General features: G+C 43.2%; 2 protein-coding genes across 2 annotated transcripts; both read right to left on the reverse strand.

Annotated features, from left to right (window-relative positions):
• Positions 1 to 31,220: 31,220 nt before the first annotated feature.
• Positions 31,221 to 36,340, reverse strand: FABP5 (fatty acid binding protein 5). Its single transcript, XM_054167151.1, has 4 exons — positions 36,088 to 36,340; positions 33,039 to 33,211; positions 31,963 to 32,067; positions 31,221 to 31,841 (listed from the first exon to the last, which is right to left on the reverse strand). Exons 1-4 carry the CDS (start codon positions 36,161 to 36,163, stop codon positions 31,791 to 31,793), a joined length of 405 nt encoding a protein of 134 aa, XP_054023126.1. The 5' UTR covers positions 36,164 to 36,340; the 3' UTR covers positions 31,221 to 31,790.
• A 9,642-nt stretch (positions 36,341 to 45,982) lies between these two features.
• Positions 45,983 to 50,185, reverse strand: MRPL53 (mitochondrial ribosomal protein L53). The gene is made up of 3 exons (XM_009905758.2): positions 50,054 to 50,185; positions 48,526 to 48,638; positions 45,983 to 46,565 (listed from the first exon to the last, which is right to left on the reverse strand). The coding sequence occupies exons 1-3, from the start codon at positions 50,140 to 50,142 to the stop codon at positions 46,438 to 46,440; spliced, it is 330 nt and encodes a 109-aa protein (XP_009904060.1). The 5' UTR covers positions 50,143 to 50,185; the 3' UTR covers positions 45,983 to 46,437.
• Positions 50,186 to 71,906: the final 21,721 nt, after the last annotated feature.

Consider the following 71,906-nt stretch of genomic DNA (forward strand, 5'->3'; position numbering starts at 1 on the left):
TGCGGTGACTTCCCTGACCTCGCACTGATGCAATTCCTCCGCCTGCAGTTAGCTGAAACAGATTTCCGCCTTCAGCATCACGTTGATCCACCCTACTGCATTACAGCCGGGGCATGAAACTGCTTATTAAAGGCTTATTAAAAGATCCAGTCTTTGCTGATGAGACAAAATAGAAAAGGCCATCTGATACTGGCTTTAAGTAGGCCAAGGGTCACAAGAGATAGTGTAAAACATAATTATCAACTCACAGCAGCATTTTCATGCCCAGTCTGCTGTCACCAAAGTGCATTGCAGGAGTCTTGCATTTTTATAGTCAAGTCACAGATCAATAAAACCAGTTGCAAAGTCTGATGCCTATGACAGCTCTCACTGGCAGTGGGTCTCAATTCATGGAGTATTTTCTATGCTCTTTCACTAATAAAACGTTCCTGTAAAGTAAACTTTATTACTGTGGGAAGCTACTATTTTCAGATTTCTTACCAACTATACCAATGCTCAACTTGGGAATGAATAGTCTTTTTGATTAACAAAGTACAGCAACAACTCTGACTCTTTGTCTCTTCTCCTGTGATAAAACCCTGCTGTATTTTAACAGCATTTTGTAAAGTAGCTCTGATATATAACTGTCATAATTATAGCTGTCTTTTAGTGGGGACCTCCTCCTTAGTATCTGCCTTACAGAGACACATCCATCCTTCCTTTGACTCATGCAGAGGTTGTTGGTGAAGAACTTTGGTGCAGCTGAATGAGGATTTTCACAGCTAACAGAGCAAGGTAACAGCTGGAGTATTTTACAGAAGCACCATTAACTTCTGAGCTGTACCTTGTTTGTTGCCAACCAGAAGAGAAAGTATTTTCTGGCCAACATTTCGACACTGATCTCTCTCATCTACAGGGATGCCAAAGGAGATAGTAGCTGCTCTGATTACATCCTTCCTATGATAGGCAAAATGGAGGCAAATGAACGTCTTTAATGTTTCTACCACAAACTGAAGCTATTTACTCCTTGATAAGGAGATCTTTAGATTCGTAATCTTATCCCCACAAATCTTAATTTTTTTTTTTTTTGTTTTACAGTTTATGGCCTAATGACTCCAATTTATCACACAGAGCTGCCACAGACAGTATGCACCTGTAGCAGCTCCATGTACTCAGTGAAGCAGAGCTGGATCATACATTGAGGCATTGCTCTTTTTGCCATAAAGATTGTTTTATCTTTCTATACTGTGCTGCGTTCTGTTACTTGAGAGTCCTTTCTTCACACATATTAAAAACAAACTGAACTGCAGAAGAGGACTGAGGAGGCAGGTCCATCCTGTTCAAAGGCAGAGGATGCAGGCTGTTCACCAGATGAGGTTATATAAGAGTAGTCCACACTACAGGATGTCCAAAAGGACATCTCCATCTGGATGTGCTGTAGCACTCTGAAAGCAATCTAGGCAGCTAGTAACATTATACTAAGTGTTCTCACATTCATTTCCTTTCCTGAGACAAACATAACTATTTGTCTTTCTTTGCAAAACAGAGGCATGGCAAATGTTCTCCACAAACAATTCCACATTTATTTGTAAGACATTTAAAATTTCTAGTAATGTTGTCTCCTGCCAGCATGGAGACAGTCCACATTAATCCCTGCACAAATGCTCCCTCAGGAACGCTTTGTACTTTCCCTTGGCTGGTCACTATGTTCACTGGAGTCCAGCTGCAAAAAAGGTCTCAGCTCTGCATCTGGATTTCAAATCAGTCACAAACTGATGGCTGTTTTCCCAGACAGAGGAATTAACTGGCACCTGTAAAACCCATTACCAAAATTTCTGGAAACATCACTTCAGCCTAAAGTTCCAGGATTAAACTGGGATTTTATAAACATTTTAGGGAGAAATCACTCCCAGGTTCACTTGTTGCCTCTTTCCCTCTCCCCTCTAACTCACTAACGTTATGGGGTTTAAATTTTGCTTTGTTTATGTCTTGGTTCCGCTTGATCCACAAACTGAACTGACTTTGGAAGAGACTTTAGGTATCAAGGCAACCCAGCCATTAGCCTACATCTATCACAGACCAGTAAAACTCAAAAGCTGCTGCTTTGCATCAGATGCTGCACTAGAAATGTTTGCTGTTTGTTGGTTTTTTGCCTCATTAACAGGATTAGCAGAGAAAAGCTTAGTTTGGCTAACACAGCCCTGTAATTTGGACAAAAGAGTTCTCTTGAATTACAACTTCATATTATGCTGAACTATATCAGAAACATCCTGGCCTGTATCACAAATAGTGTATCCACAGAAGTCATTCTGCCCCTGTACTCAGCACTGGTTAGGCCACACCTTGAGTACTGTGTCTCATTCTGGGCTCCTCAATTTGAGAAGGACATTGAGATACTTGAACACGTCCAGAGGCTGGTGAGAGGTCTCAAGCACAGCCCTATGAGGAGAGGTTGAGGGAGTTGCGGTTGTTTAGCCTGGAGAAGAGGAGACTCAGGGGTGACCTCATTGCTGTCTACAACTACCTGAAAGGAGGTTGTAGACAGGAGGGAGTTGGTCTCTTCTCCCAGGCAACCAGCACCAGAACAAGAAGACACAGTCTCAAGCTGTGCCAGGGGAAGTTTAGGCTTGCAGTGAGGAGAAAGTTCTTCACAGAGAGAGTTGTTAGCCATTGGAATGCGCTGCCCAGGGAGGTGGTGGAGTCACTGTCCCTGGAGATGTTCAAAGAAGATTGGATGTGGCACTTGGACCCATGGTTTAATTGTCAGGAGATGTTTGGTGACAGGTTGGACTTGATGATCTCTGAGGTCTTTTCCAACCTGGTTGATTCTGTGATTCTGGTCTTTAAAAATATGCTTGAAGTACCACTTCACATTCTCTTTGTGTATTCTTCTCTAAGTACGTATGCACTTGATATTTTGAGGGTTTTATACTCCAGACAGCCAAGCAGACTAGTGGATTTGATACCCCTGTAGGGTGCAGAACTAAGATAACAGTTCAGTTCTGGAGAAACGAGTTGCCTTCATTGTTTTACAGTGCAGCTTTCCCTTTTAATTCACAGGTCGAGTACTGTTAATGTGCAGGGAAAGCCACATTCAAGTGATACTTTTCTGAGCAAGAAGAGAGACAAGAAGAGAAGACAAGAAACTTACTCCTCTCTAAAAATATTCAAGACAGAAGAAAGTGTCATCTGTATGATGCTGTGTTCCAGTTCTGTCCACTAAACCATCTCTGGGGAGCTACAGCTAAGGTTTCAAAATCTTAAGCAATCTCAAAAGTCCTGTCACTCAATCAGCTGCAAATTAAAATGCTTCAGCAAGTATTACCAAGACAAGACTTTCTTCTTTGCCTAAACTATAGTGTCCAGATTGAATTAAACCTAGAATGCCTTTCTAGCACTAGCTATGAATTTAGTGTTCCCAAGATCATTTAGCAACTATATATTCTATATATTGCCCCAAAGTGGTGTAATGCTAATGTATTTAGCACAGGACTGTCAAACCTCAAACCAATCAGCTAGATCTGACTTGACAAGCTAGTTAATCTGGACCAGCTCTTCATGCTCTCTTTCCCAGGGCTCCCACAGTGATAGGAGGGAACTGCTCCACAGTGCCAGACTGTTCCGGCAGAACCAGCCAGCCTTGGCTACCAGCTTTCCACCGCCAGGACCCACAGTCCCTCCCATCACAGGGTGACACCTGGGAAGGGGCTGAATTCATTGCTCAGAAAATGGAGGCATTCTCCTGGCTCTTCTCCTGGGGGCTTCTCAGAGATCTTAACAGCTCTATTTAGAATAGAATAGAATAGAATAGAATAGAATAGAATAGAATAGAATAGAATAGAATAGAATAGAATAGAATAGAATAGAATAGAATTAACCAGGTTAGAAAAGACCTTTGAGATCATTGAGGCCAATCTATCTATCATCCAACACTATCTAATCAACTAAACCATGGCACCAAGCACCCCATCCAGTCTCTTCCTAAACCCCTCCAGTGATGGTGACTCCGCCACCTCCCTGGGCAGCACATTCCAATGGCCAATCACTCTTTCTATGAAGAACTTCCTCCTAACATCCAGCCTAAACCTCCCCTGGCACAGCTTGAGACTGTGTCCTCTTGTTCCGGTGCTGGTTGCCTGGGAGAAGAGACCAACCCCCACCTGGCTACAACCTCCCTTCAGGTAGTTGTAGACAGCAATAAGGTCTCCCCTGAGTCTCCTCTTCTCCAGGCTAAGCAACCCCAGCTCCCTCAGCCTCTCCTCACAGGGCTGTGCTCCAAACCCCTCCTCAGCTTTGTTGCCCTTCTCTGGACATGTTCCAGCACATCAACATCTTTCTTAAACTGAGGGGCCGAGAACTGGACACAGGATTCAAGGTGTAGCTTAACCAGTGCTGTGTACAGGGGCAGAATGACCTTCCTGCTCCTGCTGGCCACACAGTTAAAGTCACAAATAGTCAAAAAGGCAACAGAAACAATAAATATTCACATCTTTTAAGAGTTGCATTGGCACAAATTGAAGTCTTGAGGACACTGTAATGCAAGGAGGAGATGAAGTGAACAACCATGTGCTTGTGTGACCTGCTATATGAAGACTGGGTTCTAGGCACTTAGTCTAGCATCTATTTTATTATTGTGGTTTGCATTGGCTTTGCCTTTAATTAAAAGGCAGTGCATCCACTAGAAGTAATAGGACACAGTTTCAGCACTTAGCCTACAAATGGATAAAATTATGCCATATGAATATATGCAAACCAGCACCAGAAGATTTGCAGGCCTCTGAATGTGGGAAGCAGACAAAGCAGTCTAAGCCCATACAAACAGGGTGGATGTAACCACTTCAAGCATGCCCTAACCATTCAAACAGTTAGAAAATAATAATATTTGTATTGACATTTCTTGCCTAATTGGTACTTCTTTGTCTCTCTCTATATTTTCCACTGATGTGGGAGAAATATGAAGAAAATTAACAGTTGCATGCTTTGTGGTTTTAAGGTATCATTTGAGGTTTTAATGCTCAGTGTGTTGCTACCTCCCCATGTAGGCAGTGCTGGAATATATAGCCAGAGTCAGCTTTTGTGACCATCCAGTCCCTTCTCAGCTTCTCTGTTGGTTCACAAAGCATCTTTCATGCCACTATTGGAGACACTGTGGCTGAACTCCTCCATTCACAATCCAGCACCCATTTTGTCATCTCAGATTCACAGATTGCATCAGGTTGAAAGGAATCCTCAAAGGCCACCTTGTCTAACCTCCCTGCAGTGAGCAGGGACACCTTCAACTAAATCAGGCTGTCCAGGGCCACATTAAGTCTGATCTTGAATGTCTCCAGGGATAGGGCCCACATCCCACATCCTCACAATCTGTTCTAGTATTCCACCACTTTCATTGTGAAGAATTCTGCTTTATGTCCAACCTCTGCTCCCCTGCCCCAGTTTCAAACCATTGCCCCTCATCCTATCCCTACAAGCCCTTCTAGACTGTCCTTCCCCAGACTTCCTGTAGGTCCCCTCCAGATATTGAAATGTAGCTCTAATGTAGCCTTCTCTTCTCCAGACTGAACAGACCCAATTCTTTCAGCCTGTCTTTATAGGAGAAGTGCTTCAGCCCTCTGATCATCTTTGTGGCCTTCCTGCTGAAGCAGGTCCATATCCTTCCTGTGTTGGGGTCCCCAGAGCTGGACACAGAACTCCGTGTGAGGTCTCACCAGACCAGAGAACAGCAGAGGAGAAGAATCGCCTCTCTCCATCTGCTGGCCGCTCTTGATGCAGCTCAGGATGCCATTGGCTATCTGGGCTGCAAGAGCCTGTTACTGGCTCATGTTCAGCTTCTCATCTACCAGTACCCCCAAGTTCTTTTCTATAGGGCTGCTCTCAGTCTCATCACTGCTCAGCCTGGACTGATACTGAGGTTTGCCCATCCTGGGTGCAGGACCTTGCACTTTGCTATTGTTGAATCTCACTAGCCCTAACTGAAAAACCCCCAAACCTCTAGGAAAGGTGACAGAACTTACTAAATGTCTGAAGTTAAAATGTAAAGAGAAGAGCCAAGGGCTGATTCTCAGCCTCGTCTGTAAGAGGTTCAGGTACTTCACGCAGCATCTGCTAGATCAGACTCTCACATGGTGAGAGGCTTGGGCTATTGCAGCACATCTAGTGAAAGGCTGAACAAAAGAAGGAACTGTTCAATAACTCATTATCAGTCTTAACAGCTGATTAGGTTTCTGAAGAAATTAAATTTCTGAAGAGGTTGATTTATTTTACACACATTAATTCTATGTAAGTCATACTGAAAGTCTCCATCCTGTGGGGTAGGAGGACATAATGACAATTTTTTAAATTATTTTGTTTTTTAAAGTGCAGTGAGGAGGAATTCTGTCTTTTCTAAGAGGGTGGCATTCAGAAGTCCTCACTTTGGTGTCTTTTGAAATGCTGAGATCCCATGAGGCACATTCTTCCTTCATAGAGTACACTCCCCTTGGAGCAATGAGCGTACAGCAGCTGTCTTCTTACCATTAGCAAATCCTGTACTAGGCTTGTTGGCTGGAGACTTCTGCTCTCTAACACAGTGCTGTGGAAGGCTGAACCATGTCGATGTGGACACTCACATTCAAAGCAGCAAAGGGCAGGGAGCTGAGGATTTCAGCTTTGTCCACGCTACTGTATGACTAGTTGGGTCTGATGAGGAAAAATTATGGCTGCTTCTCCCTTTCCTACTTACTCTATAATCCACCAAGAAGATGTGCTAAGCAACTCAGAGAAAACTGCTTTGCAAAATACAAAATCTGGGTCATGCCACAGTCCACAGGGATGGATGCAAAATTTGTACAGTCTGCAACATCTAATTCCTAAGGCTTTTAGTCTTCCCAGAACATAATTTTAGTATATGAGGTGCCTCGATACACATGTTTGGCTCAAGGACATACATCCATTTGTCTTGCCTTCCCATGCCTATTTTGCATGATCCCTGTAAACACTGGACAAAAGCACATGCCTATCACTGAGAGCACCCTAAAAAGGGGGAGACAGATGCCTTTTTTTTGGGTAGAAATGTGGAAACAACCATAGAGGGAGCAGGTGTCAGGAAAGCGCTCTCAGACAAAACACTTCCCAAAGCTCCTGCTGAGGCAGGGAGGATCTGCAGCACTTCCACACCATGCTCTGCTGACTCAGGGCTGAGACTCATCTCCAGCAGCCTCTCACCTGGCTGATGCAATCATGCTGTACTTTCAAATCATTTCAACCACTTGCCTTTCACCTGGGAGGTGTGTGCAACAGAGAGTGTGCACGGCGGGAGCCTTGGGTAATTTTAATTCGTGTTGTGAAATGCTGACTATTGGGCAATGATAAATCCACTTTACACCTCATTATCTCGTTGCTTTAAGAAGTGAAAACGTGTCTGCAAGCATATCTGAATCACAGGTCCCCAAATGAGGCCTTTCCACAGCTGGTTTTGAAGAGAGTGAATTTATATCCCAGATAAAAAGAGAGTGAATTTATATCCCAGATAGAAAGAGTGAATTTATATCCCAGGAAAAAACCACCTTTGCAGTAACTTCTCTGCTGATCTGTTTTGAAGTGTGGTTGTAATACCATCTCATAGGCCCAACAATCCACTCCTATACCAAGCAAATATTAAAGAGGCTTTGAAAGCAGCTTCTTTATCATAACATTGACACCCTAAATACAGCCACAATGCAAGGTCTTTAGTCACCATGCTCTCAAAACCATGTGATTCTTCCAGAAAAAAAGACAACAATAAACAAAGTAAAAAAAAAAAGTGACATCCAAATGTGTCAGTGTGATCAAAATGTCTTGGGAAGTGACATTCTCGTTTCATTTGGGGCCTGTGTTCTCTTTGTTTACCCTTTCCATCTTTCCCTGCTTGTTTTTTTCTGCTTATACAGAAGGCAAGTCAGAGAACACAGGTAGTCCTCGAGGATTTTTTTAAAGACCACTTTAAATCAATGTTTCAGTAGGAAAGAGAAAGTAAATCTGACATAACATCTTCCTGGCAAAGAGCTGAAATGCCAGATGGATAGTGTAAGAAAAGCATCATGCTGCTTTTTCCCTCAAGGTTCTATCCAGTTCTCTTCCACCATCCTATGTTCTCCACTCACAGTACCTGGTGGTCTCCTGGCATCTCTATCCAACTATCTTCTGGGACAGACCTTTTGGTCTTTTTCTACTGAGTGCTTCAATCTGTGCTTGACTCTATCAAACTCAGTCTAGTATCACTCTTGCTACAATATCGTTCTTTCAGTTGTCTCTTCAGTGTGTTATTTACATTCCCCTTTAAATTATTGATTTTTCAGAGTTAAAAATGCTTCCCTTTCACCAAAGTAGCACAAGGTATAAGTGGTAGGATTTGCCCTAAGCTTTCATTTTGAGGATACAAAGACAGAGAACATAGAGAAGGTCAGAAGAAGCAAAGGTCACTCCAAGACAGAGACTGTAATCTCATTTCTTCTACAGAGAGATGATTGAAATGGACACTTTTATGGAGAAAGCTGCCAGAATTATAGCCACCATATTGCCACAGTACAGGCAAACACATGGGTCAGGGGTTGGACTGGATAATCTCTGAGGTCTCTTCCAACCAGATATGTTCTGTGATTCTGTGTAGAGTCAGTGCAGAACAGGCTACAGAAAACCTTATTGCTGCTGCAAACTTAGCACTGTTCCAGTTGCACATAGCTTTAATTCCACAATTCCAATAGCTGCAATGCCTCAAAAGGATGTTTTCTACATATGCAGGTCAGCTAGTTGTTCAGAAGTGGTACTTTGAGAACATCCTAAAGCCATACATTTAACCCCACCCCCCAAAAAAAACGAGTGAAGAGGTGGGACAAGGGATGTGCCACAGGAGGAAGCTTACTAAAGGGGGAGGGAAAAAAAAAAGAAAAGAGGAAATCTTAGAGTGAGAGTGCCAGCCTGACACAGCAGGCATCAGTTCCTGCTGTGGGGATTTGGCCTTTGATCCATGTTACTGGGGCCTTTGGAAGTGCCAGAGTTCAAGCAGTCTGTCTAAAACTATTTTTAACAAAGTTTTGGACATTACATTCTGATACTAAATGCCCCTGCAGCAGGAGCAGCATCACCAAAGATGTGTGACCCATGGACTGTGGGACAGTCACCACCTCTGCCACCTTGCCAGTTCATTATGCACTCAGGCTGGACACCTCCCTGTCCAGCAATGCCATGCAGCACTGCCAATGTCTCTTGGGTCTGCCAAGCAGCAGATTTTCAGAGCCTTAAAACTAAGCCAGGGGAGGTTTAGGCTGGATGTTGGGAAGAAGTTCTTCATAGACAGAGTGTGATTGGCCATTGGAATGGGCTGCCCAAGGAGGCGTTTAGGAAGAGACTGGATGGGGTGCTTGGTGCCATGGTTTAGTTGATTAGATAGTGTTGGATGATAGGTTGGACTCAATGATCTCGATGGTCTTTTCCAACCTGGTTAACTCCATTCTATTCTGTTCTATTCTATTCTATTCTATTCTAAACAAACCAAGCCCAGTGCTTATTTGGCATAGCATAAGATACTCCCCTCCAGTGAGGCTCATGCCTGGCTCACTCCATGCTTTTTAATTTTTCCATGCCAGATTTGCTCACAAACACCGAGGCAATTTGTCACAGAGAAGTTATTTTTTTGTTCATCTCCATCAAGTCAGCCAACAAACCAGAAACACTTCCAGTAGTCTTTCTTTTTTTTAAGCCCAAATGTGAGGCACTTGCAAATAGAATGACTAATGTTTTTGAGAAGCATGAATTGTTCTTCTCATGAAAAATGGAGCCTGAAAGGAAAATGTGTAAGCAACCAGGGGAGTTACTGGTGCTCCAGTTATGTTACAATAAAACTAGACAGCTACGCCTGTGTGCATGCATGGGAAAAGAAACGGAGCGTGCATTCTTCTTGTCAGCTACCTCAGTAACCTGTCAGTACCCCAAGAAAGTGATGATAAAAGAAATAAATTATACTTTGATCACAGATTTTTTTCCTTCTCATCCACACTGAGCACTCCACAAACACATGCACAAAGCAGCACACCCTATTTTTTCCCCTCTTTGTGAAAACTCAGCCCATTTGAGATTAATTTAAACAAACAAACAAGTTACTCTGTCCATAAGAACACCTCCCTCCTGAAAGACACCCAACTCTCCAAGCTGTCAGTTTGTATGTCACTTGTTACACTCTTTCCAGGTACACATGTAATTCCCCCATACATGTGCAAGCTACTCATCAGAAAGGCTGTTTTGGAAATAAGCTCTCATCCTCAGAGAGTATGCCAACGCCTCAGAGCTATGTCTCCAGTTCATTTGGAGGTGGATGAAAGGGCTGAGACACAAAATGTTGGGTTTAAAACTCAAGTGCTGAAATAAAGGATTGAAAAAAGGGAAAACATTTCTGTCAGTGAGCATAAAAAAACCCTACCTTTTTGCCACCTAAAGTTAACACCTGAGTTGCCTTCAAAATTGTATTTACTTAAATTAAGATGAGATGTATCTGATTTGATTCAGAAACAAAAAGCAGGATTGGTTTTTAAATTGCATCATTGCAATTTTTCACTTAAAAAACCCCAACATTTTGACATAAGATTGAGACACCTAAATATGGAGTGGGTATCCCTGTGACCTCTGGGTGTATAAATCCCTTTGTGTTCGGCAGATATCTCGCTAATACAGGTGGTAGAGCTTTCAGTGCTGCTTCTCTGGCCAGTGAAGTGTCTGCTTTAGGAAGACCTGGACCACCAGGCTCTACAGACTGGGTTGATTCAAGGCTCATTTCAGCTTCCTAAACATACCTAGGTGCCTTGGATAACTACCTGGCCCTCACCTGCTTCCAGCAAGCCATAGGACTTCAGTAGGTTCCCACATGGTAACCACCAGGCACTTGTGTAGGAACGTGGGATTGAGAGGTCCCTAAAGCACATGTGGGTACCTGAGAGAAACACCTAAATTCAATGTCCCAGGTGGGAGCTGAATCCCCAAGCCCCTGATACCTTGGGAAGAAAAAAAAAAATTCTCAGAAGAATGTTTCAGTCTTTCATTTTGGCCAAAAGGGGAAAGGAAATCAGTTCTTCCCTTCCACCTCTGGCACTATATCCCATTTAGCTGGGTCCTCTTTTGGCCATAGAGCTAACTCGTGGCATTTCTAACTCATGTGACTTTCTTCACTTACACAGCCTATTTTCACAACATTTCATCTTTCCCCATTCATGTCTGTTGCCTTTGCTTCCATCATGCACCAGTTCTTATGCCATTCTTCCTTTTTCCTCACTGTTAGCACTCCCCTTTTAAAGAAAAAGACCAGTTCATTGGTGAAATTCAGGTTTATATGTTTGCTTTGGTGAAACTCAGGTTTATTTGTGTGCTTTTCTCTTTAACATACTTCAGCTCAGGGTACTTGTGTCTGAATATCATGTTCACCATCAGTTTCCTGAGGGAAAGGGAAGAAAAAGGGCCTAGAAAGCTCCTGCTTTCCTGCACCTTTCAGGTGCCAGACACAATCTACTTGTGGGACACTTGCTCACGTCTTACTCCAAACATTCTGCTCCTTTGCGGGCAGAGCATTGTTGAAGGACGTTGGTTGATATTGTTCTGTGTGAAAAAGAGCAAAAGCATTTTCCCACCTGTGAAGTTTCCCAATATATATATTTCAGCCTTGTAAAAAATAAGTTAACAAAAAGGAAAATAAGCTAATCAATCTTCTGGGCAAAATTTCCTTCAGGAGCATCTCAAGACTCCAACAGTGCAAAGCAGTAACAAGTTCCAAGCCAGCAATCCTCTTTAAAATTTACCATACATTTTGAATGCATTTGAACAATTCATTGTTGCTTGCTGCAGGTTCCTGACCCTATCCTCAAAATGATCACAAAGTAAGTGTTTACTTTTAAGGCTACTGCCTATGCCTATGCCCATGGCATACCCTTGCCATAAGGGGACATTGTTTTCATTTTCTATCTTGATACCCAGCATTATAGCAAGAGATGCTTTTAAAACACACACACACCCCACAAGCATGCAGCTCAGTATACAAGGAAATCTGCCTAAAACTGTAGCAGATTTCAGTAGGCACCAAACAGCTTTCAATCTGTTTTGGAGTCCCCAGAAGTGTCCAACCAGTCACCACTTTCATGATCAGAGACTTAAAACATGGTTGCAGAGGACTACCTACATAGAAGCACGCTCCTGAGCAAGGTAGATTTTCTTCTTGCATAAGAGTTAAACAAAACATTCAATTGAAAGACAGGACTGAATAGTCTGGGTGTTAGACTGGAAGACAGCAGCAGCTTTGAAAGCTACTTCCTTCTCTTTTTTTAATGGAGAAAAAAAAATAATAAAAAAGAAAGACTTAATCCTTAGGTGTGGATTTCATTCTTGTTTTGATTGAGTCTCTTCAGGAAATAGCAGCTTTGTCAAATGAACATGTAGATTCTGAGACTACCTGAAAGAAGTTTGGAGCCAGGTGAGTGCTGGTCTTGTCTCCCTAGTAACAAACAATAAAATGAGAGGAAATGTCTTCAGATTGCATGAGGGGAGGTTGAGGTTAAACATAAGAAGAAACTTCACTGAAATGGTTCTCAACCACTGGAACAGACTTCCAAGGGAGCCTGGAAGTGTTTCAAAGAGATGGAGATGTGGGTGGTGCTGAGGGACATGGTTTAGCAGCAGACTTGATAGAGTCAGGGAATGATCAGACTCAATGATCTTAAGGGTCTTTTCCAACCAAAACAATTCTATGATTCTATAATTTAGAGCACAGCTCCAAGAAGAAAGAATTGCCCCACAAGAGGGAGAGGAGAATATCAGCCTTCCCAGCACTCAGGCCACAGGGGACAGAGAGGATATCTAAGAGCCCTGGAGATCCAGACAGCCACTCACTAGCACAACATAGCCAACACTATCAGCAAAGTCAGGTCACCACGATGTGAGTTCATTCAAGGGCAGACACTGGGGGCTGCAATCTTTTTGGAAGATGGCTAAAATAAAAATAGTATTTGCTAGAGCAAGAGGGAGGTTTCTAATGCCCCAGTGGCTACTGCTTGAACTTGTGCAATGGCAGCTCTTGCTCCAGACCCTGGAGGATGTCCAGCAGCAGGCAGGCTGCTCCCCATTTCCAGGCCAACTTTCTCTCAAGAGAAAATGGGAGCCTGAAAATGCCTGAGCAGGATTTGGGGATATTTTGTCTCAGTGTGATCCTTCTGCACTGGCACCAGCCCAGGCACAGCTGCTTTCCCACGGACTCCTCAAGGGCAAGAGTCACAGCCCAGCAGCCATGTCCAGCATCCAGGGGCTACACCCAGCCTTGCTTACCTCTGTTTCAGGTGCAGCCATCATCACCTGCAGAGCTGGGGATTCTTCCTTTGTGCACACACAGTCATGCCCCCACTCACTGGATTTCTAGCAGGACTAGTAAATTCTCAGCTCAGCACTTATGTAGGCTTTGTGCCTTTCCCTTCCCAGCCAAGTGAATCCTGGGTGGCAGTTCATAGAGGAGAGTCATGGTGGAAATAGTGTCTCCTGCTTAGCAAGTTTCCATAGCATGTTTCCACAGGCAACCCCGTGCTTTCTCTCACACATCGGACTTCAGCACCAACACATCCCAAAGGACAAGCTGCTTCAACAGCATACTCTCATACAGGGTCTCCACAGCATCACTTGAATGTGGAACATGAACAAGAAGGAACCTGCTCTCCTCTTGCTTCCTTGGATGCTGTGGCTGCACACACATAACTAGGCACTGATCACTTCAGTTACTGATACTGAAACTGAACATAGTTTGCAGAGCAGGAGAAAAGGTTGGAAAACTCAAAGTGAAAGACAAAAATGTTTGGCCACTTGGAGAGAAAAGAGCTAAACTCAAATAGCCTTTTTAAAGGACAACTCCCAGTTTGAAGGGGTTCAGCACAAGTGCATCTCCATAGAGACAAAAATGTTCTCTTTTTTTTTTTGACAGTAGTGGCTTTTTTAAACATAAAGACTGAGACTCTGCTATTACCATAAATTTTCACTTTTAAGGGACTGGCTAAATCTGGGTAGCTTTACTTTGTTTGTGGTCGCAGGGAATGTTTTGTGAAGTTGCTTGTAGAAAGCAAGTGGAAATTTAATGCTATTTATATTGCTTGGAGGCAGAGATCTGGTTGAAATTGCATGCTCATTGAAGTTCTAGCTGCCCGTGCTGCAAAATGCAGTAATAATGAAACCATCTGAGGGATTAATTCCTGGGGCCTAGAAGTAATTTTGTGAAGAAGGTAAACCTCATTTCCATGCCACCAAATTCCTCATTTTCTAACTGTCACAGGACAACTAAAACTGAATATTAGTTTGAAATCAAGGCATCGGGTGAATAACACCCAGAGAAAGGATTGTCATGGAAAAGAGAGTGAGCATTACAACTCTTTCTAATAAGAAATGAGACAAGAAACTCCTGTTCCTGGGTGGAGACATTTGAAAAGTCAAAAAGAAATGTAACAAAGAACAGCTATTTGCTAATCTCAGCCAAAGGGCTAGAAACTGCTTCTAGTCTTACAGACTCAGTTTAGTGGTACAAAACAAGCACAGGCCAGTTGTGGGGAAAGGTAACTGATAACTGAGATATATAGATATACTGAAAGATACAGATAGATAAATTCAGCCTTGATGGGGCTCTGAGGAACCAGGTGTGGTTGGAGGCGTCCCTGTTTACTGCAGCAGGGTTGGATTAGATGACTTTTAAAGGTCCTTTCCGACTTTTAAAGTAGCGCCCCTTCTTTTGTCCCTAAGCTAACACTGTTGGTTCTGTTTCCACTTCAAATCAGGAATGAGATGACAAAACAATCCTGACTACATGTGGTACTGGTTCAGAAAATCAGCAGTAAGCTGACAGCTTCAGGTATGTGAGAAGTTGCCTTTGCAGCGCACAGTCAAACGGCCATGGGTGGGTAGGCGACACAGATGGGTTTACCCATCTGCAGATAAAGGATCTGCTGTTCTGAGGGTAGCATTTTTCCATGGCACCTTTAAGACAAAATGTCCTTTTGATATGGAAGGCAATGTGTTAAGAAATACACTGCTCTCAGACTGCAAGAAACCTCTCCTGCCCAACTTTTGTGGAATTTGTGAAGGAAGATTAAAGTTATTAGGAACAAGAGAGACATTCAGCAAGGCAAAAAATGGACTTTGAAGAAGCCTACTGAAATATCTACACGTGACACACCTACATTGTAAATGACATTTTTCCTTCACAGAGGAACACACAGTTGGGTAATTCAGCCCCCTCCACCATAATGCATTAGAAGCCAGCACCATTCATCCAAAAGTGCATATTCTCATCAGCTGGGAAATGAGCAGTTCCTAGTGGGCTGCCTGAATGGTAAGCTGTTCCCATCTGAGCCCACTTAATAGTGAATAATACAGCCTTGGGGAGGTGATAGTCATAACTTTATAGTGTTCTCCAATGGGGGGGAAAAAATGCCTTTATCAGTATTTACCACAGTGCAAGAGCTGGGACGTGCAGGTTACCTGGGGACAGCTGTGCCTCTTGTACAGACCTTGACTACAAAATGCTATCAAGTTTTACTATGCCTAGAGGCGCATTTAGCAGGCTCTACTTGATAAGCTCTCGTGACATATCACTTCCACCATAATTATTCCTAACTACAAAACCTCAACCTCTCTCTAGGTAAGCTGTTCTCTGGAGAGAGGAGTGAGAAAAAGGCTTTGAAAAGCTATGCATAAGTAATTGCATTCATTTCTGGGTTTGACCCTTGCCTAGACAATGCAAATGAAGACATTCTTATACAGCATTTTACCTGCTGCTCAGAACAAATCAAAACTGGGTGCATGCTAATAGAGTCACCACCTCATACTTTTATTAAGACTCAGTGAGAACAAAGTCATAACTGACTTAAGGCTTAGTAATGGTAGTCCTGCATCAAGCAACATGTTGGACTAAATGACTTTCAGAAGTGCATCCAACACATATATGAAGCTATAAACAGCATATAAAAGACTTTACAGGCATTTAGAACACGCTGGTTTTGCATTTAAGTTGCTTTGCAATTGAATCAAGAATAGAATACATAGAATACATAGAATAAACCAGGTTGGAAGAGACCTTCAAGATCATCGTGTCCAACCCATCAACCAATCCAACCCACCTAAACAACTAACCCATGGCACCAAGCACCCCATCAAGTCTCCTCCTGAACACCTCCAATGATGGTGACTCCACCACCTCCCCAGGCAGCCCATTCCAATGGGCAATCACTCTCTCTGTGTAGAACTTCTTCCTAACATCCAACCTAAACCTCCCCTGGTGCAGTCTGAGACTGTGTCCTCTTGTTCTGGTACTGGCTGCCTGGGAGAAGAGACCACAGTGTATTTAATGACGCTGGTGCTATTCCATCAGTGTGTCCAGGACTTCTGGTGACACATCCTGTTGCACATCATACTTCTGTAGATGGCCTATACACTCCATGTATTGCAGAGGTCTTTTGATTTCAAAATAGGAAAATGGAACATCAACAAGTCAATACAGTCCCTCCCATGCAAGAGGTGTGCAATTAGCTTCAGTGGCTGACCTGACCTGAAAACCAAGGGTCATGGTATCACAGGAGCTGCTGACGATAGTTAAAGCCCAGAGGAGGAACTTCCAATATGTTGCAAAGAGCACAAAGCCTTCAAAAGAGAGCCAAAGGATTACTAAACATGGGTTAACTCGCCTCTATTATTCCATTGGATGAAAATATTTTAAAGTCTGTAAGAAGTATACTGCCTCTGCTATGTTTTGATTGTTTTCACAAGTGAGGAGATCATTTCCTCTGAAGTGTTAACAATGACCCAGACTGAAAGGGAAAGGTGGTAAAGTCAAGATCTGGGCACTTCCACGGCACTTTCAGGGTTTCAAGGGCCTCATCCCCTGAGGGTGTTGTGTCACTAGCACCTGCAAGGTGGTGCTAAGCAATGGAAACTTTCAGGAGAGGTAAAGGTAAAAGCTGTAATGATAAAACTGTGTTGTTTTCTCAGGATCTGAATCTGAGGGGGAAAAAGGAGACCATATCTGTCTCGGCATGTGCCACATTAGTGAGTGTGGTGGCAAACAGTATCATTTAAGGTGGGGCTGATGAAGGTGTGGGGGTTTTTTGCATAATTTTAATCCGAATTAGTGAGAGGAAGTGATTATCATAGCTTTTAAAGTGCACTAGGGTGTTGTTCCCCTTCTCAGGCTCTTAACCTCAGCTACTGCTATGACTGCTATGCGTGTCGAGTGTTTGTGAGGTGGAGAAGTAATATCTTTCCAAAGAGAAGGAAAAGCACAGGGGCCACAAGCAGATGTTTGAAAACACATAAGCACATGGCTTTGAAGATCTGTGTGTAAGTAATTGCTTTCTCTCAAAGCAATACAAAAGATTAATGTCAGTGTCTCACTGTCTTGTTCACTAGCCGCTCCAACAGCCTTCTTCCTCCTGTTATTTATTTGCTCAACAAATTGATGTAATTTGATGGCCCTCAAGAAAGTACTTCCTAATTTGTCTGTTCAAATTTACTGGTAATAGTTTTGTCCTGTAAAAATCATGTGCCATAGTCCTCTCACTTCTTCTGAGACACATATTACAGTAAATAACAAACAATGCAACAGGAATACATTTTTTTTATGTGTTATTTCCCATATTTGTAGACTAACAGGGGTCAAACCTTCTTATCAATAGCTTTAGGAAAATATTTCAATTTTCAACCAGCTATGAAGCTGGCAGAGACTTGACTGAGTTTCAAATAAGAGAGGTAAAAGAATAAACCTGTGCTGAAAACCAGAACATGCTCATACCCTCTTCTATTATCTCAAATGTGTTCAGGGGAATGTGTGGCTTAACAAGGAAAAGAACATCTTCTGTACAAGGCTGAATCATAGAATAGAATCATAGAATCATAGCATCAATAAGGTTGGAAGAGACCTCAAAGATCATCAAGTCCAACCTGTTGCCCAAGACCTCATGACTACTAGACCATGGCACCAAGTGCCACATCCAATCCCCTCTTGAACACCTAAATCAGTCAAAAGCATCAGCATCGTGGGGCATGGAATGTCATACTGCTTTTGCATACTGAGTTGCTCTATTTATAGGCATTTTTCACTTTTGTGCAACTTAACTGCAGTAAGAAATATGCTAGCAATGTGTTGAGAAATCACTATCTAACACTGACTTGGCTCTTCTCAGTGCGTGATTCTTTGCCTCTAAAAGCCAGTGGGAATCCTGTGCACAAACTTTGCACTGTATCGTTTCCCAAGGGAAAAGCCAAGGGTGCTCCGAATTGGAACTTGGCAGAACATAGGGCATTGACTAAATATTTCTCAAGTTGTACAGAATTTAAGTGACCTATAATTTAGATTCTTTTTCATCACCTATTTGCATCAGGCTCAAGAATTTGTCTCTGACATTTCCCTGACTGACCTCTCTTACTAAATCGTCTTTTAGTTTTCCACCTACAGCACCTATCTGAGCAGGGATATCAATTTCCTTTTGTTAAATCAAGTGTTCTAAAAAAAATCAATCTCATTCATAGTTTAATCAGGGGCAGCTCTGAGTTCAGACCAGGTGGTTTAGGGCTTTGCCCTGTCTTGCCATCAGAATCTCCAGGTTCAGAGATTCCATAGTTCTCTTACACTGCATAGCTGCCCATAGGGAAAAAGGTTTTTCTTTATATCCAGACACAACTCTGGTTTACTCTGTCCATGAGAAGGTGCATCTCATCCCAACACATAAGACAGCTGTGAGCTTAGCTTCCTCTTCTTGGTAATCTCCCTCCTAAATACCGTAAGGCTGCACTTAGGCTCTCCCTAAACCTTTTCTCCAGGCTGAACCTTTTTGGGTGGGTTGGGAAATGCACTAGCTGTGGGGTTTAACCCACTTAAATCTCATCTTCTAAAACTTAGGTATCTCAGATAAACTTGTACTAGGGTAGCATCGGCACTGGAGAAAGAGAGAGGCATGTTCTTAGGGAAACTGCCCTGCTAAAACAGGTGTGCAACATTTGCCTCTGCAAATGTTAGAGATTTCCTGCTGACAAGACAAAGAGCCTTTCTGCTTAGCTAAAAGCTAACCAAATAGCAAACTTCAGGCGCCATGAATCTTGCTGCTAGGGACACCAACTCTTTCCTCTGGTCTTTGACTGCTATATCTGTGTAGCACTGGCCAAGAAAGAGCACCTCTTCATTCTTCCTTGCCTCCCTCTTAGAAGAGAGCGATGACTGATGTGAACGTTCCGCCCGGTGGCTTGATTTTCACGTATGAAAAGTGCCAGAAGAATGGAAAGGGCACCGGTCCAGCACAAAGCTGTGGGAGAACAAATTACTGGGCAGAAACCATAATCCTTTTAAGTGGCACACCCCAGTGGTAACAAAATGCAACATCCTTTGTGGTTTTTTTTTTAAGAAGGAGAAAAAAAAAAAAGAAGTTGTTTTTTCTGGTTGGTAAATAAAGGAAACATCCCTAAAAGGGTCAGGCCCATAAGGAGAGAGACACAGAGAGAAAGGTTCCTGCCTGGGACATGCCTGTCCTTCACAGAGAGCATCTTTCCCGTGTTACAAAGTTACTCAGAAAACATACATAAAACCAGAAGAAAGTTGGCCCCTCCTTAATCTTATCTTTGTAATTGCCCTCCTCATGGCTCAGGACACACCTTCGTTTAAACACAAGTTCAACATCTCTCTGAATCAATCTTATTCATGCATTTATTTATTTATTTAACGTGTTGTAAGAAAGTGATTCAACGCTGTAATTACCTCTGGCCATAACTGATTGCATGTGTTTACGTGGCAGATTGTTGGGGTTGTGGTGTTTTTTTTTTTAAGCCATATCTGGAACTGAACTCTAACTTTAAGCACGGTTAGGGTTATGGCAGCAATATACCAAATATAATGGGATAAATGTGCAGCAGGTGGCTACTTAAGAGCAGTCAGTAAGAGTCAGCACTCACTGTGAAGAGCGTATTTAGGGCCAAATGAGCTGTCTTGCATGAGTGATTAACTTGACTGATAGTGCACTGTATGGCATGACTAATCAGCATTGCACAGTTTTATGAAGCAATAACTCACAGCTACACTGTGATGTCAATCTTTACCTTTGAAATACTGTTTTAGGAAAGGAGTGAAAAGTCTTTGCTTTTTTTTTTGTTCCCAGGGTGATGCATTCTAACTCCAGAAGCAATGCAGAGCTCCTCAGTGCCTTAATTCACTGCCTGGTGTAGCTCTGCTCTCATCTTGCCAGCCACTTCAGGTTTGCAACACTGTCTGTTAGAATAGAATAGCATGGAATGGAATGGAATGGAATGGAATGGAATGGAATGGAATGGAATAGAATAGAATAGAATAGAATAGAATAGAATAGAATAGAATAGAATAGAATAGAATAGAATAGAATAGAATAGACCAGGCTGGAAGAGACCATTGAGATCATTGAGTCCAACCTATCATCCAACACCATCTAATCAACTAAACCATGGCACTAAGTGCCCCATCAGGTCTCTTCTTAAACACCTTCAGTGATGGCAACTCCACCACCTCCCTGGGCAGCCCATTCCAATGGCCAATCACTCTCTCTATGAAGAACAAGGTCCCTGGGCAGATTGTTCCAGTATCTCACCACCCACACTGTAAAGAATTTCTCCCTAATATCCACTCTAAATCTCCCCTCTTTCTGCTTAAAGCCATTGTTCCTCATCCTATCACTACAAGCCCTTGTAAAAGGTTGCTTTCCAGCTTTCTTGTAGGTCCCCTTCAGGTAGTGCAGGGTCACTCTAAGGTCTCCCCAGAGCCTTCTCTTCTCCAGGCTGAACAGCCCCAGGTGTATCAGCCTGTCCTCTTAGGGGAGGTGCAGGGTCACTCTAAGGTCTCCCCAGAGCCTTCTCTTCTCCAGGCTGAACAGCCCCAGGTGTATCAGCCTGTCCTCTTAGGGGAGGTGCTCCAGCCCTGTGGACTGGAGCCTCCTCTGGACCCACTTCAGAAGGTCAATGTCCTTAATGACTGCCTGAGATTTAAAAAAGAAACACCACACAGAACCACCATCAATAAAATGGTTGCATGGTTTATTGATTAGGTGGGTTGGATAATAGATTGGACGTGATGATCTTGAAGGTCTCTTCCAACCTGGTTTGGTCTATTCTATTCTATTCTATTCTATTCTTCTACTCTAAAATGTGCTTTTACAGATTTTAGGAAAAAAAGAGCTAAAAATTACATTTTGTAACATTTGAAAAACTGAAATGTCATCTCCAGGAAAAAGTCAGTGTCTCAAAAAATAATCCAGTGGTGTAGTGTGGGTCCCACAGGGGAGCTGAGAATATATCCTCCCATCAGGTGTAGAGCTCATGCTGCTAGGCAAAAATGATTGATTAGCTTATAAACAGGCAGATGGGAACAAGAGTGGGAAGGAGAGGAAGATATGTCTCATTAGTGGCATGGATTACTCGGGTTTTAGTTTGAAAATCATCTAAATTTAACCTGAAGATTGCTTTGTTTCTCAACCAGAAGGTTTTTTTCCCAGGGTGGAGCTCTTTCCACTTTCTACTTCTACACACCCTCTTTCAGCAGCAAATTTCCTTGTGTTAAATACACTCTGCTGATCTTTCAGATGACATCAAGTTTGTTAGTTTTCTATGCTTAGATGAATTAAGGCTCTTTAATGACAGACCTAACTCCCTCATATGCTCAGTGGTTTGGTGTGGAACACTATGGGCCTCTCTGTAAGTACCAGCTTGATGCATCTGAATTTTTTCTGGTTTACCTCAAGCAGCTCCCACGCTTTCAGCAAGTCTATGCCCCAGTTCTTGGCTCCCTTGATAAGAACACGGTCTCAAGATCTCCAGGACAGTATTTTAGAGGATTTGCTAGTTTAGCTGTGGGTACTTGTGACACCTAGTGGTTCTGGCAAAAAAATACAAATATTTTAGAGGAAGAGGAAGTAGGGGGTGGGTAGGGCAGAGGAAGGAGGGATCCAGTATCACCTACTGGAAAACAGGTGCTACAATAACCCGAGAAAACACAGAGCTGAGCAGGTTCTTTCCCTGGGGATGTGGCACATCTGCCTGAGGCAAACACCCTCTGTAACCCAGCACATAAGCAATGGAAAAGGTCAGCTGCATGAAAAACATCTGGGGTGGGACTAGGAGATTATAAATGTTTGAGTAAGGTGGTCACATCCTCTTTGTGAAACAGGAGGCGAGCACAAGAGCTGTGGGTGATGAACAACTGAAGAGCACACCTGGCTTGGAGTAAGGATATTGATTCAGGCAATTCCACATCCTGAAGAAAAGAAGGAAAATGTTATAACCAGTTCATTGCTGGCTCTTTTCAAAGTCATCCCTTAAATGTGACACTTCAGCAATGTCCCATCACACAAGACTTCCTCTATGTTCAACAGAAAACCGCAGATGTTTCCACAGCTGTGGACTCAGATCTTAGGCAGACTGAACTGCTCTGTGAAGAAGCATGTTCTAATACCCTAACAAAACCCCTTGAGTTGTGTGAACTTTGTAAAAAAGCAAGATCAAGAGCAGACATCCTCCTGATGCACAGCAAGCCCATTGGAAGTCATGGTCAGATGCAAAGACTGAGCCATAAGCTGTGCTGGCTGATTGGGAGACTACATCTAGAAAGTCATGACCCAAGTGTGCAAAACCTCAAGAACCTTCTATGTTGGAGGCTCTTGGGGAAAAAAAACCCTGCTTTTGATGGTGGAGATAACAATCTGCAATGCTTTTAGCAGTCTCTGGCAGGAATGAAAACAATGGAGTGCCACATAATCCAAAACTCCCTCAGAGCCAGGTATTCACAACTAACTGCTAGCAGTGCCTATTTCTAAGCAGCTTTCCCTGAACACAAAATACCCACTGAAGATCTCTGACAGGGATAACATAAACAAAACCAATTTGCTTCATAACTGAAGGACTATGCACAGATAGATAACAGACACATTAAAACACAGCTTGTAAGCATGCAGATGCAGACTTATATATATATGAATGTTTGTATGTACTTCATGTGACTCATAGATTTGAGTACGTGGTGTGATTCATCAACTCTTTTGAGACTGGTTGGGTGATGGGTATGCTGTGTACCTTCTACTGTATCATGGTTCCTAGACTTACAGTGCATCAGTGTGTGTCTCTGGAAGACAAGAAGATGTATTTGCTGCGTACCTGGCAGTTTACTCCTTAAACTCTGCCATCTGGCATTTCTGGGTCACATACACACTTCTTCTCTGGTTTGGCAGGAGCCGAAGACCACAGCTGGATGCTTCAGGTTAGGTTAAGTGAAATGAGTGTATTAGAGTGGGTATAGCTCTCCTCTGGGTTTGCCCAGTGAAGGGATAAAGCTCAGATCACAGCAACTGTGTGATTTAAGTGTCTAGAAGAAGTATGTGAACAATAGATCCTATGTCACTTCCAAAGCTGCTCTCAAACTTTTCAAATGGTCATTGCTTGGACTGCTTGGTTGTAGTTTCTTGTCTAAGGAACCATTGTTAGGTGTCCTTTTACAGATGATTGTAAGAGAAATAAATATACATTGTAGGAGTGCTGCTAGTACAATGACAGGAAGAAAACTGATCTCCCCCCAGTAAAAAAAGTTAAGCTCTATGCCATCAGAGACAGGAGGAAAATCTTATCATATGGAAAAGTACTATGTCTGATGGTGGGAGTGAAACTAAAGAATAATTTCTGTTTCTTCATCCCAGCCCTAAACAACATAACTCCAGTTAAAAATGGAAACCAAGCTGGCTGATTCCACTCAAAACCATCTTCCCATTTTCTCACAGCAACCCTCCGCCTTGCAGAGAAGCCACAGAACCATGACCTGTTGGGTCAGAAGAGAAGCAGTCACTAAACAGGGCACAGCACCACCAGTGACCAGGGCATCCTCAGCTGCTGGGATACCTCCCAAGTCTGACTAGACTCTACCTGGTATAAACCCAGAGTAAACAGAAGCTGCAGAAACAATCAGTTTGATAGTAAGACCTTATCAGTCCTTGCTCATTGCCAACAATGCAGATAGCAGAACACCAGATGAAGCTGTCTTGCATGCATGGGCAGAGCCTGTAGGAAAGGTGGAAGTAAAGCCACGGAGTGAAAAACTCTTAAGAGATGGAGTTGCCAAGAAAGCAATTGTCCAGTTGTGAGGAATGAGAAGAGGAAAGAGACTTTATCTGGGATGTTTGCACCCACATCAGCTTATGGGACAGAGGGCAGGGACAAACTTAGCAACAAAAGACAGGACCTAATATTTCTCTTCAATATCTGAAAAACATTGTTAATGTGGAATCTCCATTAGTGAAATGTTTTACAAGTAGCTCAGCTGGTATTTCTCAGAGACAACACAGGCATCATGGATTCAGATGTGGGACAGAAGGAGTAGAGTGACCTGTGAAAGATCCTTCCTACTCTGTACTGTTTTCCTGATGATTCTTTGAGATATAAGTGGAAGAGTAATGAAGAAAAGCGCTTGGAAGGAAGGGAGGAAGGGAAAGAAAGAAAGAGAAAGAAAGAAAAGGAAAGAAGGAAAGAAGGAAAGAAGGAAAGAAGGAAAGAAGAAAAGAAGGAAAGAAGGAAAGAAAGGAAAAGGGGAAGGAGACAGGGAAGTGGAAAGGAAAGGGGAATCAAACTCTGTGCTACTATACCTGCACTCAGCATCTGAGTCCATCCAGCTTTAAACTTCTGTTTCAATATACAGAATATATCTAGTATATACAACTAGGACAGTAAATACTCATAAAGAACCTTGCAGAAATTCCATCCATACTGAAATGGGAATATTAACTACTACAAGACTCATTAAAAAAAGGAAACTTGAATGAATTCCACTAAATTAATCTTGCCACAGAAGGGAAATAAGCAAAAGACTTCTAAACCTCCTAATAAAAGCATAGGCAAAATCAGTGAAATGTTCAAACTTTCCTTTTGAGGAAGTCTTTCACTTTGTGCAATGCTGAACTCAGCCTCAATGAAGGATTAAAGAGGGGACAAAAAAATATGCTGTAGTTTCTTACCAGCTCTTCACAACTGGTTTCTTTCACAGACATAACAACTTGGGTACATGGGTTTTAACTTCTAGAAGGCACTGAACATTTTGGGATGTGCAACTGAAGGAGTCAGATACTGGTCATTAGATGAGCTATTAACTTCTGAGATCCATCAAGACTCTCAGGAAGCACAGTTTTACTTGGTAGAAAGGCAAGGTTATAAAAATAGATGTTATGCCTCTCTGCCTGACAAGACATCTGCCTGTGAAATGCACCTATTAAATGGAAATCACAAGAGAAAACCTGCACTGGTTTCTCTTGGCTTGGGCATTAAGAGCAATTGTGTTAACGAAATCATGCTTTTATTCATGTAACCTATTATTTTCAAATGATATCTGGAATGACATCAAATTCCACTGAAGCACATCTTTCAAAGGCAATGGGTGAAGTCATGAGAGTTATCTCATATAAAATAATGTATCATTTTACCAGTAATGTGAGAACTCTTCAAAGAACTGATCTGGCTGTTCTGGATTTGCTTGGAATCCACTGGACTCACAGCAATAAAACAGCATCAACTTCTCCTTTTCCTCCCTGATGTAACTACCTGCAACTTAATAGGCAAGGAAAGTTGCTCTGCTTAGCAGATGGCAGTTTATGACACAAAATTAGTAATTGCAACACCCTATTGTAGAGAGCAGTCAAAAATTAATTACAGCCTTCTGCTCAGCAACATTATATCTTGGTGCAGACACGACTGACAGTATTGTACAACGTATTTTATTGGCATTTTATTCAAAACATGTCCTAAAATAAGCATTAAGATTTTGGACCCCCAAAAAAAGCATTGGATCCTAAATGCTTTTCCTTGTTTATATGTCACCATAACATGGTTGAAGTTAAGAGATGTTACTGTGAGGTGCAACCGAGGAGAGGGACTGTTTACAAGCGTTTGCTGTGATAGGACAAGGGAGAATGGCTTTGAGCTGGAAGAGGGCAGATTTAGACTGGATATTTGGAGGAAATTCTTTCCAATGAGGGTGGTGAGCCACTGGAACAGGTTGCCAGGGGAGATTGTGGATACCCCTTCCCTGGAGGTCTTCAAGGCCAGGTTGGACAAGGCCTTAAGCAACCTGGTCTAGTGGGAGGTGTCTCTGCCCATGGCAAGGGGGTTGGAACTAAATGATCTTTAAGGTCTCTTCCAACCCAAACTATTCTATGATCCTTCCTATTTAAATATGTTGATTCTATTCAAGGCCAGTAAAGCATGTAAAGGAAATGTTTTCTCTATAATAATGTGATTAAATAATCAGAACACCAAGAGAATGCAATATGCTTTGTTCCCTAGTAAATTCCACACATTGCTCCTATGTTTCATTCCAGGAGTAAGACAATGAGAACATAATCAAACCATACTGGCAACAGTGACCTCTCTTTTCTCTTGTAAGTCTTAGTCTCACCAAGCTATCAGAATAAATAAGTAAAAATATGAATCTATCAAAATTTACTTGCTGCCCAAATGCCATTTGCAGTGAAATCTCTTACCACAAGCATTACAAACATCAAGGATGAAAATATTACCTAATTTTAAAGAGTCAGTAATGTGTCTTAAAATTATCATTCATTCCCAATTTCTAATAGTAGCTTGTAGTTATTAAAGCCTGGTCCAGGCATACTGAAGTAATGTAAGACTTGCCATTGATACAGAAGGCTCTGGCTTGGTAAGATACCGTCAGTGCCTCTATAATCAACATGCTTAGCTCTTGATCTTAGCAGGAATCCAGCTTGGAAATCCAACTCAGTATGCTGTAGTCTCAAAGTAGCAGACAGCTCTCTAGCAATTTCTATAGAAGAAATTACAGAGAAGTACCAAATATCTCTTCAAATGTAAAGCCACGGGTTGAACAGGCAATGGATTACAGTGGAACAATGGCACAACTGACTAAAAGAGTTAGCAGCTGGGAAAAAAAGGAAATTCCAGTAGATGTCTGTGCAACCTCTCAAACTGTGCTTTAACTCCCAAGGAGACTTGTCCCACCAGACTTAAATGAGTCTGTCTCCATGAGCGGGAGTTATGGCTGACAACCTGAGTTTGCAGTAGCAATGCACCACAGTTTGCAGTAGCAATGCACCACCAGCCAAGCCTGAAAACCGTGCTCAGTCTGATTTTCTGGTGGGCACTTGCATGGCATAATGAGGTAGGATCTGCATCCTTAGCTAATGCCTTTTCTGAAGGGAGAACCATTGCCTTCAAGCATGAATTTCTGAGGGAACCAGATGCTGTGCATGTGGGAGCAAGCGTCCAGTCCTAGATGAGTAGCATGCATGGTCCTCAGAGTCAGATACTTGTCTTCTGGTGTTTAAATTCAGAATGGACCTCTGTGATTAGTGGCAAATGTATTCTTTATTTTAAGGTCTCAACTCTAATATTGGGGATTCAGCAGATCTTTGCATTATCTGCAACTGATTCTGTATTGCCCTGTTGCTGAAAATATACATTTCTCCTGAAACTGTAACAGTCTTCTCCTGTAAATATCTACAGAATATAATTAAGAACATCTGGTAGAGGGAATTGATTTTGGAAACACTTTTGCTGGAAAGGAAGCCAAATTCACTCCTGGGAGCAGGGTTTCTAATAGTGTTTCCTTTCCTTCTGAAATAATAGTATGAAGTAAGACTATTCTGGGAGGTGTCAACAAAATCTTAATGATATATACAAGGGCTGAAAAGCCAAAACTAGAAGGGGAACCATGGAACAAAATTGTGTTTACACAGATGCTGGACAATCTCCAAAATCTCTGAAAATAGTGCTAAATCCTCCCAAGGCTGAACAATGGGAATGCAATGAGGAACCAAAGAATAATTAATATAACTTACTCCCACCCACGAACATACTTTGTGGGTTTTTTTTTTCATTCCCCCTACAAGAAAAACAACATAATGCAGGGGGGTTCTGATCCATTCCTTGTATCAGCACATAGGGCAGAGAAGGGAGTCACCAACAAAAGTTTGAGTTGAGCTGGTCTACATGACTGCTTTTATTTTTGCACAATAATTTAAAGTAGAATGCAAGCCCTTTATAAGGCATCTCCTTCACAGAAATGAGTTCAATGCATCAAATTTTGTGTAAAATCTGCAGACCTGGACACTAACCTCCTGATACCTGCCTCAGACATGGACTTAGGCCCCAGGCTGAGCTGAAATGGGGCTTTTGGGCCCACCAATATATATACACACATATAAAATAGTGTTCATGCAATGATTGTCTTCATGGATGTTTGAGGCTCATGATTAATATTGCCCAAGTAGCTATTGGCAGAGCAAAACTATCTTCCTGCACTTGACCTCCACACTTGAAGAAATAATCACTGCCTTTTTTTAGGACATCTGACAGCAAACAGTGGAACCATACCCTCAGAAAAACTCAGATATTTCCCATCACTGACTTTGTCTTTTCAAAAACTTTGATGTGTGAGGTGTGGAAGGGAGAGGAAGAGGAAAGACCAGTATTACTTGCAGGGACAGCAGGCAGAGTAGGATAACAACTTTGAAATAAATCATCTAACCAAACCATAACAGGAAGATCTTTGATAGTCTGAGCATTGTATAGAGCCAGTACGCTCTCCCCAAAGCACAGTGCCATTTCAATAGTGTTCCTGGAAAGCTCAGACAAGAGATTTCCCTGATGTGGTAGAAAATTGGCTCTAAATTGCTAAACAACTTCATTTTCTACTCCTTTAGTCCAGCTGACCACTCAAAATACCCCACCCAAACCCCTTAAAAAACCCCCACAAACAAACCCAAACCGTATCCTCAGCCCCCCTTTTGTCAGTAAACAGTGGAACTACACCAGTTTGAGAAGACACTGTTCATGCCTTTAAATGACCATGAATCACAGAACTGTTCCAGTTGGAAAAGACCTCCAAGATCATCAAGTCTAACCATCAACCCAACACCACCATAGCCACTAAACCATGTCCTGAAGCGCCATGTCCACACACGTATTGAACACTGCCAGGGGCTGTGACTCCACTTACCTCCCTGGGCATCCCAGCCCATTCCAATCCCCGTACTGGATACAGAAACTGCTTCTCTTTGAGCAAGTTGTACTTTGCAGCTTCAGTTTGCTGAGCATGTTTCTGTTATCCCTTCACAATACTTTCAAAAACATGCAGTAAAGTGGCACAACAAAACTCGCCTCTTTCTTTCCTGATTCTGTAGCATTATAAAGCAGTCCTGGCTGGAGAATGCATCATTTCTTCTTTTTCAGTTGTTCTCAGGAGCCTTATTTTCCACCATCTTATGTGATAGAGTGATTTATAGAGAGTTATTCAACTCTCAGGACAATTGACTATTTTACACTGAGAACATCCTGCAAAACCACTTCATGAAGAGCAGAAGTTTTGGCTCGTAGAATGAAAACAAGGAATGTGGAAATGCATTGTGTTTTCTAGCCTTAAGCATTATATATCTTGTCTTGCAGTACTACAAAACAATTTTCACTTTAAATACATGCTCTAACATAACAGAAAGAGGTTGTATGTACAGTTGTTCTGGCTCACAGTACATTTACAAAGGCAAAAAAAAAAAGGCAAATAAAGGCAAATAAATAGGTGAGATTAAGTAGTTCTGGAGGATTAACCCTAAAATATTCCAGTTTCCTGCTGATCTTCATTGTACCATTGGTTAGTTTCTGTGCTGTGCCAAGAGGGCTTATAACATTTTTCTTCCATTCAATGTCAAACAACATGTCACTTCCATGTGCAATGTTTCCACCATCAAGGCACTTTAATGGTCTGCCTCCTTCATCAGGAGGTATCTGGCTGCCTACTTGCATGACATTTGTGGAAGAATAATTACCTTTGGGACCCCTAGCCTCTACATCAGATGAGGCTGAAATCAGAGGGTGCACACACACACACACACAAACACAGGCTTTATAGGCTTTGTTTCCCAAGGAAATCGCTCTGCAAGGATATTCTTCTGCCTTTTGTTTTACATGACCTGATCTCATTGCGGATGTTCCATAAAGGACACTGGAAGCTTTTCCCATTCAAATGAAAAGCAAACAATTAACACTACTCGGTATCAGGGGAGTAAACATGCAGAGGTGATAGACCAGTGACCCCAGATCAAGCACAATGTCCTACTTACAGCAGCAATGCTCTTTCTTTCAAAAGAAACACACCCATTCTCCTGCTACTAGTTACTCTATTTCTGATCATAAACCAACCAGGTTCATCATCAGATCCATTTGTTTTCTGTCTTCTTTTCTTTTTCTCCTATAGGAGTATCTGGGGGAAATCTATGGCAAAAAAAAATTATGGGGAAAATCTGTATCTAATATTCTAAGTGTATGGCTTAGATCTTCAGGGCTGACATTAAAGTAAGGAAAAATAGTAAATAAAAGTGATATGAAGTGGGCCAACTCAAAAAAAAGAGGCATTAGAGGACCAGGGGAAATATACAGATCAAGAAAAAGAATAAAGATGCCAGAAATATGATCCAGCTATAAATTCTTTCACGTTGCATAGGTAAAGGGGATGATTCATAAATAGACAGGAAATTAGGAGGAGGATAAATGGTCCTAAATGAGCAGAGAAATAATTTTCTGTGTTTGGTAGCATCAACATGAAGAACAGACTCTTCTGCTCTGAGAGTGAGCTATGCAATGTGGCACACACGCTGAGCAGCTCAATTATCAATGGGGTTGAAGCAACAGTGGACTCTCTAAAGTTTGATGCAGCAGGCTGTAAGTGTGTGACTGCGTGATCCCCCACAATCTGAGTCTGATAGCAATCTCCCCAGCACCTCTCCCCAAACAGTTGCACTTCTGGGACTTGTCTGGCGTGACAGAAATTCACCTAAGCCTTTTTAATTCTGCCTGATCTGACATCTCTGTGGAAGGCCAGCAGCACTGCGGGTTCCGTTTCCCACCCAGTGTAAAAGCAATACTCAAGACAACGATGTTTCTGATTATTTATTATGGCACTTAAAAGCATATAAACTCCATTTCTAGGTGCTTCAAGCCAGTTTAAAAACAAAAATAAAAAATAATAATAAAATGAGGTTTTGTGGTTTAGGCAGTGTTTCAGAAATTTTGGTTAAGAATTTTCAGAATGCTACTAGATAGGAAGTAAGAATTTTGCTAGGAAAACAAAGAGTCTTCTCAAAAATAAGGCTTCCTTTTGGTAAAGCAGGTGCATGTTTGCTTAAGTTCATCCTGTTCATTGGCTCACCAGCATATATATATTTTTTTTTCAGGTAAGGAATTTGTGGGTTTGAAATAAGAAAACCCAAGCTAACCTCTGGAAATACATTCCTCTACTTAAACACCACCAAAGCTGCTCTCTTACTCACCCCATTCTATTTACTTTGTAAGATGTGACATAGAGACCACTCTAGAGCCTGAACTCTGAATACTTTTTCTCCTTCAGGTCTTCCTACCTCAGCAGTTAAGGATGCTGGTTAAAATCCAGCTCACTGAATCAGCTGTTTATTGCCATGCATGGCATTACGTTGATCTGAAGGCAGTTTGCCGCAGAGCCTAAAACCAAACCGAGTTTCTCTAAAACCTCACTTTGCAATTCCACTGCAGTAACAACATTTCCACTTCATACATTTGACATTTTATTTAATAGCCTTGTAAGTTCAGAATAGTTACATAATAGTTACATCACGGCTTTTAAAAAGGATTGCACTCAGCTACTCAGTCCATTGAAATACTAGAAAACAGGGAAAAGGAAAACATGGAGTGTAGAGGAGCTCTGTCCACTGAACTGAGTTCTTTGCAGCAAGGTCCTACTGAACACAGTGGTGTCCTCACGCTTTCTGGTAGACTCTAACACACTTGACACCATTCATGTCACATTCCTAGAAGACAAAGAGGTGGGTTTGTTTATTTGCCTCAATACAGACTGTAAGGAAAAAGATCTTTTAGAGCTGCTTTTCAGGCCAGCAGCACTCAAGGATCAGAACGCGGGACTGGACTCACCACCACCAGCTGTCCATCCACTAGTTTCCGTGTTATTATGGTCTTCTTGCCATCCCATTCCTGCTCCTGAATCAATGAGCCATCATCTTTTAAGCTGACAAGCGTCTGAAAGAAGAATCCAAATGTTACTATCTTACCCCTGACATCAGATGGAGCCTGAGGCTTTCCAACACATTATTCCAAAGGAAAAATGCCCAGCCCAGCTTACTCGACACAATCCTACAAAACCAGGACACTATCTTGCATGTTTTATTGATCCTTTTCCTGCATTACCTCACTGCTTATTCTCTCAGTGCTCTGAAACATTCCTGCAGCAGGCAGACCTTTGACAGCATGCACAATTTCAATTAGCAAGAGCAGACTATGTTCTCTGTTCATCTCTTTGTACACAGGCTTTGAGCTTTTGTGGGACGTTTATCTGATCTTGCAATAGCAGATGAACTGCCAGTGCATGGCTGAAAGCGGGAGCGGGGAGGAATGGTACACTGAGAGCACTCACACATGGAAATGAGAGACACATTTGAGGGCTTCTTTGTGTATAACCTCCTTTGGGATGAATATTCTCCCTACTTGGTGCAGGGAAGAGATCTTGGTCTTCTAACACTGGAGATTAGGGACTGTGATTCTCGCATACGTCTGGTGTCTCTGTTGTCCCACCGCACACTGGCCCCAGTTCTCTTACTGTGCAAATAGGAGACTGGGCAGAAAGATTAACCCTAGGGCTGAATTGCCTCTGATTAAACATCAATGGGATTTCTTCCACAGGCTTCAAATGCAGTGACATTTGGCTTTAACAGGGATTTAGAGGTCTGTTAGTTTTACTAGCACAATGCTTCTGCTACAGATTCAAAACAATTACACACACAAGACATTATTGGCTTCAGCATTTTCCCTCTTTGGAAGTTGCTTAATTCACAACATTGGGGAAAAAAATATTTCAATGAGACAGAGACATCTGCTCATGAAAGAAAGCATTGTTAGTGTGAGTGTCAAAAGTGATTTTTAAATACCATCTCCATCTACTGTAAAACACCCAAAGAACTGTGGCTTTCCAGTAGAAACTCTCATATACTGACCTGAGTTTTCCTGCCATCTAATGTGTTTTCCTCAAATTTCTCACCAAGCTTGAAGCTGAACTGTGAAGTTTTGAAGGTGCTTTCTGTTTTGACAGTGATTGTGTCTCCATCCTTAATAATGTAAACATCTGGTTTGGCCATGCTCCCCATTTTCCTCATGGCCATACCCACACCTGCAAGGCGAGAGGCACAGAGTGTCACCAAGTCAGTTAAGCCCTAAAGCTTTGGGCCACACAGGAATTCGAATACTTAATTCCCATTTAATTAGGCACTTAAGCACACTTGAGAATCAAAGCTCAAGAGCCACCAAAAAAAAAAAAAAAAAGGAAAGGAAAAAAAAAAAAAGAGGATGTTTTAAATTATCCACTGATGAGGAAAGGAAAAAAGGCTTGTCTGCAGACTCTTTGCTTCCTCAGAGGCTTTCGCTTCCTCAGAGAGCTAAAGCTAAACCTATTTCGCCTTCTAGAACACTCGCAGATGTCCTCAAACTCAGCACTGAGTTTTGTACAAAGAGAAATCAACAATAAATAGCAAAACAAACACAAAAGCTTAAACTAACATATAGAATGATTCCCTTCAAGTTCCAAAGACTTGGAAAAATCTACAGCTCAACTGACAGATTATCCACTTTACTCAAGAAACCCTCTCCCATAACCCTGCACACAACGGAAAACAAGCAATTTTAAATGAAGTTCCATCCTCTACATCCTCTATCCAAACCATGTGATTCTGAATTAGACAACCACTAGCTTGCAAAACACAAAACCCCAAACAGACTGTAAGAGAACTGAGTTTTGCAGATGACTGAAAATTCATCATCTGAGACGGCAGCCCTCAAAACTCCTCAGTTAAAAAGTCCACCCTGACTCAGACCCTGTGTGCGCTGCTTGAAGGGTTAGCTTGGGCCTTTGACATGAAGATACAAATAAGAGAGCAGGCAGGCAACAAATGTGAATCCATCAAATTGGGAAGTGCAGAGTGGAACCAGGAATTGCTAGGAAGCCAAAGGGGCAGAAAGCACCACCAAGTCAGTGAGTGTCTGGGCTCTGCAGCTGAAGTTGTTAGAAATTGTTCTCTGGTAACAGCACAGCACTCCCCTGGAATGTACAGGATACTTGTGTGAGCCCTGAGTCCACAAAGCAAAGATTACAGTTTCCTTGGGAGGCAGAAAAACAAAGTACTTCCCAGCTGCTGCTTCTCCAGGCTCAGCTGAGAATCCAGGACCGAGCCTTAAACTTGAGCCTGCAGTGCAAAACACAGTCCTCAGTCCAGTTTTCCTGACCAGAATTGGAAATGACTGTCATGGTGACTCCCCCACCCACTCCTCTGCTGTCATCCAGTTGAGAGTAATCCAAGTTATCTGATCTGCTACGCCTTGGGATCCAACTAAACAGAGCTGAGCTGCATATGTTTTCCATATGGCAAGGACTGAAACACAAACTTGTTTATCCTCAGGTGTTCTTTTGTACAGAATGATCAGAATCTGCAAAATCTCATTCATGGTGTAACTATAGGATCAATAGCAGCGAGTTTCCTAAGTAGTCAAGGAGAGATCCAACAAAGGACTGGCTTCTAAAGTGTGACTTTGAACAAATTTGATTGCCTAAACTGTAAATGCACAAAGAAAAAGTGATTGTTTTACGACTGTGATCTGAAAACAAACAAACTGCACTCAGTTGCTGCCTACACATGGGAGGTACTCTGTAGTTGCACCACTTAATTTCTGCTTTGAAGTTGCAGCTTGGTCAGTGCCTAGCCCTGCTGTTAGACATCAGCAGAGTGGCATCCTAATCCATGGCTGAATGGAGCCGAGTTTAAAATTCTTGAATTTCCTCCAAAGTCTCTCAAAATGATCAGCCCAGGAAGCTTTCTCCTATCACAACTATCACACACTGATTGGCCTCTCACACAAAATAGTTACAGCCTCTGCTGTCTGTAAAGCCAGTGATGCCTTTTGTATTTTACATGAAGAGCACAAGACAACTGCCTTCCTCTCCTCCCTCCAAAGAAATTCCACCTCTTAAGACCCTAACTTTCAGCCGTGGAACAGCTGCAGAAGACAATGGCCGCTGGGCTACTCAGACACTGCAAGGTGGCTATCACCTTTAGGCCAAGATGCTTCCCAGGGAGGTGGTCAATCGGCTCCTGGTGTTAGCTCTGTCCTCTATTAGGTAACTCTGTGTTACAAAATCTAGGGCAACCTGGCAGCAGGCAGTGCAAGCCCACAGCAGAATACAAATGGCCTCGGGCAGCCCTCAGCAGTCGGTCACCCAAGGGCAGCCGATCGAGTTTGGATCTCTGGTGAGGGGACACCCCAGGTGCCTTTCTGGTCAGGGGGCACCCCAGGTGGCTGCCCGGAGAGCCAGCCCAGGCCCGGCAGGTCCGTGCGCGGCAGCCCGGGCGGAGCGAGCCCGGCCGCAGTCTGCCAGCAGCGCCGGGTGCGGCACGCCCCGCCGCTCCACGCTCCGCGGCGAGGGCAGCCCGGAGCTCTCTCGCCTGCACCGGTCCTGCAGCCCCGGCCTCTCCCGGCTCCCCGCCCCGGGCATTGCCGGCAGAGGGAGGAGCAAACGGCCCTAATCGCAGCCGGGTTCCTAGCATCGGTTGATAATCCGGAGTGGTGCTGGCGGAAAGGGGGGTGACGGCTGGGCAGCAGCGGGGCGAGGGTGATGCTCCTGCTGGCACTGCCACCTGCCTCCCAGCAATTACGGGGCAAAAAAGGGTGACTGACATCTTTCGGACGCGAAGGCGTGGCGGCAGTTAGCCCGGGGAGGAAGGGTCTGCTCCTTGCCCCCCGCTGCATCCCGAGGCGTCGCGGCATCCCCCTGACAGCCGCCGCCCCGCTGCATCTCTCAGTCATGCAGCCCACCGCTTGCTGGCCCAGCCTGGGGCCGCGCCCCAGCGCCGGGGCCGCGCCCGCCGCAGACCTTGGACAGAGCCTCAGCGGCCGGTCCCGGCGCCGGCACGTCCCCGAGGCGGCCGAGGCCGGCACCCTCCATCCCATACTCCATCCCTCCCTCCCTCGCAGAGGCGGAGAGCTGCTGCTCCTCACCCAGTTCCTTCATATACTCCTCGAAGCCCTCGCTGGAGATGAGGCACCATTTGCCTAAAAACGCATCGATGGCCATGGCGGCGGCGGCGGCGGCGGCGCTGGGGCTGGCAGTGTCCCTAGGGAAGCGCAGAGGTAGGAGAACGGGCTGCAGCGGGGCCGCAGCCAACCTTTATAGCCGGAGCCGGCGACATGTGCCGCCGGGGAGAGCCAATGGGGCGCCCGCCGCGCCCCGGCCCCTTCCCCGCCGAGCCCCCGCCCGGCGAGTCCCGCCCGCGGCGGCGGCGGCAAGAGCGGGCACGTCGCGTCGCAGCCCTGCCCGCCCTCCTCCCGCACACACACACAGACACAGACACACACACACACACACACACATACACAGACACACACACGTAGCCCTTGCCTGCACCCCGGCTGCACCCAGAACGGGGGAACAGTGCCAGAGCCATCCTGCCAAGGGATGCTTCTTGGGGCACAAACACCACCCAGCACCTCCTGTGGCAAAGCAGTGCTGCCCATTGTGCCCGTGTGGTCCAAAAGTGGTCTCTGGGATTTTGACTCTACAGGGAAATTTTTGTAAGTCCGGGACACTGAATCCTGAATTGCACCATTTATTGCATACCATGCTTTTTGTGGATAATTTAGGAACAAAGAGGCGTCAGACATAATGGTTGGACTCAATGATCGTAAAGGTGTTTTTCCAGCCAGAATGATTCTTTGATTGATCATATGGTGCAGGGAGAGAGCAGTAAGGGATCAGTATCCCAAAGCAGTTTCTGGGATTTGATTGCAAGCCTTCCCAGTATCCCCACAAGTCCCACTGGGATATCCCATATTACTGAGCTACAGCACCTTATAGATCGATGTGACCTGGGAGTGGATGTGTTGCATGCAGTGATCGGGTAGCAAACAAGATCAATCAAAATACAAAACTAACGCAGGTACCTGCAGCATACAGGACAAAGGAAAGCCTGAACACAGTCTCATGCTTCAGCTCTGGGGAAACACAGATTTGGTTACCTTGGGTTCGGTCCATAGTGAGCTGCAAGACCCTGATTCCTGCATCTCAAAGGAAAGAGCAGCTGCCAGGGCTGTGTGCTGGGGCAGAAGTACCATGAAGTGACAGCAACGCAGCTTTACCAGGCTCCCTGAGGTTTGGGCCAGTCTTTTGTTACATTCTGTCAGGTGAGCAAAGATTTACTGTCGTTTTCTGCTCTTTTCTGAGTCGCAACAGAAATCCCGACGTACACCCAAGGTTTGTTTCCCACATCAAGATTATAGCAATTTCTGCCCCTTTTGGTCTTGTGTTGGGCTGAGCAAAGCCCATAGTTATTTTCTTCCGAGCAGAAAGATAAAAACCTGAAGATACACCTAGGGTCTGGAGCTTTTTGATGGAGTAGCCATGTCTATGTTCCTCTGCTGTGGAGGAGTTTGAGATGGAGGTGTCAAAACCAGAGAAGACAGCAAGGTCTCTGGCTGGTTCCCACATTTCACGACATGAGAAAGCACCATGAATCCAAATGTTTTGGTGCAAGAAGGACGCTTCCCTTTACACTTGGCAGTGACGTAACTTAGTGGAGCTAAACTGAATCAGTCTGAAGGCTTAATACTTTCTAGAAAAGGTCAAATTTGTCACACTCTAATCAGCTCAGTTTTCAACTGGGGTTTAAAAAAAACCCACCTCTTCTGACTCTCCTTTTCTACAGAGCTGCCTTTAATTACCTCCACTTCTCTGACTATACGCTTGCTTTTAATATGCAAATAAGACTACAGCGTCTGCTCGTAAGGCAGCAACCGACGTTGCTTTTTTTGTCATTAAGTAGGTGCATTGAAACACAAGACTGGCAACTTCCTCCCACCTTTTTGTTGTCCTTCTTCTTGTTGTCTTGCGCAAGAGACTGGAGAGCAAATTTAAAATCAGGCCACTTTTTACTAGCGGAACCAAAATGCCTTCCATCCTGCAGCCCTTTTCTGGTTGCTTGCAGAAAGGGTAAATGAAAAGCAATTAGCTGGAGGATCAAACAGAATCAACCTTCAGGAATTAGGAAGTCTTCGGTTTTGTAAAACAGGGACAATTTCTAGAAATAGAAATCCTGGCTCTGCTCCACGGATCCACATTTCTGCAGCGCTGCCTGCAGATGGCTTGTGATATGCAAATGGTGCTCAGGTGTAAGTGCTGATAATGCAAGCAGGAGATGTAAAATCCACTATTTCCATCTAGTGGTGAGACAGTATTCCTGGACCTGAAGTACGTGGAGATGCAGCTACCTACCTGTACAGAGCGTTGCTATGGTTTTGAATCCTCCCTCAAGTAGTTTGGTTTGATTTACTCTCCTTACAAATTGAATTTCAGGTCTAGGCATGTAAGTTCATTAAAGATGTAAAAAAGAAAAGAGTGTCTTATCTCTCTTTTCTGAAATGCAGACTGTTAGGATACAGGGGGGAAAAAAAAGAAAGCTATTTTTACAAATTCAGATGTTTTGCAAATTAAGGCAGTGATATGAATTACTGGCTGTCATGCTGTTGCTGCCACACCTCAAAATTTCTTTGAAATAGTGCTGAAATCTGTGGTATCCAGACAGCAAATAAAAAAAGTAACTAGAGGGACCATAGATGTGTCCTTTGGGGCTGCAAAATACATGCTCATTTTTGCTACGACAGTACAGTACCTATATTGGTCAAATAGGGCTCGTGCCTTGGGAGGTAAGATCAAATGGTCAGATATTAGGAGCTGCTTGAGCCACAGGGATTTCTCTCTTAAGTCCCAGTTCCTGCCTGGTTTGAGGCTGACACCACGGTCAGGTGTGTTTTGTTTGCATAGCCTCAAGATAAACACGAAGAGCAGCAGCAAATAGATATATTCATATGGGAAGTGTGGAACTCCTACACCACATGTCACTCTTTCAGCACAGACAGCCGAGCTCTCTGAAGCTTTGCTCATTTCCATGTTAGACTATATGTTGTTCAAGAGAAGAGAATTGAAGTTACAAGGAGAAGTGTAAATTTTTTTCTGTGGAAATTAGCTGCACGGAAAGCACGTAGCCACAGTTAGGAGCAACCACCACCTCGGCATCCCTGGGCCTGCCAGGGTGAATGTTTTCCTGAGGTAGTCAAGCCCTTGATCTGGGGGTGGGGAGGAGATATTACACACCAGAAAAAAAAAAAAGGACCAAGGCAAAAGAGTGCACAGAGACCTTCATTCTAGTCCTTTAGGCAAGTGTGCGACGTGCAGTGAGGCTTCGGCTGACCTGAGAGTTGGGAAGCTGTAAGCAGCAGTGCTTGAGGTTTCTCTTCACGTAGCCCTAGGATTACCCACTGCATGCAAGGTCAGCCATATTTCATCTACCCAAGTCATAACACCTGCTGCTTGGGCAGGGCAGAGCACCACCACCTTCTGGTCTGCAATGTATCTCTGGATCAGGTTGCATAGGAGGTGTAAGTTTTTCCCTAGACCTTTACTCATGCAACTGCCCACACGTTTAACTTGGAAGGAAACCAATCTGATATACTTTGCTCTACTGTGCAAAAGGGAGGATCTTCCTTTCCTTCTAGTATACAGACATCATGTATGTACAGTACCTTCTCTAAGTGGTAGGCTTCTAGACAAGATGAGTTCTTAAAAAAGCCTTAAAAAATTGCCAGGAAAGGTGTACACCACAGCCCAAACATTACTTTTTGGCTTGTCCTTAGCTGTGAAAATAGTTAAAGCATCCCATGAATAATAGCTACTCACCCGCAAGGCATGGATGAAAAAAATTGCACAGACAGCACAGCTTTGTTTCTGTTTCCTTGTTGTACAAGTGTGGTTTTCCCTTCCCAGCCTTGTCGTCACTAAGCAGGCATGATGAAACATGTGCTACAGTTGCATAGCTGGCCCAGGTAGACTTTACTCCAGCGCAGGAGCTGTGTTTGGGCAATACTAGATCAGGGTTTATGAAACAACACATGAACCTACAGGTTTTCATTTGTATGTCAATAGGCACAAGATCTTCTAGTGTATCAGCATTTCATTACCTCTGAGCTGGAAGAGCTGGGCATGGCTTGTGTTTTATCAATGAATTTTGTATGCCACATCTCGGTTTTCAAGTCGAAACAAAGCCATCCTGCTCCCCAGCACAGTTTAGCCCAAGGAGCATGGGTCTGAGCAGCCTTTGCTGTGGATCTGGCCACTGCTGCCTCTGCTGTGGGTGAACAGGTGTCTGGGCCTGGCAGGCTCAGTGCTGAGACCCGAGCCAAGCAGAGCCCTGGCCCTGGCTGATGCCCCCGAGCATTACAATAATGCAATTAACATGCAGTGGCCTCACTCTGTGTCCTCCAGGCTGCCAGCAGCACCTCCAAAGCCAGCTTAAAGGGAAACACCCACATCCAGGACAAAATTTATGGGGTGACAGCTCACTGGTTGTACCCTGCATCAGTCACAGGAGAGAAAGCTCCAGAGCCTGCAGTGACCAGAAAAAGCACTCCAGGCTTCATTTTCCTCATTCCAGACAAAAACAACCTGACATCAGCTCCAGACTTGCTCCATAGTGACTGCAGATAGACAAGCTTGTGTTTACCTTTGGAAGCTTTGTAAACCCTCTGTATTTAGCAGTACTATCTACCCTGAATAGCAAACATCCACACATGAGTATAAAACTACTTATATTTACCTTCAGAACTTGACAATCGGCATAGTCATTGCAACATTAAAAATGGAAAGATCTCTGTCTCCTGCAGAGATCAGGATGGCTACAAATGGCCCATAGGTGTAGTTTTAGCACTGAAAAGGCATTTGATCCACATAAACCAAAAGCCTATTTAGCAGGGAACACCTGCTCACAGAGGAGACTTTCAGAAAGAGAGTACTCTGACACGGCTAAAAAGCCATCACAGATGTATACAATCTCAGATGTACAAAGAAACCTCAGATGTACAAAGTATTATCCCAAAGCTCTATAACTAAAACTGAACAAAACACAAACCAGCTTTGTCCTTTCTGTGTGGTACAGAGCTGTAAGGAGGTAAGGACAAGGAATGGGAATAAACAATGATAAAAGAAATTGTTCTACCAATGATAAGTAATTAGCCCATGAAATTTCGAATCACGGATTGCAGATGTGCCTAATGGATTTCAGAAAGAGTGTATCAAGTTTTAGGGTTTGGGTTTGGGTTTTTTGATTGCTTATTATGAGCTACATTATCAAAGATTTGCATTGACAACTGTGAAGGTAACCTCATTTTAAAAACAGTTTAATTTAGAGTTGTGTAAATTTCCCTGCTTTGCATTCTTGGGATGCCACAAAGAAGAGCATCACAGATGTAGAAACTTGGAGGGCAGAGCCTGACACTCATCCTGAATAGAATAGAATAGGAATAGAATAGAATAGAATAGACCAGACCAGGTTGGAAGAGACCTTCAAGATCATCATGTCCAACCTATCATCCAACACCACCTAATCAACTAAACCATGCAACCAAGCACCCTATGAAGTCTCCTCCTGAACACCTCCAGTGATGGTGACTCCACCACCTCCCTGGGCAGCCCATTCCAATGGCAATCACTCTCTCTGTGTAAAACTTCCTCCTAACCTCCAGCCTAAACCTCCCCTGGTGCAGCCTGAGACTGTGTCCTCTTGTTCTGGTGCTGGTTGCCTGGGAGAAGAGACCAACCTCTGCCTGTCTACAACCTCCCTTAAGGTAGTCGTAGAGAGCAATAAGGTCCCCCCTGAGTCTCCTCTTCTCCAGGCTAAGCAACCCCAGCTCCCTCAGCCTCTCCTCATAGGGCTTGTGTTCCAAGCCCCTCACCAACTTTGTTGCCCTTCTCTGGACACTCTCCAGCAAGTCAACATCCTTCCTAAACTGAGGGGCCCAGAACTGGACACAGTACTCGAGGTGTGGCCTAACCAGTGCAGTGTACAGGGGCAGAGTGACCTCCCTGCTCCTGCTGGCCAATAGAGGGTCTGAGACAGGATGTGGATACCAGCACTAGAGTGAGAGGGGCTGCAACCACCAACTGCTGCTCTTCATGTTGAGCAAAATCCTGCCATAAGGTGTTCAGAGTATGTGTAGCTTGTCTACCAGGTCAGGGCTCCCAAAGGACTTCATTCTGGAGCAGCAAGGGCTTGGGTGTGAAATAGTTGCTCAGGGCACTGTTGATGCCTTTTTTTTTTTTTCTTCTTTTTTTTTGACCAAAAGCACAAATCTCCTCACAGCTGCACACAGCTGGGAAAGACAGGCTGAGGCATTAGCTTCCAGTTCAGACTTGCCTTTTGGAGAAGACCTCCTCTTTTCTGGCCAGTAGGAGAATCCAAGGGGGGGAAAACCACTCGTAAACTAAAGCCAGTTTTTACTATTATCCCATTGCCAGCACACCAGGTTTCCCAAGTATGTTCAAAAGATCTTTTAAGAAAATTCTTGCCTCTGGCACCTCAGGCAGTCATGCAAAACCAGCAGATACTCTCCACTTGAAAAGCCTCATGCTGTTTGGGTTTAGGTCCTTGATTCATCCCCAAGAGATAGGATCTTACATATCTGACATCTAGGCCAGAGAAAATCTGTAAGGAGATAAGAAATTACATCACAGTTCCTTGATTTTCTCCTATACTTGTGCTACAAGATGGTTTCTAGTACCCATTACAACATCTTTGTATGTGCAGCTTGACACTGATCTAGCTATGTGAAGGAAAGGAGGATTAGTCACCTGGTTCTTGTATTTACCATTTCCAGCAACTACTGTGAAATCTATTAAAGAAATGGATTCTGAAGACAAGTTCTACAAAGCTCCACCTACAAAAAGAGACTTCATGAATTTCACAAACATGATTTATTCTATTCATTGAAGTGATCTGAACAGCCGAGGCTCAGCAGTAGTGAAAAGACAAGTCAGTGTGTCTGTGCAAGCGCTGGGTTTGAAACAGCGTGCTGGCTTTGCGTGCTGACCGTGCTATTTTCACAGTAAGGCTGGTCTTTCAATAACAGGTGGAAGGGGCAAAACAATCAGAGAAGCAGCACCTAAGGAAGGAAGGTGGAACCTGATGCTTTCGCTCCTGCCTGTCCTCTGAAATTCCTGCAGGGATTGCCAGTCTGAGTTGTGAAAACCTGTTTGTGAAGGACTCATCTTTCCCAGGCTTTGCTCCTGTTGACTGAGTCTTCCCTTCACAAGCAGGACTCCTAGTCCTCTTGTCCAGCTATTTTGTTCTTCACACATTTAAGCAAATCAAACTTGCTTGATCCAGTTGAAGCACAATGCAGAGATGTCCTTTGATATGTGCTGGCAGCACTTGAAGTCAAGCAGACTCTCTGTGCTCACCTTAACTCTGCTTTCAAGTATCTCTTTGAGACCAGAGACATGATCATAAAAGGCCAGCAACTTGTTTGCCCTCATGCCTCCAACATCTATCTGGGGGCACAGGTTTAGTTTTGTGAAACCTTGAGAAGACCAGCTCAATATAAAGATAACTTGCTGTTGAGTTAATGTCCGTCAGAAGCATTTGTCCTGCCCTGTCCCAACATTTTTCAGCACAGTGAGGGAGGTTGTGCAGGGACAAGTAGTAGTGGTCTACCAGGAGCAAAGCACCTTGGCTCCTTGAAGCTACTGTAACCTTGTGGCAGACAATGAAAATGGCTCAAAAGAGTGACTCAGGCCTTCCAGCTGGAAAAAGTGAGACCAGATAGTATCAGGAAGGACAAAAGCTATCATGCCAGAAGAGGAAGGGAGGGGAGCAAAGTGCAGCTGAGTGAGGCACTGCTGATGGTGACCTGTCAGTCTGAAAGTGACTCCAAACCACCCAGTGGAGAAGCAGGGCCCAGCACCCAGGGAAACTGGTCACACTTGTAGTTGATGAGGTGGACAGTAACAATTCTTAAACTGTGAGGGTTGTGTCCACCTGCACAGGGAATGCCTGCCTGCAGAAGATACATTTGGGAGCAAAAGTCTTGAGAACTGCTTAACACAGTCCAAGGATACTTACTTTTACATTTTGGGAGGCTTCTTTTTACCACATGAACTCCCTGGTCCTTCAGAATTCACATATACTAAAGGGGAAGAACTAGGAAAAGCCAACCAGAACTAATGCATTCTTCCACATCCAACTGGACAAATGACTTGTGGGCAATTCTCTGGTATTTTGAATGCCCACATACAGCAAAAGCCTATCAGACTGTAACAATTTCGAAGTATTGGAGGTTTAAATCATCCCTCACTCCTCCAGTGGGATTTGTTCAGCAATACAGTGTTCTACCCAGTTTTTCCCTACATGAAAATTGCCCAAATTCAGATTGTGACAAAGAACAGAATTTGCACTGGCAGCATGAACCATCTCTGAAAGCATGTTGCTTGCTTGTTTCCACCTTGCCAGACAGGCATCAGGACATTGCCATTTTAGAGATATTTGGGCCAGGTAGTAGTTTAGACTTGCTATGGAAATGTTGACTGACAATGCTGCTCCCAGTTGAAATCCTGAATGCAGAGAGCATTACCTTTTGCTAGAAACAGCTCTGTAGGTATTTTGAAAGGAAGCACCTTGACCAGCTACAGTTACCTGAATGGCACATTCATCTCTGTCAGGACAAGAACTTGTAAAATGGGAACTGTAGGATAAAGAGGTCTAAGGTGATTCTAGCCATTGTTTTCCATCTCCAGGTATTAGAGATCTAGACATTTTTATGTCATCACCTGCTCTCATAGAATCACTTTGGTCAGAAAAGACCTTTCAGATCATCAAGTCCAACCATTCAGGAACTCAGCACTCTGAGAATACTTGGAAGAGTTGGTGGCCTAACAAAAAATGAGGGCAAGAGTGCAGACAGAATAAGTCATTCACAGCCACTGCTCCCACATCTAAATTTCACTGACCTCTGCCCCAATCATCTTAGCTCACTCTCCAGTTTGTTGCAAACACACAGAGGAGGCTACCATAAAATATCATCTTTAGCGCAGCTCTGCTTCTTCAACATGGGACACCTTGAGTTCAGAATCCTGGTGAAGAAGTTGCAAGAAACTACCTTGCCAGTAGTATTTAAAACTTGCTTTCAAAGAGTAACCATTTAAAACTAGTTTCATATTCATGCCCTAAATCTGCTGTCACAGGACCTTTGGAAATACCTGTGCTACCTTTCTGTAGAAGCTGGGCAGGAGTGCTACCTGGTGTTGATGGTACTGTATCTGCAGGTATCAGTACTGGAACCTTAACTCCATTTTCATTATGAATTGAAGCAGAATGAAATTGGTGCACATGAGATACAGGTGCAGCTGACATCTTTACCCACACAGGCTGAGGAGATACCAATCCTCCCAACCCCACAGCTCTGCAGTACGAATAGAATAGAATAGCATAGCATAGCATAGCATAGACCAGGTTGGAAGAGACCTGGTCAAGATCATCATGTCCAACCTGTCATCCAATCTAATCAACTAAACCATGCAACCAAGCACCCCATCAAGTCTCCTCCAGAACACCTCCAGTGATGGTGACTCCACCACCTCCTCAGGCAGATAAGACACCTAAGCACTTACTTTAGTAAATAACAGAGTTGAACAAAGGCCTGTAAACACTAAATAAAGCTCTCCCTTTGATCTTTATAAAACATTTAATGAAATCTCCCCAAAGTGAATGACAAAAATACTTAAAAAAATAAAAAACTTGAACTTCAAAGATAGTCCTCTACCCCAATTATCACAAAACCCTAACCATCCTTCCCTTTCATGCAGGCTGAGTGGCTGCACTGTGTTCACAGTCCCATTATCTTGTTACTCTAATTGCTGAGCTGAATTTACATTCAACAAATGTCACACTTCCTTGAAAAAAAGAGAGGAAGAAAATGGCAGGGACTTAGCAGCAGGTGGGTTATAAACAGCATTCTAAAATCCACCCTCTACTTGCAACTTGCTCAGCTAGGTCAACAATGAAAACTTTCCAAGTTTTATTTGGATATTTTTATTTAATACTTTTGACAAATAATAAGCATTCTAAACATATTGTGCATTCCACTGTATAGAAACATTGTAGGAAATAATGTCCAAAGAGATCTGTCTTCATTGCCATCTTAATTTAATAGGTAATGTGCATTAATCACATTCATATGCAAATACATGTGATACCAGTCTGCCCTGCAGACGACTGAGGCAGCTGGTTAGAAAGATGCATTCCTGCACCTTAACTCACTCTGCCCCATCAGTGTTAGAAGACTGGTTGATCCACTGTGTTTTCCTTCAGAGGAAGGTGGGCAGCATTTAAGTGGTTCCTCGTGCTGCATGTTAAACTGGTCGGTGTTTTGGCCATCTCTCTCTCTTTCACTCACACAGGAGAAAAAGCCTTCTGTGCAGCCTGCTGGTTTTAACACATGTAAATGCAAACACAGTTGGTTTTCTGCTCTTCAGGGACTCTTCTTCTTGCTTTTCTGTTCTTCCTTAAGGTCTTTCACACTACATCTGGACCCCAATGCTGATAACATCTCTATTGTTGTCAAGTTGGCTCCCTTCATTATCAAACGGTCTCCATCAGCTGTAAACCAAAAAATGTTAAGAAGTCACAAAGTCTAAGTCACAACTCCTTCAGTGTGCAATAAACCCAAATATCCTGTTCATCTTGTCTGATTAGAAAGTACTCAATCTACCAAGGAATCTGATTATGCACCACCAACAACCAAACACATTAAACTGCACACAACACACCTCTGTACTGCATAATTGAAAAACCTGAAACATTTCTTTAGCTATACCTATAGCAAGAGCGCATGTTTGATGACAATGGCTCATACTATGCCCCCAAAGTCACCTAACAGAAGGCACTGGGAGGCATGATTTCCATACATGGCCCAGCATTTTAGCAGCATGTTTTCTATGGCCTGTTTAACTTACTTCTTTAGCCAAAACAATGAATTGGTTTACACAAGCTGGTGGGTATAATAATAAAAGAAAACAACCATAAACAAAACCACCAAACCCAGCCCAAAACAAACAGAGTGCACTAGAAATTCTAGCATTCTAAAAGCAAGTATTTAAAGAGAAGGAGGAGGCAGTATTGTACCCAAGTTAATGATCTAATTTTTGCAAGGCTTGCAAACACAAAAGCCATCCATGAACCCATACAATGCAGCACCAATGTGTGGCTATCCAAGTTCCAGCCCCATGCCTGCCACCTATAAGGGCTCAAAACCCTTCACTTGGAAATTAATTAGCTCATAGAAAATGAAGAGTTCAGGGCTGTAGCTCCTGGCATCAGTGAAATAAATTGGTTTGGTTTTATGCTGTGAGGAAACATTAAGCTTTACTGCTTAAGTCTTAACGCATCACAGTTAAGACAAGGACAGGAAAGGGAGAGGTGTGGAGGAGGGGGGAAACAAGCAATGTCAACACTGAAATAATTAGACTTTCCTAAACAAAATGAAGTACAGTCAGCACTCTTGATACTTCTACTGGTTCAGTAAATATATGGAAGTTAAAGAAAAGGGCATAGCAAGAATCGATAATAATGAGAACTTTAATGGGCTCCATGACATATCGGTCCATTACAGCACAGCAGGGAGGAAGATGCAGCCAGAGAAAAGGACAAAAGCAGATTACAGCCATCTGTTCACAGCCTGGAATCTGGGCTGCTCCCAGAACTGATGAAATCTCCACTATCAGTTCCCTGCCTGTACACCATACCCTCAAAGGAACCCAAAAATTTCTCATGCATCACTTGACTTCATTCTGCAAGTCCATCTGCACATGTACGGTCATAGCTATATGAGCAGCTCCTTCAGACTGCAGAGTAAGTTACTCAGTTGCATAAGCAACCAAAGGTATTCAGCTTCTGTGTTCTCAAGACTGAGATGCCACCACCAGGGACATCTACAAAAATCACAGAAAGTGAACAGATTCTTACATCAAAAGAGAGCTGCACTTACTTCCCTGGAGCTGCACCTGTCACCACACAAGTATCACAGTATCACTAAGGTTGGAAGAGACCTCAAAGATCATCGAGTCCAACCTGTCACCACAGACCTCATGACTAGACCATGGCACCAAGTGTCATATCCAATCCCCTCTTGAACACCTCCAGGGATGGTGACTCCACCACCCCCCTGGGCAGCCCATTCCAATGACAAATGACTCTCTTGGTGAAGAACTTTCTCCTCACCTCAAGCCTAAAGTTCCCCTGGCACAGCTTGTATGTCACACAAAAGGATACTTAGCCTTAAAGTTAAGTCAGTTCTTAGATTTAGTTGACCTTAGATCAAACTGTATGTCATACAGAGACATACAGGCATGTTTATGTAGACATCAGGCTGCTAGTGACTCCCTCTTCTTTTCTCCCTCTCAGCTGCCCAACATCTAGCTACGTACCAGGACAGAAAAAAAAAAGTAAGCACAACAAAAAGAAACAATCATAGAGAAAATAACATCATAACAACACAAATGCACAAGGTTTTGGGGTTTTTTTAGGGTTCTTTGCTCAAGTTTTCAAATGAACTCCTTACCAAACTTAACATCTACAAGTGGCTCTGACCCGTCGTGTCTCACATCAGCAGTCACTTCACAGTTTCTGTTAGTGGATTGGATTTTTTTATGGTTTATACACTGAAGAAATTTTCTGAAAATAGATTTGAAAACATATTAAGTAGGTTGCAGATAGAAATCTTGATGTTGCTGGGCAACAAAAGCATAGGCAAAACAGGATTTGCATTTAATAACTTCAGACAGATACATCTTACAAGATAATCACTCTCCAAAATCCAAATGGGTAGTCCTTATGTGCTGATGTGTACAAAGCACATCAAAGGTGTCTGCAAAAACACAGTGTATGCACTTCCTGCCTTTCTCTCAGCTGGGTTACTAACAGCAGTTTAAATAAAATTAATCAGTAAAGCAATTCTCATTTTTCTTTATACACCAGTTGCTTGCCAATTATTTATTGTTTAGGTTTGAGAAAACATTTATTGATTTAATGTCGTCAGTCTCCTGTAGATATCTGAAGTGCAAGACAGCTGCTTGACATTCTGGTAGGTTAAAAGGCATGAAGAGTTTACTTGTGTTACTACGGTCATTTCAAAAGCAGATGAAGCAGATGTGTCTATAAAGCTACTGCAAAACAACATTCTACAATTGTTTGGTACAGAACTTGCATCACTCCAGAAGCATAATTCTTGCTCCAGTAGGTAATTAACAGTAGCAGTTGTTGCCCCCTTTCTCTCCCATTAACAGCATTTGGACTACAGGCTCGGCAGCCAAAGGCATCTCCCTTTGGTAAATGCACATCTGCATGCAAGGGTCAATGCTTGGGCACAAAGACCCACCAAAAATCAGCACAGAACAAACACTGAGTGCACCCTGGTAACAGGTAGCAAAAGCCCTGTGTTTTCTCATTCTAAGACGTTATGGTTCTGACTAGATAAGCCACAAAGTCCTAATAAAAGCCTTCAAAGACCAAGATTGTAAACGTAAAAGTACAGGAGATGCAGCAGTTTGGGGGGAAAGGAGGTTCTTCTGCAGAGGAAACAACATGTAGTATTTCCCTCATGATTTGCTACCAGGGTCTTCATACTTCTGCTGGCTAGTTATAGCAAGTGACCGGGCACCCCACTGTCAGAAGTTTGAACAGCTTCATTTTGCACCTGCCACGGCCGCGGCCTGGCAGCAGCCGGCTGGGACGGGCGCCCTCCCTGCTCCCCAGGAGACCTCCACGCTCCCAAGGGCAGAAGGGAGCAGCGCTGTGCCCCAGGCCCTGCCGCAGAGCCCAAACGCGGCGCGGGGCACAGGCCGCACCGCGGGTACATACAAACCCAGCCTCTACGCCCCGAACTAAGTAAACTTAAAGGCAAAAAGTGCAGCCCGCGAACCTGCCGTGAGGCGTTCAGAACCCACGCTCCACGCACAGGAAGGGCAATGGGTGGTTTACAGACCGGGGAGCCCGGCCAAGGTCTCTTCGCCGAGAGCGAACCTGAAGAACAGAGTATGCCCAGGCCACCGCAGGGCCGGGGCCAGCGCTGGCCCCCGCAACTCCCTCACCGTGTGCTCTCCACATTGGTCTCGAAGGGACAGAAGCGGACCACGATGCTCTTCACCGGCCGCAGCACCACTTTGATCCTGGACGCCATCTTCGTTCCGCCCCCTACTACAACTCCCAGCAGCCCCCGGGAGAGAGGCGGGAAATGGCGGCGGCCGGGCTCCTGTCCCCTTCTCTACCCCTCCTTTTCTCCCCCCGCAGACACTTGGGAAGTCTCTGGCGTTGCCTTCTCTCGTTCTAGCGGACTGGCTGTGGGCTTGGGCGCGCCCCTGGTGGGGTACCTGCCGTTTGCCCGGCAAGCTTAGTTGAATACCGCGAGGACTTGGTGGCGGCTGAGGCAGTGAGGGACCAATCTGCTCCCCCTTCTCTATAATGCTGTAACACAGTCCATACACGTAGGGCGCGAAAAAGACAAAGAAAAAAAATATATAAGGAAAAAAAAAGCAGAATTTGACATTCAATTGACTCTAAAGGTCTCCTCTGCTTTCTGCTTTGCAGCAGCAAGAGCAAGCTCTTATGCTGTCAACACTTGCGTGCTGGAGGAAGCAAGCATGGGACAACCCTTATAGGAAGCTGCAGTATGTAGTGACCACACACATGAAGAGCAGGGTTGTTTTTCATTTCTTTGTGTTAAATCTATCTCTATGACCTGACAGCTTTTGATATCCTCCAAAAGCAGTTCGCTTAATACAACTGAACAGACAAGGATATTAGTGAGGATCAATAAGGAAGAGCCCACACGTCTAGAGGCAGTATTTTGCAGTGTCTCAAGCAGAAAAAGCGTGTTGTGAGAGGTGATGCTAGTGGAATGGAATGCGTTTGGGGGTTTCTCTGAGGGGTTAGATAGAGCAGCTTGCTCACCCGCTCTTTAAACAAAGGGTTTGGACGTTGGTGTGGTTGGTGTCAGCTGAGGATTTCCCACTAGATGGCAGAAACCTCCTTGAGAAATTGCTGCAGCGGGTTCATGACTTCCTCCTGCTCAACAGCTCCAAGAACTCGGGGGAGGTTAGCGATAACACGGAATAAACCCACGAGCGGTGGTATTTAAACACACGTGGTGAATTTCTGTGGCAATAGTCGGTGCAGATCCGTGCTTCCAATCCAGAGGCACCAAACATCTGGCATCTCTCGTGATGGGTAACTTGTTTGGGGGAGATTATCTTCACTTATTGGAAGTCTTCTATTTTAAAAAATCATTGGGAAAATTCAATCTCTTCACCGAGATTCAGCCAAGAGAAATTAAGTAGCAAAACTAAACACATATAGTTATATAGATATAGTTATATAGTTATAGTTATATAGATATAGTTTTAATGTTTACTGGGTTTATCCTCTCTCTATATATATGCTTGTGTGTGTCTCATAGTCTTCACTTATGGGAGAAAATAAAGTTATTCTTTTGAAAGACTCCACTTCTACTTAGAAAGCAAAATTAATTGAAAAGCTTCAAATTTTACTATATTCTTCTTCCATTATAATACAAAGTGCTTGATGTTTGCCATTTAAAATCTGTAGCAAGAATTCCCTTAGGTTCTGTGGCAATACTGAAGGAATAACATCAGCAAAGGACTGGGGGAGAAAGAACAATCACTGTTTTTTCTGAGTGCTCCATTCTCCACACTGCTGGCCCAATGGCGCTTAATAACCTAAGCATGTGCATGGCAAACACAGTTTTATATTTGCTCTTATTGCATTTTGGTGTTAATTTCACAAAGAATGCTTAGTTTACATTGCACAATTAAATGAAAATGTTGTTTACTCCCTTCCACTCCCTAACCAGTTAACTTTTTAATGTTTATTGTCAGCAGTAATATTTGCACTTTTCCTTCTGACCTATCTGTTTGGAATGATTGAAAGCCATCTCTACTTTTCCAAACTAATTTTTAAGGTTTTGAAGTCTGAGAGATTTGCAGGAACATGAAAGAACAGGTATCTGGTAACTGAAAGGCTCTGTGCTCTTTTCCATCCTTCAAAGAATAGAATGGATCTGTGAGATGAAACAAAACAGGTTCCTATTCATCCCTGTGAATAGGAATATCCTATCTTTGGACACTACTCTAGTTGTTGACAACAAAGTCTCTCTCAGCACTCGCTGTAGATGCCATAGTTCTAGCTAATAATAATTCTGGTGAGAGTGCTAACTTGTACAGTTACTAAATTGTGTAAACAGCAACATGACACAGCTATCCAAAACCAACAACAAAACCCCAACCAACCAAAGAAACAAACTTTAAAAACAAACAAAGCCAAACAAAACAAACACCAAAACTGAAACAAACCACCCACTAAACAAAGCAAGCAACCACCAAAAAGCCTAACCAAACAAAAACCAAGCCAAAGCAACAAAAACCCCTGCCAAAACCCAAATACTTTTTCTTCTGCCTTTAAACCCAGGTAGTGGTTAACACCAGGGTGTTGGACTAGCCTCAATTTGTACCAGAGTAACTCCAACTGACCTCTGAAGCACAATGTAAAAAGCCATCTCAGGAAAGCTGATGATTTATCCATGAAAGACCTTGAAGCAATCTCTCCAGCTCCAGCATGTAATCTAGGAACTTTCAGATGTCTGCATTTGAAACTCTTCTCTGGGGATGTACTTGGGAAATGGAATGATTCTGATACCTAATGATAATCACACACATTTCTAAAGCACAGTAGCATTAAGAGGCATGAAAGTTAAAATACTATAATAGAAACAATTTTAGTTTTCCTTTCACCAAGCTGATCTTTTTCATGATAAATGCTGCCTCATCCCAGGTCTACACTTCCATGTCATTAGTTTCACTGAAGTGTAGTCGTGAGCCCATAGATGATTTGTATCTAAGCACCATGTATAGCAGGGAAAAAAATGCAGCCATATTTTACACTTCAAGTATGAAGACAGCCAGAATAATAATAATAATAAAAAGACTATAATATTAATTACAGTGAGTCAGTTTTCCATTTTCTCATTGATCTTCCCAGCTCTTTAAGATCCAGGGAGGATTCTCCTGCTTTACCCTCCATTTCTTACTTAGCACTTCCATTTTCTGCAATATTCAATCTATGTTTTCAAAGACTTCATGAAGGTTTGTCTGTGCTTTGGGTAACTCTTCACACATTTTGAAGAGCTCAGCAGTACTTTTGTACTGCTCTCTTAAGGACATACTTCAGCGTTGTGAATATTGTAAGCAAAGCAGTTTGTCATCACTGTCTTCTGCCAAGAATAGCCATACCTATAGATTGATGTCTTAAGTTATTAGTATTGTCAGCAAACTATAGTAATATTGCTCATCTGAACGTGGTGACCAGCCAAGACAGACTTTGTATACACTTTGATTCTTTCCAGCAAGGACTTTCACTTGATGTTCTACAAGCTTATTTGTGCAACACTTGTAACTTCTATTTTTACAGACTTCAAGAAAGTATCTAGGCATTAAATAAGTGTAAGCCTGAGAATAACTATTTAAGGCAGATAGAAGTTGACACATGAGGTGCCTCGTCAGCAGACTTACAGGAACTAGGTATTGAAATAGGGGATTTTTATCTAACCATTTTGTGTAGCTAGTTTCAGTTCATTCTATCTATTAACGTAAGGAAAAGTTATTTCCTCAAGAAGTAAAAGCTATTTCCTCAAGAGTCACAAAGAATTCTTGCTACCTAAGTGACTAGAAGGCTGCATTTCTTTACACTTAAAAGCATATTGACATCAGTGACAAGCTGCTAAATTCAGTATTATAATTCCAATAACAATGTAGTTTGCACTTTTGAGAAACAATGGTGAAAATATTCTCTATTATAAATTGAAATATGCCACCACATCCTTCACATGAAGCTCATTCTGAGTTTGCAGTCCTATGCTTAGTTAGAAAATAACTCCATGCCAAAACCTCTGGCACCAGGATCATGAATCTGTTGGTCTGAACATTATCCTGGTGTAGCAGAGGTATGTTTGGTTAAAAGCCTGTGTAGCACAGGAAGGGTGTGATTCAGCTGGTGTCACAAAAGAATTCCAGATGCAATGCAGGCAGTGATATGCACAGACTTAGTGCAGCAATTAGAAGAATAAAGATCTGAGCCATGCTGAAGTATTTGTTAGATATCTCCTTAAGTGATTATAATACTAGTTTAATAGTTACATTACTCTATATTAATTGAAGTAAGCATGTCAGAAGATAGAGAAGAACAAATAAGATAATGCAGGAGTTGTTAAACATACAGAAACTACTTTATATAAACAGTGGGCAACAGAAGCCAATTTAGATAGATATTCCTAGGGAATTTATTTGCACAGCTGAAATTAAGACTATATGGAATAAAGAGCACGCCTGGTGAATTTTATGCAAGTATCTCTTGGCAGTGAATGCAGAAATGAATCAAATAGCATTTCTTAAAGCAGTGAGTTTCAACCTGTGGACCTATAGTGATCTGTGGACTATTTGGAGGTGGGTCCACGAAGGATTGTTTTGAAAATATAATTACAGAATGTTAGGAGCTGGAAAGGACCTCAAGAGATCATGCAGTCCGACCCCCCTGCCAAAGCAGGATCACCTATACCAGGTCACACAGGAACACATCCAGGCGGGTCTTGAATATCTCCAGAGAGGGAGACTCCACAACTCCCTGGGCAGCCTGTTCTAGGGTTTTGTCACCCTCACAGCAAAATAATTCTTCCTTCAGTTTCTATGGAACTTTCTGTGCCTCAACCAATTCAAGTATCACCTTCTTGTGGAAACAAGAGCCTGAATAATGATTTCCCTTTCTCTGTATCCACACCAAAAAAAAGTAAGGGTCTGCATTACTCAGACCCTGCTTTCAGGGCTGATGGCTCCTGAAGTGTCTGTAATGAGCGATATGCTGGTGCAACACAGGCTGGAAGGCATTCTTACTGTTGGTAGCCTTCCAGTCAGGATCAAGGAGTTTCAGTGTCCACTTGAAAATTGTGAGGATCCACAGATCAGCAAAGGTTAATCACCATGCGGTATGTGGCCATGTTCAGGCCCAGCAATGCAAGATGGCAGAGCATTGGTTACTAGCCTAGTTCTAAATGGTTGGACTTTCCAGACAGGGTATCTTAATGTTTTAAAAACAGCAAAGATTCTTCTCTGTGTCACTCCAACCAGAAGAAATCATGGCCAGTCTTATTCAGTCTTGATTTCCTGACAGCATACCCAGATTTCACCCCTCCTTTAACTACCTTAGCTACGTTAAATGTCAGGGCCCCTAGGATAAACAATGAAGTTCTTATCTTTATTCACTTCTTTGTGTGAAGTAGATGTACATTAAACAGAAAATGGACGAGTCAGAGATCTCCAACACTTGTGTTTAGGTTTGTGCATACACACAGAAAATGCTGGACCAAATTTCACTGAGGTCAGCCACATTTCCCTCTCTACTATTGACTGCTAGAAATTATCCACATGAACCAACACAATAAAACTAGAGATATTTGCATGGCCCTTATTTTTATCTTGTTTTCCCATTGTATAATGAACTAGTAATGTATTAAGAATTACGATTTATTTTCCAAAGCTCATGTCTGCTTACCAAGGCCTTAATGAGAAACTTAGTGAAAAACAAAGATTTGTGACCAAATATTACCATATTAAAATAGTTCCAAGCTAATAGTCAATGGATAACTGCTTTAAAATGAAGGCAGAGAAATTGAATTTAGCCTGGATGCATTCCTGTGGGGATTACCATAGGTGCTCCTGCTTTTGGCAGGGGGGTTGGACTCAATAATCTCTGGAGGTCCCTTCCAACCTCTAATATTCTGTGATTCTGTGATATTTAGTCAATATCCATCATGTCTGCAATGAGGGAGCTCCTTAATTTACTCTTCACTGGAATCCCTCCCAACAAGTCCATATCAGTAAATCAGCGTTTTCCAAAGGAGCTTTTTCTTGCAATGTGCATCAGGTCCATGCTGAATCCAAGTACAGAAGCAGTGTGAGGTCTGGGGGACACAAACTGTCCTTGTATATGTGTCCCTTGTACAGTGGTAGCTGTGTTTAGCTGGCACTGCTAGAGCTAAAGTGATGTCTGACTGTTCATACCGCACTCACATGCTACAGCCACAAAATGTTTTTTTCTCTGCAGACACTGTTGTCCAAACTAGTAAGAGGTGCTCTTGCAGTGCCTGCAGAGAAGGAAGCACACCTTGTGAGAAAGGCAGCAGTGTAGAGCAAAGAGGCAGCTGCCTTTGGCATCTCACTGCACACATTTCCAACAGCAAACAGCTCCTGTGGAATCACTGTGATGGGGCAAATATCTCTGCTGCCTCATCCTGCGCTGCCTTCTGTGGGGCTTTCACCTCGCTGTAAGGAAGCAGGGGTAATCAGCTCAGAGGACCTGATTTCTTCTCTCAATCTGATACAAATGTATATAACCTACTGGAGTTACTGATTTGTGGTTTGTTTTCACAATTTTCAACCTTTGACATCAGTGTTATCTCACTGATACATTGTGTGCCCCTGGATAGCATACTCAAGTATGTTGCAGAGGTTTTCACACCTTCCTTATCCACTACAGGAGTATTCTTGTCTGTTTATAGATCACTGCAGCCACTCAATGAGTAAAATCATTCTTCTAGGAGATCAGTTTCTGGAGAAATTACTTATATTGCTTTCAAACATTGTCTCTCTACTGTATTTTTCACTGTACTTATGTCAATAGTGCATTTTTCCCCTCTTTGATGATACAATTCCTCAGTAAAGATAATTATCTTGAGGAATGTCATAGCTGCAGGGATTTTTTTTCCTACTCTTCTTATCGTACCTGTGATTCTGACTGTGTCATGTTGCTAAGGTTTCTGGAATCTAGGTTATGACTCATTCTCTTTCTTCCTCTTAGAGCACCTCCAAGAGGCTTAAAGAGGGTCACAAAGTAAAAACACAAGTGAAGGAACAGCTACCCAGCCTTCTAGCCCTGCAGTACTTCACAGAGTCTCCACGTGCTTCAAAGTCTTGAGGGATTGTGGGCATGAGCTGATGGTAGGTTCCCAGGTGAAGGGCTGTGGCCTGAGCAATAGACTCTGAGCCAAAGCTGACCTCTAAATGAACATCACAATGAAACAGTAGACATCATTAGTGCCTGCTCATTAGTGGAATGTATATCTATTAATCATTGGTGGGGATGACATGTTGTGGGAAGAACTTGCCTTGTTTAGTAGAGTGTCAAGGCCATGTAAGCAGATGTCCAACTTTATTTGGTAAGGCCCCCAAGGTGGATGGTCTTGGTTGTTAGGCTCTTAGGACCGTATTAGGGAGATTGTCAAGGCCATACAGCCAGGGGTTTGGCTCTACTGGGAAGGATGTGGTCAAAACCAAAGGGATAGACACACTCCCTTAGTTCCTCCCTGGGCCCTGTCCAGGATATGGGAGGAATCTAACAGAAGAACAAAGCCAGATATTCCTGCATTTGTAGTGGCATTAACTTGTTTATTCAACAGTATAAAAGTTGGACCCTCCTACAGCAACTTTGGAGGCCTCACCTATGAGTGGATGCACTGTGTAAGACTTCCCAATCACTGGGCAAGGTTGTCCAAATCCTCACTGTAACTGGAGCTCCCCAGTGACTGCAGATTTGCATGACAGTAAAGTATTGGGGCAATTGGTGATGGATCTTTCTTCAGCTCTGTAGCTAGCTTTCCCTTGATGTATTTTAGCTTTGCTGTATCATTATTATTTTGCTTGTTCTTTTAGTGCTCTCTATATATGTAAAAGATAAGTTTACTTCTTAAACTTGGTGTCTGTGTCCCTTGTGCTAACCCCGTCAATCAGCAATGCAAAGATTGGAGTCATGGACAGGATTTGAAAGATAAATGTACTGTGTGAAGGTTGGGGGTTGTGCTTAAGCAGAGATAAAACCTGTTGGTGTTTTGCAGAGGAACCTCTTGATGCTAGCAGAGGCAGAACCTCTTGATGTTTAGCAGAGGCAAAACCTCTTAAAAAATCCTGATCAAAATATTTTCTGGATTTGTGCTTGGAACCCCACCATTCAGCAATACACCAGGGCATCCCATTGCTCCTTTGCAAGGCAGCAGCATTAGCTTCAGCAGTCTCTCCTGGATCTCCTGCTGTTGGATATTCATATTAACCAGTTGGCCTCACATTAGCACAGGATCCCTCTGCTCCAGCCCCAGCATAGCAAGTTGCACTTGGACAGCTCAAGAGCTGCAGGTGTCAGAACCTGCCACTGACCATCTAACAGCAGCCAGCAGTTTCCAGACTAGTTAGAAGTCCTTGCAGCTAATAATTACAACATTTATCATTTGCTCTAGCTAAAGAAATTAGGCTGCTGCCTTCTCACCTTGTGTGGAGAGGACAAGTCAAAGGAGGGAACTGCACTGAAAGGAATCTCACAAGGACCAGTGGGGCCAGAAATAAGCTGTACTCAAAGAAACAGAATTCTGAACAATTCTCTGTGTTGCTGAAACTGTATTCTACAAAGAGGAATGACTGATGAAGAGCCTGACCCTCATCAGAAACTTGCCAAAGCCACCAACAACTTTACTATCGCTGCTTATTTTTGAGTGACGCTGCACACTCCTCCATAAGATGGCTCTTTCTATCAGGTTTAAAGATATTTATAACTGGCTGCTCAGTACTTGAGAATGACCAAGTTGTGGGAGGAAAAAATCAAGAAGCTATATGAAGAGGAGTGTCATGGCAATGACAACATGTTTTATGTATTTATGAGACTTTTCTATCAGGAGTAGTTGAACATGAAGCAGTCTTAGTTTGCTTTCATAACTGCACTGTTTTCTGTCACATTCTGTCAGCACAGGAACATGCATGAAAATACATAACATCTAGATGAAATACAGCAGTGTTACCAATCCCTTTGGTTCCTATCAATATGTTAAAGGGATTGCTCTGACCCTTTGGGCACCTGATGTGATCTAAGCAGCTCTGCTCAACTATTGCTTGAAACCATGGCTGAAAGGCTGATGCTTTACTTTACCCTCATGTAGGGTAAACATTCCAGAGAAATACTGAATGCAGTGGGGTGAAAATGTCTTTTATTCCAGGTGACAATCAGTAAAGAGAAGTCTCAGTTAAACAGGTACAAATTAAAGCCTTTACATACTGTGTTGGTTATAGTATCAAAATGAAGAAGTAAGTTGCTTGAAAACTTCTGATTAATGGTGAAGAACAATATTGGCACAGAAGAGAGGATGAGAGGCTATACTGCCAGCCTAATTATTGAGTTGTGATCTAGAAACTACAGGTAACAAGTAATGACAAAGAAAGAACCAAAAAGCAATCCCCTGCCCTCCAGATAATTAGCCAATATCATGTCAGATAATTTCCTGCAGCTTGATAATGAAAGCTAAGTAAACATATCAAACCTAGAAATACAATCAGGCTGATGGTGCCTTAGAAATGCATTACATGGCCATGAGCACCTGCACCAGAGTTCATACAGAAGGATCTGATTCTTTCTGTTGCTAGAATTTCATGGCAGCAGGGCTCCAGTGTACATTGATTGAAACCACTGGTGTTCTGCAATAAAATGGAGCCATTCCTGAGGTGCCCCATGGGTTGGCGATGCCCTGGGTGATCCTCTTTGAGTCCACAGGAGCTGATTTCACAGGGGCAGAGTTTTGTTCAGCAAATACATTTGGGACCCACTCCCCTTCTGCATTCCTGTGCTCAGTGAGTGACTTTTCTGTGAAGACAAGGGAGAAGAGAGCCACTCAAAACCTCCCCTGCATATTAAACATGTTTGAGCACGTTAACCTGTCTCTCTGTGCTTGTTTCTGGGATGGAGAAGAAAAGGCTCCAAGAAGACAGTGAGTTTTAACATCTCTAGAGGACTGGAGCACCACTCCTATGAGGACAGACTGAGTAAGTTGGGGCTGTTCAGTCTGGAGAAGAGAAGGATCTGAGACAACTTTATTGCAGCCTTTCAGTATCTTAAGGGTGCCTACAAGGAAGCTGGTGAGGGACTTCTTAGGGTGTCAGGTAATGATAGGACTAGGGAGAATGGGAAAAATAGTAGAAATGGGTAGATTCAGACTGGATGTTAGGAAGAAGTTCTTCACCATGAGGGTGGCGAGACACTGAAACAGCTTGCCCAGGGAGGTGGTAGAAGTCTCATCCCTGGAAGTTTTTAAGGCCAGGTTGGATGTGACTCTGAGCAACTTGATGTAGTGTGAGGTGTCCCTGCCCATGGCAGGGGGGTTGGAACTAGATGATCCTTGAGGTCCTTTCCAACCCTAACAATTCTATGATTCTATGGCACTGGTCAGCCACAAAACCTGGGTGCAGTTAGAGTCAATAGGTAGTTGCCATTGCATTTATTCATTCAAGTGAAAATAGTTAAAAATTCATGTTGAAAAATTGTAATGCAAATAAATAAAAACTCTTTCATGCCAGAATACCCTTCTAACTCATAGCCTCTAACTAACAGTGAGTGCCAAAGAGATGATGGCTGTTTCTAATTGTGCCAACACTACGTGGAGCTCGCTCATAGCTTGCAACTCGACAAGTCATATCAGATCTGCTTTGATGGATTTTCCCAGAAAGCAAAGTGGTGCACAGCTGAACAACCCAGAGCTTGTGTAAATCTTCTCTTGGACACTTCAGAGTGCCTTTTCTTTCTTTTCTTCTTTCTTTTTTTTAATAGGCCCTTTAAATTTGAGATTCCAGCTAAAGTAACAGAGCCTGTAATGTTGGCAGTAGGAGCAGGTAATGTGAAATTCATACCTCACACCTGCTTTTCTGTGCCACTTCAGTTCTGCCAAAATGCTACTTTCTTGTTGGAAGCTAAGCAAATATCAGATGCCATTCATTTCTCTGACGTGTGCCACATGCCACAATGTGCTCCAAGCCTCATTTGCATTAGAAGAAGAAAGAACCACTCTTTTATGTTCTTTTATTGCAATCATTGCTGTGGTGAGGATGTTCTTCTCCTGGCAGGTATAGATTGCTCTCCATCCAAGTGTCTCTTTTTTTTTCCCCTTTACATTATTACCCTGCATGTAAGACTTGTGTTACCCTGGTTTCTTTTCCTAGTGTGTTAAATGTTTGACCAAAGATAAGCAAATGTAAGGTGAAAGGAGACCCCCGTTTCCCCCTTTGCTCTATTTTTTGCTTCTTTTACTGAGCATTGTCTGTTTTGTTTTGAGGGAACATTGATCTCCAGAACTCCAGAAAGTATTCTATAACTTAAATGTAGCAAGCTAGTTACAGCCAGTGCTATGTGCATAAAGGATGCAGGACTTCCCAATTGCCTCCTTACCTCCCCATTCCTTACAGCCACAGGCAGCCTGGAAACATTCTTGACCAGGATTTCTTTGGTGGAAGATGAACAATGATGGCAGGAGAAAACTCTTGCTGGCCACAGTGACATCCCCCTCTCTGCCCTTCCTTTTTAGGAATGGGTCTATCTCTCCTTTTGCTGAAGTCACTCCTGGGCAGGACTCGGCTGTTAGAGAGTGGGTGCACTCTGCCTGGTCTCCAGCTGCTCCCCTTATGTTATATCTGCTAGCCCATGCAGATGACATGGATATCCCAAAGCACCTCCAAATGATGTCTTAAGAAAGGCATTTACACTGAGAGATTCTGTAAGCATAGCAAATATTGTAATTTAATCTACTGGAGGTGGGAATAAATTTGGGCTGATCTCACAAAACCTGTAGCTCTCTTCAGTAAGGTTTTTTTCAATGTAACTTTCTGGTATTAGGAAACCAAACAGAAATTCAGTCTCATTAGAATTTATCCTCAGAGAGCTGCAAAAGAGGAAACAAAAGAATATTTTTAAATTTGGATGTATTTTTCAGTCTTTCTTCAGAGTGTGCAGTTGGTTCGTGAGTAGGGATCAGCATACCCAATAATAAAGGGAGAAAGGATATGTATTAGTGTGATTATTGTTATGGAAAGGCAGTAAAGAGCTGATAGTTGTTAAATACTCTCTTATATATGAGAAGGATGAATAATTACAAGTGAGGAACAGCTGGATTTGAAGGATTTTCTGGGAATATGATTTTCTTCCTTCTGCCCCAACCTAACAAGCAGAATGAAAGTAAATGAATGGCAACTACCTGAAGGAGGGTTGTAGACAGGCAGAGGTTGGTCTCTTCTCCCAGGCAACCAGTACCAGAACAAGAAGATACAGTCTCTGGCTGCACCAGGGGAGGTTTAGGCTGGAGGTTAGGAGGAAGTTTTACACAGAGAGAGTGATTGCCCATTGGAATGGGCTGCCCAGGGAGGTGGTGGAGTCACCATCACTGGAGGTGTTCAGGAGGAGACTTGATAGGGTGCTTGATTGCATGGTTTAGTTGATTAGGTGGTGTTGGATGATGGGTTGGACACGATGATCTTGAAGGTCTCTTCCAACCTGGTTTATTCTATTCTATTTTCATGACAATAAATCAGACTAACTGTATTGCTGGAATTTAGCTACTGGCTGATGTTGGAATGGCTGGACGTGCTTCAACAGTGCCACCAAATTATCTCAGCTTACAACTTGCCTGCCATGTCCCAGTTAGATATAAAATGTATTAGTTCCTTCTTGCTTGCCTGGATGAATTTCATCCATCATTATGAGAAAGTAAGATCTCTCCAGTTCCAAAGGACAGTCAACAAGAACCTGTCTTTAACCTGGTTTATGATGTGGGGTTTTTCCCCCCAAGAGCCAGCCCAGTTGAGCAGTCTGGCCATTGCTGCACACAAACAGCTCACTAAAATGAAAGTTTGGTGGAGCTCTGGAGCAAAGCAAACCTCACATACAACACCTAGCTAGCGACTCCTCTTGTGACTTGCCCAGAGAGTTACTACAGGGCTGTACTGTACCAGGAATGGTTTTGATCTGATTTAAATTCACATCAATTTACAAAACTCTATATTTTTTATTAGGAGAGCTTCATGATGTTTCATTATTATGGGGCATAAAAAATGTAATTGGGAGATACAAAAAGGTTACATGAGTGTTAGGAAAGAGGAATTCATTACACACTCAACATCTCTTGAACAGGGAGAACAGTGGGAGTTAACTACTCTATCATAAGACACACCCTCCAGATGGACTTCTTGTGCCTTTGAGGTCTAGCAACACAACCAAACCACTGTAGTTTAATTGCAGTGGTAGAAACAAACTGGCTCGAAGAGTCAGAGTAGAGAGAAGACTCACCTCTTTCCCTACTGGACTCCTCCCAACAAGATTTCAGTGTTGTTGGCTGCCACCACAGGAAGCCATCATCTTCAGTCAAAGGTGCAGAAATGTTCTGATGTTCCTAAGAAGTGGTGCCCTGCATCTCTTAACCATAGTGAGGTAACTCCTTTCCTAAAATATGTGTCTACATTCACAGCTTCACAGTTTGCAGCCTTCTGTATTCATCAGGTTTTTGTTCCTGTTACAGCAAAGGGCTCTTGTGCTCTTTGGACTTAGCTAAACAATCAGGTAATTGGATGAAGCACTGTAGGTGGAAACAATATGATTTGCCACTGTGCAGTACACTGTAGTAGTGTGGTAATAATAATTGTTATTAATAATAATTTGCCTGGTAGTTTTCCTTTTTTTTTCCTTTCATATATGCTCAAATGAATGTTCCTTAGATAATTAGATTCCCAGGCTACTTAAATGTGGATCATTCCAATGGCTACTTCAGCCATTTGGAAGGAGCACACAGCAGCTTCACACAGAGAGGGAAATAATATCAGCTTTGCTTTTCCCCCAGGAAACAAAGAAAAACGTTCTCCACTTGAAAGCAGTGTAATTTATCATTTCCTGTACACTAACAGGCTGCAAGGGGGAAAGGTGAAGCACTGAAACAAATCTGAAAGACCTCAGATTGTATGAAAGAGAAATTTGTGCTGGGGGTCACGCAGAACAGGAGTGTTTCTTATTGGTTCCTTGTCAGTATTTAAACTCAGAGTAACATCAGTGGCATCTGGTACTGCCTGGAAGGATTGGAGGGAGAAACTTCTGTAGACAAAGGTAAAAATACATGGATTTCATCTTTCCGTGGTTTTAATCTTTCCATCTCTTACACAAAATCAATATTAGGATGGAGGATGTCTAGGGAAACCCAAGTGACTTTGGTTGAACGTAATTGGCTGAGTATTCATATTGCCTTAAATTTATGTGACAAGGACTTCAGTGATGAACTGCTGAAATTTGAGTAAGATTTTGGTGTAATTGATCCTAAGGTGTTCCCTGGCTGGGTGACTAGGTATGAATGCAAATTTTCAATTACATACATGCTTGTCCCAGCAGCTTTAAAATCCACTCTCTGAACCTCTCTGCCCACCACACACACATATATATATGGCTCTTAATTTTTTTTCCAAAGTATAATTGGCTAAAAACAGGATTAGAAAAAAATCACGAAGGAAAGGTTTATCAGGCAGCATTAAGTACAAGAGCTCCATGGAAATTCAGCTGCCTAAACCCTTGATTCCTGGACCAAAGCATTGCAGAAGAGGAAATATCTCAATATTTTTGGCTTCTTTATATTTCCTAGCATACCAGGTTGGAAGGAACCTCAAGGCTGTCTAACACTTGTATGAAGACCTCCTCTGCACATTCCAGGAGCTTGGTGGATGACGTGTGAACTGCTGTATTGTTCTTCCAACAAATGCCTGTGTAGTTGAAGTCACTCATAAAACCACATTCTGTTGACACAAAAATTGCTTAAGTGACCCAAATATTGCTTTGTTGGCCTTATTGTCTCGGTTTGGAAGTTGGTAGCAGGTGCCTACTATAATGTTTCCCAAGGAGATGATCCTCTGATCTTGGCCCAGAGGCATTTGATAGGACCTCCACAATCACCACAGTTAACTTCTATATATTCAAGGTTCTACTTAACAGAGAGTGCAACTCCTTCTCCTCCTCCTCCTCCTCCTCCTCTTCTGGTTGCCACTTAGGACCCCACTTCCCATGTCCTTCAGTTTAAAGCCTGCCTCACCAGTTTGGCCAGACTGTTGCCAGAGTCCCATGCCCTTTCTAGGCAGGTGTGTTCCATCCCTCCCTAACAGGCTATAGTCACTGAAGAATGTCCCATTGTCATAAAAGCCAGCCCCCCCATGATGGCATCAGCCATGAAGCCAGAAGTTGATTTGGCATTTTACAAAAATATATTTCCTTCTATTTTGTTCTGGACACAGCCAAAGACAATGTGCAGAGAGACAGAAACAACCAGAGAGAAAAACAGCTCTAAAGTTGTGTTGAGGGGGCTGCAGCGCTTATTCCAGGCTTTAGCCAACAGCACGGTATCTTCTGGTGTGGGAGCTGCCTGGCATACCTGCCTCACCACAGCTGAATTCAAGACCTGCTGAGACTGCAGCAGGGCTGGACTGGGTAGAGTTCACTTGGGATCTGGCCAGTAACAAAGCACTAACTGGCAGATGTTAGTATCTGTGGAACAGTAACAAAGTAAAGGTGATTGTGCTGCTCTTCTGTGAAGCCACAACCAGTCTGTTGTGCAATTATCTGAAGCAAATGCCCACAACTAAATAAATCACTGTCAGGGCACCTCAAGACCCTGAGCCCATATAGTTTTGGCAACACTGTTGTAAATCTAGTTTAATTCCACTGTGTACAAAAGGAGTTCCTCCTAATGTACAGTAGTATTTGGGCCTCTAGTTGTCTAGTGCATTTTGGAGTTGGAGTTGAGATTTTTAGCTAGAGGCTTACTGCTGAAAAAAACACCCAAGCTGTGTCCTTCTGTGAGATGTGACAATATTGTTGTCAGCCTGACTGCTGAAAATCAGGTCTCACATTGACACTTGAAGGTCTTGGTTTGAGAGGTAGATCTTTGCCTGGTGTTTTACAGATACCAGCACAAGCACCAAACAATGTAATGAATTTGTCTTAGTCACTGATATGTTGGACTGGTGAGTTTTTTTGTATTAGGCACATAAGCCAGTGGGAGCAGCAGGACTAATGGTATTAATTTCCAGAGGATTCCTTCACATTTAAGAAAATAAAAGAACACCTATCCAACTATTTTCTGCACTTGAGACAGACCTAATGCCACTCCTCTGTGTGTACTCTGAAAATTAGCAATATAGTTACACTCTTCGTGTTCAAGTCATTCCCACAGGAAAGCTAAGAACAGTTTGTACCATCCATCCAGCTGATCATCTCCACGAACTCCTATGGATTAAAGTCATTATTTGTCAAGTGTGCTTCCAGCTGGACTCTTGATCCAAAATAACAAGAAGATGACAGGCAGACAGACCCCACATGAAGACAATAGGAGCACCAGCACCTCTTTTGTACATGAAAGCTACTTTAAAATGTCAACTAACAAGAACTGCACTTTGGCTGTTGTATGTAGGCACCAGAACTGCCTCCAAAACTCCAGATGTGACCACAAACCAGGTACTGTGCTGGTATTAGCATGAGATACCCCAAATCTCTCTGCCTGCTTCAGTCAGCTGTGATTTAGGGCGCAGTGGTTTAGCTCTGAATAAAGCTGAAAAGTGGCAGTCAACTCCTTTCGACTGCATTCTTCAAACTGTGTGGAGACTGGGACGTGTTACAGCTCTGACAGGTGCCAGAGGTGCAGTCAGGAAAAAAGTCTTTGAATGAAATTTGAATTCTTAAATATTGGATGTCAAGCAGGATTTGAAAAAGATACAACTTGCTGAGCCATTGCAGGCAAATTAGGCTCCTGGTTACCCCAGAGCAGTCTCCAAAACGGATTTGACAGCATGGTATGAATAAAAGAGGGCTACTGCTAGGAGAGCAAAACAATGAAACCAGAGTCCTTGATACACCTAATCAAAACACATTTCTGTACAATTTTAGCATACTTTGTTAATTTATAGTATAAATTTGGAGTGAGATAAGGAATTTACATAGTTGTAAAGAACATTGTGTGGCATAGGGCCACCCATTAACAAAAAGACAACCACAGAGAGTTTGAGGCACTCTTCCGCTTTTCCTTAAGTAGCTTCACAGTGTCTGAAGGGCCACTCAGAATAATCAAAAATATCCAGTACCACAACATCAGCACTAAGCTGACCTCTGTTACTTTAAGGAATGTATTTCTCATTCACAAAAGTCAGATTCCATTTGAATCACTGGGACTCTCCTATAGTGCACAACCCAGACTGCTACTCTGCTGTACCAAGGCAGGTCTCTCAACATGTGTCCTCCCCAACAGCCCAAGTAAGCTATGCCCTGGTAGAACAAAAGGCCACTTGCAAGGAAAAGCCTCTGGGATCACACAATGGGCCCTTCATGCAGGCTTCCTGCTCCCTCCAGAAGCTGGGCATAACCCAGCTGTTACTCTCTGCTGGAAAGAGCTCTTGGCAGGAGGCACCTTACAAATGCCTGCCAAGCACCAGCCCCTTGACCAAGTGAACCATCCAAATTCTTGCAGAATCACAGAACGTTAAAGGATGGAAGGGAACTCCAAAGATCATCTAGTCCAACCGCCCTGCCAGAGCAGGATCACCTATACCAGCCTAAATCCCCTCCAGGCTGAATCCCCTCCAGAGAGATTTGATTTTTTTTTTTGACCTGGGGCAGTAGGGGAAGATTTTTATGGACAGAATGCATGAAAATGAAATCATAATTTTTCATGGGTAATTAGGAAAAGCTGTTTTGAATTTTAAACACAGACACTGTCATTGTTGCAAAAGCAACACCTTTTGGGGGCACTCCATTTCCTCTAAGCCATCTTTAATAATCATTATGTTTTTATTAACACTTCTAGCCCTAGGAATAACTATTAGGCTTGATTAAAAGAATAAATTACCGATCAAAAGTTTTCCCATCATGGTTTCATCCCAGTCTTGCTTGAATACTGAAAACTGTCAAGCTAGCAGCATGAAAAATGGTTAATCTCAGTCTAAAATTAAGCAGTTCAATTTATCTGCATAAATATAAATTGACCCCTTTAATCCCACAGAGAAAATTTCCTCGTTCCCAACCCCAGATCCTGTCACTTAAGATTGCATTGCCGTTGAAGTATGGAGATCCTCTTAGCATGTTATTTATTTTTAATGCTTTAACTGAAAATACAAAACTACTGCATCTTTCTTCAATGGATTTAAGCTTTTTCCATTGCAGCTACTCAGGACTCAAACCTTTGGAGTAGCCTCCAACAGAATAAATGGCTGCTCAGCCAGCATTCTAGGGATTTGCCTTGGAAACACCCACACAGGCTGCCAAAGCGTGAGAGAAGAGGAAGAGGCAGCTGTAAAAAGAAAACCATGATACAGTCTGGTCTAGGATGGAAAGCCCATCACATACTATTTATGGGGTAAATTATGTTGCTTTGGACTTATTTGTGGCCAACAAAATGGTTTAAGACACCAAGTTGCGAACCTGTTTCAGGGTGTGCCCACTGTAGGCTGTGGAACTGAAGTCTTGATTTAAATTGCTCACCATTTATATCCGCGTAGGTTCTCTTCACATGACAAGTGTACACGCTGCTTTAATACCTACATCTGTTCCACCTCATTAAACCCAGCTGCTCTTTACTTTTCCTCTCATACCCTTATGGTTCAGTGGCAGTAAAACCATTCCTCCCAGGCCACAAGTGCAAAGCAGAGAAGGTGTTAACTACAACCAGCCAGAGAAAGTCTAGTATTACCACTTCCCTTCATTTTCCATGCTTAAGTGTAAATTGGTCAGGGAGACCCACTCATGGCACAAAAGCAAAGACAGTTCTGCTCTGGAATGCTAAGTGATGCACAGAGCTTAAGGTCTTCCAATGATACATACTGGTCAAAATGGCAGTGTAGAAGTTGTTCTAGGCAAATTCCTGGTAGGAAGCTTTTTCATCTTGCCTTGGGCTTCATATGCCAGTGTGGTCTGTGTTCATATTTTCTTGATTACCATTAAAAACATTATTTATAAAAATCCCTGAAATCTTAAGCCACTGCTATTGGTTTTGCAAACTAAGAACCTATGAGTCAAATGCTTCTGGCAGACAAACATTGAGAGAAGAAATAAAGGCTTAGTGAACTGTCAGAGGTCTCGAGAGGTGACCTTGCTAAAGGAAAGAGTATGAAAAGGTATTTTCTTTCATTACTTTCCTACAACAAAGAAAACATTCTGATTCTCTTCTTGTGCATATCAGGACTTGCACTTTTCTACACTACAACAGCCACTGAGTACTTTGGGGAGGGGAACATCACCCACTCGGGGAGAGGAAGAAGAAAAAGAAACTATAGTGATGTACAGGTTGAGTTGGAGTTCAGCTACCTTCACAGGCAGGGAGCTCGAGGAGTCTGGGACAGATTGCTAATGGCCAGGGAGAGTAAGGTTACCACAGAGTGCCACAGGTGTACCTGGAGGATGAGAAAGCATGAGCAGACTGGACTCTGCTGCAGATCTCTCTAGCTCCAGCATAATTACTATACTAATGCACTCTAGATCTGAGAAACCCCTGGAAATTCTGTCATGGGCAGGAGGTTGGTCAGGATATTTGCATCAGCAGGGGTTTGGGCCTCTTCCTCTTCTGCCCACCATAACAGTGGGGAGAAGAGCAGAAATGCTGATCACATCCAAGCCCATCGGTGGGGAGGTGACACTGCATGGGGTTGGGAGCCTCTCCACAGGTAGCAAGGCAGGCATTTTCACTTGGCAAACATTGCTTACTGCCTACTTTGTTCTTAACAAAGCTTTATTTATTCTTTTTAAACACCTTTTACCTGCTTCAGTTCCACTGGCAGGTAAGTACTTAAGGAAAGACAGGGAACAGCCTGGCTGATCCAAACTTGTAATAGATTTCAACATTACTGTAAACCATTGCCAGCTGGCATGGATGTGACAAAGTAACACAGCATCATACTTCCTCACCCTGAGCACACAAAGCCCTTGCAATCCCTTCCTCTTATGGACTGCTCCCAGTGATGACAGATGAGGCTTTTAGTTGCCTGTGCCAGGCCTGCAAACTGAGGGGGTCCTAAGCCCATGCTGGCAAAAAGCTCTTTGCATTATCCTTGTAAACGTTGTGCCATTTACCTCCTGCCCCTCTCCTTTCAAGACCACTGGACTTCCTGGCACCTCAGCTGGGTTACAGACAGTGCCATTTTGCTTTCAGTTTGACTAATACTGGTTCTGTGTCCATTAAGCAGCAGCTCGGTGCACAAGTGAGCCATCTCCTGCCAGTTGCTCTCATAGCAGGGAATGGCCTCATCAGCCAGGCTAGGAGAGGGTACACTGAATTCTCCTGAAATAACAGCACGAGCTCATATTTTCTAAAGGAGAAAAGATGCTTTCATATTCAAATAGGTCTGGGCCACACAGCACCATGCACGCTGCCAAGGTATCCCACAGTGGCATTCACAAAGGCTGTGTCTATAGTAGTAAATTAGATGTTCCCAGGAACACTTCCAGGTGCTGAGGCCAACTGGCACTGGAGGGCTGACATCTCTGTGAATAAATTGTCTCATCCTCCCAGGCAGGGCCGCTGCACACAAACCACTGTGCCTGGGCATTGCTCAGGAAACGTGCTTGCTGCCATGGGCCAGGCATGTCCCAGGGACCACTCTCATTGCCTGCTAGAACAGATACTCGGGGTGTGCTGAGCACACTTGGATCTGCTAGCACAGGAGATGCAGAATATGCCCTCCTACTCAAGTAAGTCATCCTCACTGGTATTACTCCTTTGCACTGATGTATCCACAGAGTCTCTGCAGCACAATTACTGTACGTGTAGGAAAGGGACGTGTACAAATGCCAAGAGTAGCACTTTGGACTGTCCTCTCCTCAAGCTGGCTGTCACTGCAAGGGTGATAGCAAAATCAACCATTTTGCATCCACAACACATTAGTAATTACCTCACAAACTTCCAGCACCACTGTATCTATCAATCATTCACTGGTGCATCAGGCTGACCTGATGCTGGCTTGTAACTAAGTCGTCACCTGATAGATCTCGATTGCAGCCTGCCTGGTGCTGCCTGCATGAGCCCTTCAGTCAGCCCTTTACCATCTAAGGACTGCAAACCCTAGCAGAGCAGGGGTGACTGCAAATCATTAAATCGAGGAGCTGTTCACAGCAGAAATTCCTCAATCTTGTGACCCATTGTCTTTAATATTTCCATTAGTGATTTCAGTGCTGGTGGGGCTTGCTAGTGCCCTGAAGCTGGGAGGTAACATGGAAAGAGAGGAGGCTTGGGCAGATGAACTTCAGTACTGCAGTAGTAGAGACTGGATGAACTTTAATAAGATGAAAGATTATATATCTGCAAATAACAAAACCTACAGGACAACAAAGGCCATATTGTTGCCAGCCAGAGAGGAAGGCACATGATTGCCAACTGATGGAATAAGTACTATGAACCACATCAGTCATATGATCAAGCAAATGAGGCTGCAGGAAATGTTTGCAGGCATGAGGCCTTCTGAAAAGCCCTTGTCACTGGTTGTGAGAGTAAGGTAAAGGGACAGCCTTTTATGCAAGAAGGCTGGTGACTCTTAACTTGGCTGTCCTGATAACATGGGAGGGCAAGAGCAGGAGTACCCTTCTTGCCTATAATTGTATAATGGATGTAGAGCAGGAACACTTCAGAGAAAGGATAATGTTGGCACAAGCCAATGGTTGCCTGCTAGATATAAATACAGTTAGGCTGGGCACTGAAAGATGTTCTCCTCTAAACCCATCTTCCCTGGTGCAGCTGCTCAAGAACAGCAAAGATGACATAAAAGAAGAGATTTTTTTTGGTAGTGCTTGTTAACTTCAGAAGAAGAACAGCTCACCTGTGAGGGTAGGGAACAAGGCCTGGCAATCCATATTTTCACTGCAGTCCTTTGTCCTACAAGGAAGCAGAAGCAGTCTGTGCTTACGTCCTTGTCCCTGTCACCTGGAGAGCACAAAGAATATCCAGGGAGGCTGCAGCCTGTAACAGCACTCATGCACTCCTCTGGATTGTCTCCCTATCATGGCCTGTCCCAGCTTCTGCTG

Source organism: Dryobates pubescens, chromosome 14 (genome assembly GCF_014839835.1).
Source record: "Dryobates pubescens isolate bDryPub1 chromosome 14, bDryPub1.pri, whole genome shotgun sequence".
NCBI classification, from domain to species: domain Eukaryota; kingdom Metazoa; phylum Chordata; class Aves; order Piciformes; family Picidae; genus Dryobates; species Dryobates pubescens.

What these genes read in the sequence shown, in the direction of transcription:
- FABP5 (XM_054167151.1), bottom strand. Translation starts at nt 36,163, where the DNA reads ATGGCCATCGATGCGTTTTTAGGCAAATGGTGCCTCATCTCCAGCGAG. An exon ending in TAGATGGCAGGAAAACTCAG is followed by an intron (nt 32,068 to 33,038) that starts GTCAGTATATGA and finishes TTCTTCTTTCAG; the next exon opens with ACGCTTGTCAGCTTAAAAGA. An exon ending in TGGATGGACAGCTGGTGGTG is followed by an intron (nt 31,842 to 31,962) that starts GTGAGTCCAGTC and finishes TTTGTCTTCTAG; the next exon opens with GAATGTGACATGAATGGTGT.
- MRPL53 (XM_009905758.2), bottom strand. Translation starts at nt 50,142, where the DNA reads ATGGCGTCCAGGATCAAAGTGGTGCTGCGGCCGGTGAAGAGCATCGTG. An exon ending in ACCAATGTGGAGAGCACACG is followed by an intron (nt 48,639 to 50,053) that starts GTGAGGGAGTTG and finishes ATCTATTTTCAG; the next exon opens with AAAATTTCTTCAGTGTATAA. An exon ending in ACTTGTAGATGTTAAGTTTG is followed by an intron (nt 46,566 to 48,525) that starts GTAAGGAGTTCA and finishes TTTGGTTTACAG; the next exon opens with CTGATGGAGACCGTTTGATA.